Source organism: Protomyctophum parallelum, assembly GCF_964188405.1.
Source record: "Protomyctophum parallelum genome assembly, chromosome: 6".
NCBI lineage: Eukaryota > Metazoa > Chordata > Actinopteri > Myctophiformes > Myctophidae > Protomyctophum > Protomyctophum parallelum.
The window spans coordinates 52,714,296-52,786,384 of record NC_139701.1 but is presented as its reverse complement, the minus strand read 5'-3'; the positions used below and the strand labels follow the sequence as shown (position 1 = coordinate 52,786,384).

The window sequence follows — 72,089 nt, the reverse complement described above, 5'->3', positions numbered from 1 at the left end:
CCCATTCATATGCATTCAGAGGAGGATTGGACACTGGCAGGAGATAATATGACAAGTTGACATTTGTGGACATTACGCTTAACGCTCGTGCAATTACCAGGGTCAGATTTCTCCCTCTCCAAGTTACAAATGAGCACAGGCAGGCTATGTTACACGAAGCTGGGGTCAGGGAACACAGAAGGGGCAGTAAGGAAAAGGAAATACAGATAGCCGAGAATCACAGCTTATAATCAAAACGTAGTCGTAGTAAATACAAGCTGTCATGCAACAATTACTCAAATGAATCCAAAACAACCTGGCACCTCCTACACACTGCTGTCCTAAGTAAGGCCGGGGCTCCACTGCAGCCACCGGGTATACACTGCACTGCTGCTGTCACATGCTGCTAGATTCAATAAGCTAAACTGTTTTTGTGTTTGCACACATTTTCAGACACAGAAAACCAATAGCAAATTCAAGTCCATAAAAAGGCACCCAATCCCACAATATTCCATCAGGGGTTCATTTTGTGACTCGGGCGTCTAAACTCTACATTGCTCTCAGTTGAGATGACATTGCTTACCTCCAAAACGGTTTTATCGTTCATTGTCCATTTTCAGCACGGCTGAATTGAGGACGCCAGGTGGGGTTAATTGCAGCAATTCCATCTTTTTTGCTGCTTCAAAGACACACAACATGTGTCTTGTTAATAGATGGCGGCCCCATTTGCTGATTTGAGTTATTACAGTAGACTACAGATGCTGCTTTGGTGCTCACAGGGACATTAATCACCAAACACCTGTGCAAAAAACAGACAGGGACGATAGATAGACTTGTTTGACAGCACTATCACGTTGAATTCACATGTGTATTTTCTTACATTTAACCACCTGACCTGTTCACTATGCACTTAGTCTGCTCTTTTTCCCCATCTCCACCAAACATCTCTCTCTGTCTCGGTTCCTGAGGGAAGTTAGCAAAGAAATGTGGAAGTGGCTGACAAAAGCGCCAATTTTTCCCCCACATGCTCATTCCTCTGGCCCAGCAATTCCCAAACTGTATAGCGTGAATTCCAAACTGAATCCTGGGCCCACGTGGTGCATGGGGGGTGGTGCCACCGTGCCAGCTGGCGGGGCGGGTGTAGTCATGTGTCATGCTCTCTTCCTGGTATAGGACACACTTTTTTGTTTACTCACTACTCCTAATCCTATTTCCTTGCTCCTTCGAGCAGGAATGCAGCGTGCATGCGTGCGTCTCAGATGTGCTGGCTGTAGGGTTTTCTGGTTCCACTGAAAAATCTCCAATTCATGTTTCCCATAGAGATTTTGTTTGGCTTTTCTTCCTTTTTTGATATAGTATCAAGTGAAGATAGACAGGAAAGAGAGAGAGAGAGAGAGAGAGAGAGAGAAGGGGAGAGACACGCAGAAAAGATCATCATGAACGGGTCTCAAACACGTGACGTGCTGTCAGGTCAAAGCCTTCCCATGTCCCCCCAGTGCCTCCCCAGTGTCTCCCCAGTGTCCCCCCAGTGCCTCCAGTGTCTGCAAAGTGCCTCCCCAGTGCCTGCCCAGTGTCTGCCCGGTGCCTGCCCAGTGCCTCCCCAGTGTCTCCCCACCCAGTGCCTCCCCATGCAGTGCCTCCCCAGTGTCCCCCCAGGCCCAGTGCCTCCCCAGTGTCCCCCCAGTGCCTCCCCAGTGTCTCCAATAGCAATGCAAGAGCAATAATTTAATTTATTAATAAATTAATAAATTAATAAATTAATAAATTAATAAATTAATAGATTAATAGATTAATACAATTAATAAATTAATACATTAATACATTAATACATTAATACATTAATACATTAATAAATTAATAAATTAATAAATTAATACATTAATAAATTAATAAATTAATACAATACATTAATTAATTAATTGATCAAATTAAAATTTGAATATTCTTTACTTGAGAACTACTTTTAAAATGACCAGCTCAACAAGATCTACCAAACAAAACCAAATGACTTAAAATGGAATAGCGGTGCTGGTGTTACATATAGGCCAAGACAAACACCCTTTGGGGCATTTGCCGTTTGCACACAAGTTCTTGAAAAAGCATTGCCTTGTGGGTTTGCCTACTATTGAAGCCGTGAAGGAAGTTGACAGGCCCTTCTTGATCAATCAATCAAGTTAACCTTAATTCAAGTGGCACCACTAAATTGAAGAAGACTTACTTACTTACTCCTCTTCGTCCCCAATGGGACATAAGGCTTCAATGAGCACTCTCCATTTCATTCGATCCCTGGCAGCATGTTGCGCCTCTCCCCAGGACAGGTTCATCTGTTCCAGCTCCTGCGTCACAGTTCTGCGCCAGGTGGTCTTGGGCCTCCCAGGTTTTCTTTTTCCTGGTGGTGTCCATCTTAAAGCCACCTTTGTGATGCAGTCCTGCTCCATCCTCAGTACATGTCCTAGCCATCTCAGGCGTCTGTGTGTAATGTCCTTGGTAATGCTCCGGCTCCCTGTTTGTTTGTACAGTTCATTGTTTGATATTTTGTTCGGCCAAAAGATCTGACATATACGTCTGAGGCATCTGTTATGGAATACTTCTATTTTCCTTGTGTCTGTCTTGACCACTCTCCAGCTCTCAGATCCATACAGCAGGACAGACTTGACATTGCTGTTGTATAGGAGCATCTTTGTTTTAAGGCTGTATTGCTTTGATCTCCAGATGGATCGGAGTTGGGAGAAGGCACCCTGGGCCTTTCCCAGCCTTGCTTTGATGTCTTTTGATGCCCCACTGTCCTTACTGATAAGGCTGCCCAGATAAGTGAAATCGTCCACAAACTCGAGTGGTTTTTCATCGACAAGGATGGGTTGTGTGGGGGTGGAGTTCACACACAGCACTTGTGTTTTTGAGGTGTTAATACCAAGTCCGACCTGTCTGGCGAAGGTGTTAAGCCTGTCAGTTTTAGTCTGCATGTTGTTGTGGTTTGTGGATAGGAGAGCAAGATCGTCAGCGAAGTCAAGGTCTTCCAACTGGGAGAATAGGGTCCACTGGAGGCCTCTCGGTCTGTCAGCTGTGGTGTTGGTGGTGATCCAGTCAATAGCAACAAGGAAGAGGATGGGAGAGATGATGCACCCCTGTCTCACTCCGGACTGCACGGGAAACGTCTCAGAGAGGTTATTTCCCATGATGATACTACACTCAAAATGTTCATAGAATGTTTTGATGATGGATATAATCTTTGGTGGTATCCCATAGGAGTGCAGTATCTTCCAGAGGGTGTTTCGGTGGACACTATCGAAAGCCTTCCTGAAGTCCACGAAATTTATATAGAGGGGTGTGTTCCATTCTAGGCACTGCTCTATTATGTTTCGCAGTGCAAAGATCTGGTCTGTACATCCTCTTCCCTTTCTGAAGCCCGCTTGCTCCTGTCTAAGCCTGGTGTCAATGGCTGTCTCCATCTGACTCTGCAGAATACTTTGCTTGGAATGGATAGAAGTGTGATTCCACGCCAGTTGTCACAGAAGAAGACCTGATCCAATATTATAGCCTACAATTTCATATTATTTTGTTCTATCATATGCCTCCTATGCCTTCAAGCACACAATTCGTCACACATCGACACGTGAGATATCCCGGCTACTTTTGCGTGATAACGTGTGGTAACATTTAACAAAAAACTATACCGATGAGAGGATCATCATTCTGGTGTGCAGATTTTATTGTTATCTTATGTTTAAGTTTTGATCCAGCATCCAGCCTAACAGGACAGGATGTGTGTGCCTTTTTGTTACTTTGTGACACCTTTTGCATTTACTCTGCTACAGTAACCAGCAGCATGGCTATATTGTTGGAAAATACGGCACGCGTTATGGCTTGTCGGTGGGGAAGATTGTGAAGAAAATTAAGTTCAGCCAGCAAAAATAAATAAATAATTATAATAAAAGTATACTGTATATATAATAGAAAGAGGAAGGTTCCCAGTTTGACCCCGGGCTCCCCCAGAGTTAGTGTTGAAGTGCTCCTAATTGCTCCCGATGAGCCTTGCATGGTTTCCTCTGCCATCGGTGTGTATGAATGTGTGTGTGAATGGGTGAATGTAATGCTATGTAAATACACCATACACCATTTACCATGCCATTTGTGGAAGATGTATTTACAAGGGATTCCAACGTGACAGCAAAAAAGCAAAATGCTTTTACCAGACCAATCTCTCCAGGGACTTTTTTCTTCTTCTCCTGCATGTGGCATATTTTTCTGGTTTCCAGTGTAATACCATTCACCATTTCCTGAATAAATGTGTCATCATGTTAAATGACGATGATTGCCTACTACAGCCCTATTACATGACCCATCTTCGTGAGTGATCCATAGCATCCGCGCTAGTGTAGAATTGATTTAGAGATGTGCACCTAACGCCATTCAGTACAGCAGGAGGGCGGAAGGGTGACGGTGAGGTGGTGGCTATACTGAAGTTGACGTGGTCATTACTGCCTGACGATTATACCGGCTGACAGCTGATAGAGCCACAAGTATAGCCCATCGTGAAATTGTGGAGACCTGTCATGACAGCATCAAGAGGTGATGACAGGACATGTGTGTCAAAAATAACTTGTAAAGAATAAGTAGTGTTTGTGTCCGGGTAAGCTCAGTCAGTAGAGCCCTCGCCTTTGGATGTACAGGTCCATGGGATCGATCCTGAGCACCGCCAACTCAGTGTATGAGTAATGCTACTTCTTGTAGAGTGACGTGATGTTTTCCCCCCTAAAACATGATCATCAGGTACTATGATTATACTAAGAGGAAGATTTATTTCAGAAAAAGTGTACAGAAAGTTTAAAAAATAGGTTTTCACGTGGCACCACCCACCTGAATTTAAGCCTCACCCACACTTGTTGTTGTATGATAATGTGGGAGGGGTTAGGGTTATGATGTCACTAAAATGGTGTTATTTCGATTGGGCCTTTTGACTCAAAGGCTTTCAGCTTTCAGGAAGAAACCAAAAATACACAGGGAAGACATATTTGGATATTATAACCACACCTGGGGGTCTATTAGAGTAATGTTAACTCCATAGACACAAAAATCACGGCACCCTGTCTTTAATATTACAAAACATACATTAACCACTTCAGCCCTATATGCACTTTGCCCATTTTCATAATCATTTTTAACCCATTCTGAACGGGAACCCATTTTGGTGTTAGCTATTGAAAAATAGCAGATCTACAAGCTCATAGCGCGCCACCGAGTGGCGTGCTACGAGCTTGTAGGTCTGCTATTTTTGAAAAATCGAAGAACGACTGACATTTTTAGAATCTGATCTCAGGTCAGAATGGGTTAAATAACTTGTGAAATGGGACATTCTGCACAATGATTACTTTTACTGTTGTAAGGAAGAACAAAATAAACTGCGCACACACTGAGGGCTTCAATGCGCCAGGTGCTTTTTATTGCACCAAATGACCTGTGACGTTTTGAGCACAAGGCTCTTCTTCAGACTGCAGAAGTGTACTGTAGTACCTTAATGATGTTAATTTTGTCGTTGATTTTGTCGACTAAAACTAAGACGAAAAATGTTCGTCGACTACCTTTTTTCCACTGACGAAAACTAAATGGAAAGTTGGAAACTACATGAAACCTAAGCTATGATGACAAAAACTCAGACTAAATATATTGACAATTTTGTCAACAAATAAAAACAGACTAAAATGTCAGGAAGGGACTAGTGGACAAGAGATCCAGTATAAGGCATTTTACACTTGGTTGCAAGCTGAAAATAGCCGATCTACAGAGCTCACAACGCGTCGCAGACGGCATCAAGGCCCGCAAAAATACATTTTAGTCGACTAAATCAACTGTAGATTTAGTCGACTAAAATCCTGTGATAAAACTAGAATCTAAAATCTAAATTTGATGCCAAAAACAACACTGTTTGATACCAATACTTTTGTACATTCACCCAAGTATGCCTACATTGCAGACTTTTACTGAAGTAAAGAATTTTATTTCCTCCTCAGTTTTAGGCAGTATCGGCAGTTTTTTTCTGATACTGGAAAGGCCAACTTAGCAACTCTAATTGGATCCCTGGAGTTATCCAACATAGCTGGGCGTACGTGTCTTATAGATTCTGCTGGGCCTTTGTTGGGGTCATACAGAAGGTCTGAATTAGAAACTGACAATTATGCAAAATGAAAGATTTAGGGTGGCATTTCCATACGTATTTCCATAGTGCTCTCCTTCCATATTCACATATACAAGCACATTTTATCTGAGAATTATGCATTATTTGCAGACCTGAATTCAATTATATATCTAATCACTTTACTCTGTGTGCGTGTGCGTGTGCGTGCGTGTGTGTGTGCGTGTGCGTGTGCAGTGTGTGTGCGTGTGTGTGCAAAATGTTGCTCTTAACAAGCAAAATGTCACACCGTCAATTCCAAGTACAGTTAGTGGTGAGTGAGTGTACTTAGATTTCGATGGGATAGTGTTGCGATGGAAGAATCACATCCAATAAAAAACATTGAGCATATGCCACATTTTTTGCCACCTCCATCTCCATCCCTTAAGTTCTCCAAAGTGACATTAATTACTTCATTGTCCGGGAGGGCCAGCAATTCTTGCATGGTCTCAATGACGTTTGTTGATCCTGTAATGAAAGTCCTGCAGCAGCTGCTTCACTATATATACCATTATTTGTTGAAGAACGCTGATGGCATTACAAACTTCATTCAGGTCAGCCCGGAGCTGTTGGAGCTTGCTTAACCATTCTGGACAGGAGCCCCTTTTGGACGTTTTAAGCATTGTGTTATACTTTAGCTATTGAAAAATAGCAGATCTACAAGCTCATATAGCACGGCTACGAGCTTGTAGATCTGTTATTTTTGAAAAATCATGGAAATGTGGCGCAAATTTGGAATATATATTCTTTCATAGCTAGCGTTTTGAGGGTCCCTGGAACAACATATTTTCAGATGGGGGTCTGCAAACAAATACAGATAATTCTGGGGGTCCTTGACATGAAAAAGGTTGAGCACCACTGAATAGTCTGACATAGAATTTGTTTGGGGGGGGGGGGGGGGGGGATTTTTCCAATATTTTTACTTCTACTCTACTACATTTCTGATCCAAATATTGTACTTTTACAGTTTTACTACACTACATGCATTTGAAAACTTTAGTTTAGTAACAAGCCATAAAATACTTTTTCCTCAAGTACATATTGAATTTGGTGTCACGGTTCGGTACCAGAGAGTCTAGGACCCAAATGCAGGACGACAGTCAGGAAACTTTCAACGTGTTTATTAACACCAAAAAGGGGAACACGAGGAGCACTGGGAATAAACAAACACTAAGAACACTAGGAAATAACTGCAAAGACAGGAGCAACAAGAAAACTGTGACAATAACTAATATCAAGCAGGGAACATAAGGGACTGAGGGTTTAAGTAGACACAGGGATCACAAAACACAGGTGAACAGAACAAACAATCAACACTGGGATTTGCTGGGAGACTAACAGGACACAGGTGGAGAAAACTAGTAATCACAGGGAGGAGAGACAAGACAGGCAAACACAACTAGGCAGAACAGGAAATACTAGGGCAACACTACATAATAAAAGTGTACAACAGACTGATATCGTGACATTCGGTGCTCTCGCTTGTAAGAGTATTTCTACATTGCAGTTTTGTTATACCTTTTAGTTTACTTACGAAAACAATGTGAGTATACTTTTCCCACCACTGCGAGACACGCACACACATACAGCGACAGGGAGACTGCCACACCTACCGTGCGCTGTGCCAGTGCCCCGCAACACACACAGAGAGAGAAATGTAGGTTATCGATTGGCCTATAGAGCAACGAAGTCTGACAGAATTTATGCATCCTACCTGGGTCACTTGTTCCACCTCCTCCCCATTCTGAATTCCCTTGGACATGTTTAATATTGCACCATATGGCCTGGACCAGCTCAGTGGCCTTGTGGTTAGAGTGTCCGCCCTGAGACTTGGAGGTTGGGGTTCGATCCCCGGTCGGGTCATACCAAAGACTCAAAAAATGGGACCCAAGCCTCCCTGCTTGACACTCAGTATCAAGGGTTGGAATGGGGGTAAGTCCCTGCGACATACTAGCGTCATGTCCAGGGGGTGTACTTGTACATCAAGCTGCCTCACGCTACAGAAACAGGAGATAGGCTCCTGCCCTATGGGCCTCATGGCTCGGCAAGGCTACTTACTTATATGGCCTGGGCCGTGGCTCAGCGGTCCATGAGGCACTTTGGCCGGTAGCCCAAGTCTGGCAGTGTGCCGCGGGCTCGACTCCCGATCCCGACGGCCCTTACTGCCCTTACTGTCAGTCTACTGTCTGTCCCTCTATAAAAAATCACACCTGTGTGAACTGAGTGTTGCAACTCCCCTCTCTCCCCCCCTCCTCTCCTCTCTCATTAGCAGGCAACAGTGCAGCACTAATACTATCTCTCTCTCTCTGTTTCTGGCACAACAGTGCCCCTACTGGTACTCACCAGTATAGACTGGTGCTCATGGCCACATAGTTACATAGGTGAACACGGACATTGCTGTTCCTTGGCGTGGTTGCACCACAAAATAATTATAATGTATATATATATATATATATATATATATATATATATATATATATATATATTGTGGGGTGTCGCTAGGCAACCACCCGCCAGGTAAGCGTAAGAGCCCAGACAGCCAGTGGGGAGGAGGCAGAGCACGGCCAAGGAGGACACGCCCACTCGGCCTCGTCATCGACCAGACTTATTACCCAGCCTATCTATTGGCTCAAGGCCAAGTGCACCTATTGGCCCAAGGCCAAGTGCACGCGCCTACGCCAGGCTAAAAAGGAAGAGATGTCTCAGTTCGGATATGCCTGGCGGTAAGCGACACCTCACCCTCTCGCACCACGACACCAGACATATACCTTAATGTGAGCATGAAACTAAAACGCCTATTCTCCTCCTGTATAGGTAACCCACTACCCCGGACGAATGAACACTGACGAAAGTTCCACCTCCCTGGGAGAGTATTGACAAGGCACCTGTCAAAACCCGGGGACAGAGTGAGATAATAGTGGCGCACTAAGCCCGGTAGGGAAGAGATCCCTAACCAAACCCCCGCCAGAGAAGAGGCAGAGTTTTTTGTTTGTAATTGACATTTGAGTTACCTTTGACGCCACGCACGGAAAAGTGCATTTGACTATAATAAACGGCCGTGGCGGCCCAGTTTGAACACTGCCTTGTGTTGGTGTCCGCTCAGTGTCCACAATATATATATATATATATTGCACCATATACTGTAAGAACTGTGTTCCAAAAGTAAACAGATGAGACTGCCGGCCGGTGCTGAGAGTGTCCTCTCCTCCTTCTGCAGGCTGTATATCAAATATGAGTGACTGACTATTGTAAATTATACAGAGCGACCTCCCTGACAGTATCACCGGGACAATTTGATTATTTTTATATGAGAACAATTCTATGACCCAATATTAATATTCTCCATGGAGAAATGACCTCCGTCACTCCGTGACCCAGCTGATCAGAGAGTGAGGTCAGGAGGACTTTGGTACTATATCACCAGTGAGACGCCCTGAGGTCGCGTGCACACATCCGCCTGGGTGACGGCAGACTGCTGGGCGAGCGCTGGCGCTTTGGCATGGGGGGTCAGATCAACATAATTATGGAATGATTATGAATGCATGTCTTGAGTGTTCTGGGTTTGATGAGGTCAAAACAGGTCAGCTCCATATATGGAGATTTAAGGGTGGTAGCGGGGACATTCTCTTGAGTGTACACGGTTCGATGAGGGCCCAGGTAGGGCCGGGCCTTAATTTCCCCCCCGGCTGCCGGGCGCAGCTGCACTAATAACTTTGGGGCAGGCCCGTCTAGAGTTTGAATGGACAGGTATCTGTCAAAAGGGAGACATCGAAGAGGAAGGATGGATTGGGACTCACTGGAAATGTAGGCCTACGATTTCATAGTAAATGCGATCTGGGTCGCAATAAGTTCTGCCATCCAATGCTGGTATGCAAACAGTTGTATATTTATTCTGCAGCTCTGTAACACTTTTGAGCTATGTTAATCAAACAATGCTACTATGATGAGGACAAAAAGCTTCACGTTCCAATATAACAAAATCTAATCTAGAAACACATTATCAACACATAGTACAAATTCTAATCAATGCAGTTCTGCCATGACACAACATAGTCATTTCACCCTTTTCTCACTATACATCATTTTACATTAATGCACAGTATCACATTTCGTGCAGGCAAACATGCTTTCCGTGTCACTTCAACTTGGGGGCTTCATTTGGCTCATTCATTGTTTGGCTCTCACTAGATTTACCCTTTTGTGGTCAGTTTTCATGATAATAACATGTAATGCTTGCACCCCATCATCCTGGACCGGAAGTAGGCAGAAATGCATTGGACTCAGGCAACAGCCCGCAGCTTTAATGATCTTAAATGTAGTAATAGTACAACATAAACATTAAATATACTTTAGTTGTTACTGTACTTTAAATACTTTAAAACAGTTGTCATGTTGCACACATGCTGAAAATAGCTCTTATTTGCGCCGCCCTCGTTGGAAACAATGTATTTCCAACTCCAGCTTGTCTCAGTTCAGGCTGCATGAACAGCCCTCGAGCGCTCGGTTTCTGCCCCCTCAACATCGCAACTCTTCTCATAGATGGCTCTGCCCCGGTAGAAAACACTGACATCACCAAATTTGGACTGCACTGTTATTGGTTAGAGGGGCGGCTGTGGCTCAGGAGGTAGAGCAGGTCGTCCAATGATCCCTGGGTCGGCGGTTCGAATCCCGGCTCCTCCTGTCCCCATGTCGAAGTGTCCTTGGGCAAGACACTGAACCCTACATTGCCTCCAATGAGTTGTGTGTGAATGTGGGAAGTTGGTGTCGACTGTTCACCGCTTCACCTCCCAATGTATGAATGAATGAACCATTTTAAAGCCCTTTGAGCACTTGGAAAAGTGCTATAAAAATTAAATTCAATATAAATACAAAGGAGTGGGCTTCCTATGCCAGATCTTTGATTGATTGATTGAAATATTTATTAACAGTTTGTAGAATTTACAGTACATTTTAAGCACAAACTCAATACAAAGACTGTCAACTGTGAGTGGACGACCCAATTAAGCATTACACTTGTTTACAACAGGGTCCACATTGTTCAATTCATCAAAACATTTAAAGACATACAAACATTTAGAGACATACAAATAGACATTTCTATGTAGCTAAATTCATCATATGGGAAGCAAAAAGGGAAAATATACAATATACAGTGAGGGAAAATGGGGTGGGGGGGGTGGGGGGATTCAGATTTTACAGAGGCCAGTTTCGAATTGCAGCCATCCGTAGGTGCCCTTTGAGAGCGGTTTTGAAGGAGTCAAGGGATTCACATGTCTTAATGACTGTTGGTAGGGCGTTCCACATTTTGGTGGCATAGGAGCGAAAAGAATTTAGTCCCTTGTTTGTGCCGAATCTGGGTTGTACATGGTTTGTTGCACTCCCTCTGGTGTTGTGGGTGTGGACTTCGTTTACATTAAGGAAGTATTTAGACAGGTACATGGGTATCTTGGTGGTGTATCGAATCTTGTGGACCAGACCCATTGCAAGATGCTGTACTCTGTCGACGACCCTAAGCCATCCCAGCCTGTCAAAGTGGGCAGGGGTGAGGTGGGTTTGGGGGGTGAGGCCAAGTAGGAGCCTGACCAGTTTGTTTTGGGAGGTCTGGAGCCTTGTTTTAAGGGCCTTTGAGGTGCTGTGGTACCAAGAGGTGGATGCATAGTCAAAGAAACCTTGTACGAGGGCTCCTGTTAAGGTCTTCAAGGTGTTTTTGCTGACCAGTGAGGAGATCCTGTAAAGGAATCTTGTTCTTTGATTGACTTTTTTGATTACGTTGGTGGCCATCTTATCACCGGAAAGATTGGCCTCCAGGATGGAACCTAGGTAGGTAATTTGATCTTTTCGTGTGATAATATTGTCACCCACTCTAACCAAGAAGCCATCTGCCTTGCTGAGATTACTATTTGATCCGAAGAGGATGGATTCAGTTTTTCCCAGGTGTAAGGATAGTTTGTTATCAGCGAGCCAGGTGCAGATTCTACCGAGTTCAGAGCTGAGGGTCTTTTCAACCTGCAGTTTGTTCCTGTCCGAGACCAGCAGTGCTGAGTCATCTGCGAACAGGAACAAGTTGCAGTCACAAGCTGAAGTCATGTCATTAACATATATTAGGAACAGTAAAGGCCCTAGTATGCTTCCTTGTGGGACGCCACAGCTCACTGGGAGGGGAGGGGACAGTGTTCCGTTCACCTCCACCATCTGTTCTCTCCCCTCCAGGTAGGATTGCATCCAGCTCACTGATGTGCTATCAAAACCAATAGCTTTAAGCTTGTTAACCAGTATGGAGTGGTTCACGGTGTCAAAAGCCTTTTGGAGGTCCAGCATGACCATGCCGCAGTATTTTCCAGCGTCCACCTCGTGTTTGATGTGGTCGCTCAAATAGAGGAGGCATGTGTCAGTGGAGTGGGATGTTCTGAAACCAGATTGGAACTCGTACAGCAATTTATTAGTGGCAAGATACTTTTCAACCTGTTCATAGACTATTTTTTCCATCACTTTCGAGATGGAGCTTAGAATAGAAATAGGGCGGTAGTTGCCGGGTTCTAATTTACTCCCTTTTTTGTACAAGGGGGTTACTTTGGCCATTTTAAAATCTTGGGGGACCTGTCCCTGTTTGATGGAGAGGTTAACTATGTGGGTGATGACTGGAGCTATGGAAAAGGCTGAGTCTCTGAGAAATTTGGAGGGGATATTGTCATGGCCAGTGGCCTTGTGGGGTTGGAGGGCACTCAGTTTTTTAAGTACCTCCTCGGTTGTTACCATTGCCATTTTGAAATCATCTTTACAAACACCAAGGTTTTTGTAGAAGGCTTTGATGTGCTCTACACCAAAACGCCCAGAGTGGGAGGGCAGTTTGCTAACCAGCTTTGTTGCAATGTTTGTAAAGAAGATGTTCAGGTGGTTGGCTACATCAAGCTTGTCAGTGATGAGGGTGTTATTCGATTTGATGTTTATGTTAGTAAACCTGGTTTTTAGTTTCTGACCACAGCCTAGTTGGTTGTTTAGTAACTTCCAGAGTTCCCGAGGATTGTTTTTGATTTCCTCGGCTTTATCATTGATAAAGTTACATTTGGCAGATTTGGTCATGGCAATTACACCGTTTCTTAGCTTGTTACACTGGGTTTTTAGGTTGCACAGTTTGGTTTGGAGATTACTGTCGAAGCGCTTGGCTAGCATGGACTTGCATTTAAGAAGTTCAGAGCATTTGTTGTCTCTGGCTTTCATTGCAGTCAGTATGTCCGAATTCATCCATGGCTCCGAGCGGGTTTTGACCCTGATGGTTCTCAAAGGAGCCATGATGTTTAGTACTGATGTAAATTTGGTTTTAAAGCCAAGCCATGCTTCTTCGACTAGTGAGCTCCTGAGCACATCGGACCAATCCAGACTCTCCAGTTCAAGGTTAAAGGCCTCACTAGAGTAGGTTTTGAGGTCCCTAGATATGACTGTTTTGTGACAGTCAAACTTTAGTTTTTGTATTTTGCGGGTACAGAAAATCATAAAATGATCACTGAGCCCACATACAATAACCCCTTTCTTGGAGATTCTGGATTTGTCCGAGGTCAGAATGAGATCAATGACAGTTTGAGTAGAATCACACACTCTTGTGGGTTGGGTAATTAGCTGACTGACACCGTGCAGATCACAAAAACGACTAAATGACTTAAACACAGGTGCTTCCTTACGAAGCATATCCGTATTGTAGTCGCCAATCAGGATTTTCTCTACACAATCCTCCCCAGCCAAGCACCCCTCAAGTATATCATAGAAACCATTCTGATCGGGCGGTCTATAGACGGTGCCAACTAATACTGATTTAGCATTTTTGAAAATTAATTCAACCCACACAGTTTCAATTTCATCATGCTGTAAGTCAGTACGAGTAACATATTCAGTGTCTTTGTGAATATACATGCACACGCCACCACCATGCCTGTTTCTGTCGTTCCTAATGATAGTATAGTTTTCTATTTCTATCTCTGGATCCTTGGTGGATTGGTCCAGCTTTGTCTCAGAGAAACACAGGATATTTGCCTTACCGTTTTGAAAGAGATGCCTGATTTCAGCCAGTTTAGGGCTGAGGCTATTTACATTCAAATGGAACAGGTGAAGGCCGTTGGTTGCGACGATTGTGTTAATTTCGTCAGTGATGAAGTAGTCTGAGGTGTGACTGGGGATGGGCGGTGGAATGTCCGTGGCTGAGGTGTGAGTGGGGAGGGGCGGTGGAATGTGGGGGGGGGGGGGGGGGGGGGGGGGCGCCGTTGAACCTGGTAATGCCTGTAGTCAGATCCATCCTTATGGTGGCCGTGTTGACTGTAGACAGTGATACTGGGTCCGCGGCTGGGGTGGGGATGGGGGAGGGTGGTGGTCCATTGTCCTCAGTGGCCCTGGATTGACTGGGGGTGTGGGGGAGGGGGGGATGTTCCTCGATGATCGCTGCCGTTGGGTCGGTCCCAGCAAACAAGACGCCTGCAGCGGTATCCCGCGCCGATCTTGAAGTTGCGTCCGTGGACCATTCCGTGGTGGAGGCGGCGCTCTGGAGGGCGTGGAAGCCGTGGCGCGTAGCGATGGAAACGGTTGCTGTTTGCGGAAGCAACTGTTGCTGCTGTAAGTGCAGTCTCGCTTGTGAACGAGTAATCGGTCCAGGGTTGAAATGGACATCTCCCGACAGTAGCAAGCAAAGAATAATCTTTGCCAGTCGGGGGCTTGTACTTGCGACTCGGGTCTGCTGTTAACAATGCGTGGATCGCCGCCGATCCAAAAGACAAGTGTTTACATTCCAAACCATCCAGGAGGAAAAAATCGCTGTGAAACTCCTCCGCTACGTCTCCATAACGTTCCATCTCTTCTTGGTGTAAACTCCATGTTGAATCAAAGAATGCGTCCGTAATCCATAGGATGAAGAAAAGGTAAAATGCAGAAAAAGTTGAGAACATAGCTACCGGTATGCGTTGCCTTGGCTGGAGAGAGCTCCTGGGAATGCGACTGCTCAGGTCGAGTGTCGAGTGTCGAGACCCATAGGTTTCCCCAGGCTTTCATCTTTGAGCCAACATCTCCATGAATTCAAGGTTTCAATGAAAATAAGTCATTTTTCGGGTGAACTACACTCAACTATGAATATCAGTCCGTTGCGCAGCAGTGTCACACACAATAAATAGCAGATCTACAAGCTCACAATGCATTGAGATGAATGCTGGCTGCTTTCCGTTGGACGATGACACATTCACCCTCGGCCCATCAATCCTGATTCGCATTTTAGTCTTGCCGCTGTCTCGCGCGGCATTGCGATGCGACACGTAACTAGCTGTCATGTATTTTTGACATTTGTGACACTGTTGTGCGACAGGCTATGTATGTACAGTACATTCAACAGCGTGACACATTTTTAAAAAGCAGCACGAGTTTTCTTTCTCTCAACACGCAAAGCTCGTCTGGTTCTCCGCCTTACCGTCCGCGTAGGGCGGCTCTCCCTCCTCGGCCACGTCACGGCATTCCACCGCGGCGCTGCCGCTGCCGCTCGTCGTCGTCGGCGCGTCGCTGAGCGTGCTGCGCAGCGTCACGGTCCGCGTCACGCTGAGCGACTGCGCCCGGGCCGCGGCGGCGTGCAGCAGGCGCGGCGCCCGGCGGCGGCGGCACATGACCTCCTTGAACATCTCGCGGAAGCGCGTGGACATGAGGTTGTAGAGGATGGGGTTGACGGCCGCGCTGAGGTAGAAGAACACGCCCGAGATGATGTGCACATACTCGTAGAGCGCCAGCTGCCGCTCCGTCCACGAGTCGCTGCTGATGAAGCTCCACATGAGGCGGTCGCTGTGGAAGGGAGCCCAGCAGATGCCGAAGACCACCACCAGGATGACTGGAGGGGAGAGAGAGAGACAGACAGACAGAGAGACAGATAGTAATACATTGTGGTGTCAGCTATTGATTATATATATATATATATATATATATATATATATATATATATATATATATATATATATATATATATATATATAAAATACTAAGGTAAATTGAAATTAAAAGAGTAGGCCTAATGCTGTTTTTTTGTATTACTTGGTTAAATTTGCAAACTGGAATGTATAGTTGCTCTGGCCTCTGTCCTACTGCCACCTACTGTCCGTTTATTGTATTACACAGTGGGTGAATAAAAAACACACCCCTTAAGACTAAACCACACCCATCAGAGGTGTGGCTTCCCGAGGTACTTTTCACATGAAAGGTACCTATAGATGTCAGCCTGGTACAGACGAACAGAATGGGACTGCATACGGTATATAGATATACCTACAACATAGTACAAATCCGTGTCTTTGTTTCGGAGTCTATGTTTCTGACAGATTTCCTCGAAAATGAAAAATATTTGACGAGGAGGGGAGAGTAGAGGAGGGGTAACGGACGGCCAGACAAAGATAGAAGTGTGACGAGACGGAGCAACCTCGCGAAAGGCAGAGATAATGAGCATAGGAACCAGACAATGTCGGAGGACACCTTTTCTCTCTTAAATGCGCTATACCAGAGCTATAGAATGGCATTGTAACGCGAACACTCGTGTGCCTTCTGTCGTGCGGATCCAAGGCCGTGTCTTTGCTGTTCCACAAAGACGCGCCCCTCGCATATGGAAATGCATGGTTTGTCGAGATTAGGGAGGAAGAACACGCTATAGAGAGAGTGCTTAGCGGATTCGAATGCCATCGATGCATTGAGAGGGACAAAATCACGTTTAATCAAAGCATTGACGTTTGAATCAGACATTTAATCAGTAGCCGTGTCTACTGACCTACAGTATACCGCAACCGTCTCCAGCGTGAAACGCCATACTGTGACGTTTTGGAGAAATTCAGTAGGCTGCATTCTGCATTGATCTCTGTGTTGATCTCTGATCTCTTTACACACCCAGGGCGCAGGACCCCCATTGCAGTACCCCCCATGGCCACAAGGCGGCGCCATATGAGGGGACCCCATGGGGAACCCGTGGAGAGCAGGCTCCTGGTCGAGGCCTTGGTCCCAAGTCCCCCCCCCAGATAGTTCCCTACTGCATGCGTTGACAGCGAAGACGGCGAAGTCCGATATTTCCTATATAACCCTAACACTAACCCTAACTCCCTAACCCTAACTTCAGTCTTAACCGGCCACATTAAGTCCCTTAACCGCATATCAGTTTTAACCTGCAGCCACGTAAGTCACTTAACCTCATCAGCCATCATGAATGACCACGACAACGCGCCGCCGTTGCTGGTATAGCTCTGATGCTCTGATTAAACGTGATTTTGTCCCTGTCTCCAAACATTCGAAACAGGTCCAGAGAGTGCTGACCATAGCTCTAGAAAACACTGTTGAAATGGAACTGTGTGTTAAATGTGTGCCTGCAGCTGCACTGCTGCAGGGCTAATCACACGACATCAATGGCTGACCTCATTTGTTGACCTAAATTGTCGCTGTCGGGCACACCTCATATTTAATCTCTTTGTTTTAATCTTAAATTATACCGCCCTATTGATCATACTGTCGCGTCACACTAAAGCATCAACAGTAGCAGATCCACACATCTGCAACAGTACTTTCATTTAAGAATTTGAATCCTGAAATGTAACAGTGTTTGGACATGAGGTTTCCCACTCGATAGAGACGCACATTGAAATAGATGCCCTTTGATACTGTGACGTACACATCTTTGCAATTTGCTTCCACTCAGCCTCGAGAGCATTGGGGAAGTCTGACATGGTGATTAGGGTCTGGCAGCCAAACAAGAGCTCACATCACTTGACAAAATGTACGCAATTAGAAGAACTCTGCAACTGTAGATCTTCCAATCTGTGTTTGCAAATGATCAAGCGAGCTTCTGGTGCATGCATGTGAACACTGTTTCTTCTCTGACAAGCAGCCTCTTCCATACCAGTTAACAATACAACTTTTACAGCTCTATCTCAGAATCAAAGAAGGCCGATTATAGTCATCGGTTGCCAGATGTGCGTTACTTAACCCATTTAGACCTGGCGTCGAATTAAAAGAAAAATCTTCTGAAAGAATATTCAAAGATTTGTGCCGCATTTTCACGATTTTTCAAATAATAGCAGACTCGTAGCGTGCCACTCGGTGGCGCGCTATGAGCTTGTAGATCTGCTATTTTTCAATAGCTATAACATAATGCTTAGTTTAAACACCAAAAGGGGTTCCCGTACAGAATGGGTTTTAAAGCAAAAAGGGACACGTTGGCAGAGGTTTGGGTTGTGTACTTGAAAAAGAGAGAAGCAATCACAAGTAATTCATCTTGTGCACGGTTCTAGTAGAAATAGGAAAAACAGCACTCAGTGTGCTGACCATATAAGGAGTTCCTCCCTGTCCCCAGTTAACCCCTGGGGTAAAAAAACCTTTTTGGCTAGGTGGCCCAGCCTTCATCCAATCAGGATAGAGATGAGCCTTCCACCAATCACGATCAAGCAGGGGCGGCCTTGGTATGCGTGCTGTTGGCCTGTCACTGTAGTGTGTGCATGTGCACATCTTGTTACCGGGGGGGACCGGGGTTTTATTTTCCAATTCAACAAATCACTGAATGCTCCTTTAATATGCAAAAAAAACCCCACAAAAAGTTAAAATAGATGAAATATAGTAAAAGCAACCATACGGAAAAGGCAGATGAGTTAAGTGAATTGCACTGATTGATCCGGTCCCCCCCCTGTACTCTCAATTTGCTGTCCGCCTCGAGGCCACTAACTCACCTGACAGCTCAGTATTACAGTTCTACACATCAGAGGCACATGAGAGCCATATTGGATTTATAATCGAAAATGTGCCTGTGCAGTACATTCATCCGAGCAGCCGCTATACCGACGCACCATTAGACAGTAAATTACATCTCCCATATTGCCTCACTTTTTTATTTTTTATTTTTTAAGTCAGGCAGAAGAGCGTTGCTTATGTGTTTCTCGTTAGCGCCAAAGCAACGGGATTGATTGTTATTGAAGTGTGCACATTATCTATGTGTATAATTAGAGACAATTGCTGCGGTGATTTCTGTCAGTCCGTGTGCCAATGAGAGAGAGAGAGAGAGAGAGAGAGAGAGAGAGAGTATTGATGGAGAGCAGGTTAGGCAACCTTAGGCACACAATATTGTACGGCATACAGGGCAACAGATGGCATTTCAACCAACCTGCCAGGAGACAAAATCAATATTTGCCTCCAGAGGAAACGTGCAACTCCCGGTGACACATTAATCCAATTTGGAATTTTGGCATTCCATACAGACAGAGAGATTTACAATTTCATGCAATTTCATCACACTTTGTAGTTGGCCAGTGGGAAGCTCTAGTGATAGGCCCAGAAGCGTCTCATTTATGGTCACTCGGTCCCTTAAAGGGTAAGACCACTTTTTTTGAGGTGGGTTGTGTAGTTACTTTGCCATGATGCAACTCCAAATGTGGACAAGAAATACAAAATAACTGCTCCAGTGATTAGAAATTGATAATTCAAAATATGCTCCTCATTGACTTACATTGTAGCTAAAACAGCTCTCAAAGTCACTCTTTTAGTACGTAAACAAACACAAACAATGTTGATTCAGTCAATATAGAGCATCACCAAAACTCATGTGGTTTTATTTTTTCATAAAAATGTTATCTTCCTGTTGATTTGTCCATTTTATTGGGAAGAAAACCCGGACTGGATCCGTGGATCCGGATCCAGATCTTCAAATAGTAAAATCAACAGGAATCATTTTCAATTCCGTACTTTTACTTGTAACGAAGTACTTCTAAATTGCAGTATTGGTACTTTTACCTAAGTAAAACAAATGAGTACTTTTTCCACCACTGCTGAAAACTCTACTTATATCTAACCTTTAGACGAGCAGTTCTAAGTCACGAAGCCGAACTGTGACATTTTCGAATGGAATGGAACCCCTATTTCTATTTTTACCCCAAAGGTTATGGTATTGTTTGATGAGATATAGTTTGAGAGCTGATGAACGGCTGCAATGCGTGATACGGCATATGTAATAAAGTGACACACAGTATACAGTGGTATAATACACCACTGTATACTGTGTGTCACTTTATTATTGCTTTATTATGCTTCACATATTATGTGAAGCCAGGTGGAACAGCATGGTTTCAGTTATAACTTATAAATGAACCCTTATGGAGACTTGAGTGAAGGGCGAGGCCTTAACAATTTACAATTTACAATTTAGGCATAGAGCAGACGCTCTTGATCCAGAGCGACTTACATTTAAGCAAAAACAAAAGCATGTCATACATCACATATATAAAAAGTAGTTATCATGAATCGTGTATAAGCTAAGAACGTAACAGTGGAGTATCTATGTCAACTATAAATACTATACTATATTATATATTATACAATATACATGTGTACTATAAAGTGCTATGACTACATAAAATGCAATTTTAGTGCTGTCTACGTAACGAGCTAGTCTGTCTAAAATTGTGGGCGGCTGTGGCTCAGGAGGTAGAGCAGGTCGTCCAATGATCCATGGGTCGGCGGTTCGAATCCCGGCTCCTCCTGTCTACATGTCGAAGTGTCCTTGGGCAAGACACTGAACCCTACATTGCCTCCAATGAGTTGGTCGGTGCAGTGAGCTCGCCACCATTGGTGTGTGAATGTGGTAAGTGAGGACGCTGGCGTCGACTGTTCCCCGCTTCACCTCCCAATGTATGAATGAATGAACCATTGTAAAGCGCTATAAAAATGCAATTCATTATAAAATTCTATCTAAGTCGACATAAAATGCTATCTAAGGGGCTAGGCTAGGGCAAGTGCTACGGGCCATGGTGGAGTCTGAAGACCACATAGGTCACTATAGGGCTATAGTGGCCCTGTTCTGGTGACATTCTTCAAATGTGACAAGCTGTGAAGATTGTAGCTTGTAGAAGCTTGTATAGATCTGCTATTTTCGGTGAAGAGATTTGGGGCTATATCTTGCGCCACCCCTTATCCCTTATCCCTAAACTAATTCGCTTTTTTTTTTTTGTGGCACGGAAAAAAAAGGTATCGACCTCAGAGGGGACTCGGGCCAGTTAAGTATAGGGCTTATGTGCTTAAAGGGACACTTCACCCTTTTTGTAAAAAGATATATGTTAATGACGTTTAGAAGCTTTAGAACACTTTCCTGGGGGTCTTTATGTATGTAATATGTGGTTTTAGATATTTTAGATTGTATCAGTGAGCCCAGTGTCTCTGATGTCATGGACACTGGGCTCACTTCCTTCCTGGACTACATGTTGTCTCAGTAGGACAGCCATCCCCCTATCCACAATGAGGAGCAGTGCACCAAAGAATTATGGGAATTGTAGTCCAGGAAGGTAGTGAGACCAGTGTCCATGACATCAGAGACACTGTGCTCACTGCTATTCTAAAATATCTAAAACCACATATTACACACATAAAGACCCCCAGGAAAGTGTTCTAAAGCTTCTAAACGTCATTAACATATACTTTTTTGCAAAAATGGTGAAGTATCCCTTTAAGTAGAAAATTTGCACTGCGTTCCGCCGAGGGCCTGATACTGCATAAATCAACATATTACAAATGAGATCATGATGACAGCAAGTAAAATGCACTTCCACTAAGACCAGCTGAGATATCACCTTCTCCACCGGCACTTTGCCTCGCCTCGTTGAGCTCGCTTGACAAGCGCAATTAGATGACCTGTCAAGAGTGGCTCTCTGCTTCCACAGGACGAAAAGCATATATGAGCTCATTGGCGTGTTGTTTCTGTCACCTCACATTATGGTCAGCATAATGCAGCTGCCTAGCTGTGCCAGCCTACCAGATTATTTTAATGGTTCAATGACTTAGTTGCAAGTACATTGAATCAATGTACTTGCTACTAAGTCATATATTATCGCATGTGTATTTGTGTATGTTCATTCAGCTTCCAGTATGGTCAGGGTGCATGCTTTTGGTTAGACATACCATTGGTCCGATATCTCAAATATTCACCCTAACCCTAACCTCCCACGGGGCAGCACAGCACACCTAAACCTAACCTTAACCCTCTCCCAACCCTTAACGCACCCCTCACCAACCTCATTCCGGTCGTCTTAAAGCACCCCTCACCAACCTTAATCCGGTGACCGGTCGTTTTAACGCACCCCTCACCAACCTTAATCCGGTCGTTTTAACGCACCCCTTACCAACCTTATTCCAGTCGTTTTAACGCACCCCATACCAACCTTAACCCGGTCGTTTTAACGCACCCCTCACCAACCTTAATCCAGTCGGACCAATGCTTATATGTCTAACCAATGCTATGTCTAACCAAAGTATATGCCTCCCGTATGGTCACAGGTTTAAAGTGACATTAAATTGCTATTAAAGTGCAGTCCATGTCTGAAAAAAGCAGTGGTTTAATAAATTGCCATTAAAATGCAGTCCATGTCTGAAAATAGCAGTGGTTTAATAAATTGCCATTAAAGTGCAGTCCATGTCTGAAAAAAGTTACGCAACTCCTCACTGTGCCCTTGTTATAATTGGAACCGCAGTGCTTAGAAACGATATGGCTCATTACAAAAATAAATTGTAGTTTGTATTTCTCTTGAAACAAACAAACAAATAAATAAATGGTTGATATATTACCTGGCATATATTACCGGATGTTAATTAGAGGCCACATTTTGATTTTTTTGATTAAAAGATAATGAGGTTTCCTGGCATGTTGTGGTGTTATTGAAAGCCTCATATTGGGAGTGTTATGGCATCTATATTAATCCAAAGACAATACTGCTCGTGAAAAGAGGAGACCGAGGCAAAAAGGGACATGTATATTTAATTATAAAGATTTTGTAAGATGCGTTCGGATGGCAGAGTGGTAAAGTGTCTGCCCACCACGGCGGAGGTTGTGGGTTCGAATCCACTGTGGTGCATCCAGGCGGGGCTTTGTCAAACACAATCGGCTCATGTTCAGGAGGGAAGCTGAGCAGGGAGGGTGATAATATAGTCATGCAAGTTATCCTATACGGGCTGACCTGTCAGCAGGGAGAGTCGGGCGGGAGGAGGAGGACGAAGGCTCTACCACGTCCTCTGGGTGGGGGCTCCTCACTGGCAGGTGAGTCAGTATAGGATACAACAGCAGTGACAACACGAGGAGGGTGGTATGACGACTAAATTGGGGAGGTAAACACCCACGTTTTAAGTTTGATATGTGTTGAGGCTAGGGTGTAACCATCTTTAAATAAATAATCTAGGAATCGCCTATGGTGAAAATTAATGGAGAACCATTTCCTGGGCCACTCGTTGTTCTGAAAGGGGGAGGGACTGCGACGCTCTATATAGGAGGGGCTAGCACCCCTCAAAAATATAAAATAAAGGATAAAGCCACAACAACAAAAACATTTAAGTTTGATATGTGTCTATGGCAAGGTTGGGACATTACTGAAGGGCCAATGAGGAAGACGCAGGTTTTTGATGACAAACTATAATCATTTGACACATTTCCAGAGTACCACCACTATCCTAGACCAGAGTACCAGCACCATCCTAGACCAGAGTACCACCACCATCCTAGACCAGAGTACCAGCACCATCCAGCTGTGCCGGGATTAAATTGTGTACAAAACGTACTACTGGCTTGATGCTAGTTCTATGTCACTTCTAACTGGTGCGGATATGAATATTGGATATTAGGGATTTGCATACCTAAAATATCAGTGACGGTATACACTATACCCTACACTACAAACTACCACAGTTTTGCAGCTTTAAGAAAAGAGTTGCCTAATAAAGGCAGAGAACAGAAAAGGGCAAAAAGGCAGTGGACCGAAATGTCTGCTGCTATTCAATACATCCTAAAAGGAGTAAAGGACCAAGTGAAAGCTGGTGTTTTAACTGATATTACTCTCTCTCTCTCTCTCTCTCTCTCTCTGATGTCTTCCCAGTGTAGTGATGCACAAGTGGCAATGGCAATTGAACCCCATGAGTCTCCCACTCGCCAAACCAACGCACAACCTGCCATGCCAATAGGGCTGCATGAGCCCAATTGGCAGGGCTGTTGGCTGCCGGGTCTTGGCTGGGTGTTACAATCAACCCCCCCTCCCCCAGTCCTCACACTTCACACTTCATGCCACGGACCACAGTCCGGGGATTTAACCCAAGTCTCCCATGCACTCGCCAGACCGACGCACAACTTGTCGTGCCAATAGGGCTGAGCCCGATGGGCAGGGCTGTTGGCTGGGTGCTACACCAGAAACAGCAGTCAGGGAGGTCTGTGCAATGATATGTCTCCCCATACCAGCACACACCCACTACCAAACCAGTCATAGTGGATATACAGGCAGCATTATGTTCACCGCTGCATCTCCAGACTCATGCATGGCGCATGTGCTCAGTGTCAACATGCTTCCATCTGTGAAGACAGCGGGGCACCAATAGTGGACGTGCCAATTCTGGTGACCTGCCCTTTACGGTCCTATTTTACGGTTATATGTGCAGCTGTCCTTGTGTAACAGCCGGTCTTCTGGTATCACCTGCAAGTAGGGTGGCCACCTGCAAGACCTCAGAAAGGAGGACACTTTTGCGGGGCTCGCTCCCCCGACCCCCCCCCCCCCCTCCCAGATCCCCACCCCCATATATTAATATTATTACTACTACTATTGCACCTGATTTTCACCACCATCATCTCCAGCATTATGTCCACAGAGAACATATATTTGCTAATTAAATTAACCTTTTTAAATTATAGGGTACCACAAAGGCCATTCATTTTATAATCAATTTATTTTATTTCATGTTTAGATATGTTTTATGTTTAATCTCTTTCTTGTGGGTTTTTTTATACAGTTTTATGGTCATCGGTGTGGGACATAGAATGATGACAGTAGCCTATATGTTCACACAGCCTCCCTTTCTTTATGATGTCGAGTTCCTTGCTCCATTGCTCATTAAATGTAGTTTTTCATTTCGGCATATTTGGTTTGTTTATCTCTGCATTAACTATACTAAAGTGATTGTGAGAGCACAACAAACATACCGACCATCCCACTGGCAGTGTTGCCAGGTTTTGGAAGAGATCCAAGCAACCATGTCTATGAAAACAAGCCCAAAAGAAGCCTGACTAGGCTTAGTAGCCTATTATATAAAACAAGCCCAAAGTCGCTTATAATTAAGCGGACATGGCAACACTCTGAACGTCTCCACTAGCCTCTCTCTTTTTAAGACAGTGTGACCGGCTCGCTGCGGAGGCGGAGCTGAGCAGCGCTGCGGAGATTTTAATACCCAGGCAGACGACGTAAATGACAGACTATGACAGTAAATGACACAAGCACTGTATATCACAAAAAACCGGACAATTATGTGTCCGGCCAGAGGTTGAGGTGGGAGGAGGACAGGTGGGTCTAAAACCGGACTGTCCGGCGTGAAACCGGACGTCTGGCCACCCTACCTGCAAGGTCTTGAGACTGTGTTGGGAGACACGGCAAACCTTCTTCCACCCGTGCGTGCGTGGCTGCATGCGTACGTACATACGTATGGGTGGCACGCTTGCGACCAGCAGCAATAACTTTGGTCTGACTGATGTATTTATATGTGTTTCAAGCCTTATGACCTGCTGTAAAACCTTTTGCCCTTCGGGGACACTAATAAACAACCTTGAACCTTGAACCTTGGATGGATGTGTCATGTGTTCCATTCTGGAGAAGCTGGGCAACCTGTACAACCAGTGGCGGAACAACATTGGTCCGGGCCGGGGGGTGAGACAGCACGACCGGGCCTATTAAAAAATAAATAGGCTACTACTCATCTTTGTGTTCTGTTTCACCTTATTGCTGAGTGATCGCACACAGGGAAAAGCAACAAGAAGGGGTTTAGAATCGAAACAGTCCATTGTGGAGAAAAGGAAGTCCACACATATGCACTCCTAAGTCCTCACAGAGTGATTAGCCTACTAATGAGTGACAGGTGCTGCAACTTTTGTAGCCCTGGACGGTGCGCAGTACATTCTCATCAGACAGACATGATATTTTGTTAAAGTGTAGGCTATTATAGGCTATATAAGCTCTGTACCTGGTTAATTCAAGATTCAAGATTGCTTTATTTGTCATTCTTTAATTCCAACTGCAGCAGCAGAAAAAAACGAAATTGCGATGTGCTGAGTGCACGGGCCGCAGCAGCATGGGTAGCGCAGCTCGCACTGCCACAAACTTCTCTTTACATCAGAGAAAAAAAGAAAAAGAAGACAGCGACCGGCGACTTCTTCAGAAGCAAGAGTTAGTTAGTTAATTGCGGGAGTCTATGCGGGATTCACGGGGGCCCGCTGGTTTTATCAGTCGTGAGTGACTGTGTAAAAAATCGTCCATCGATCATCTGACAGCCCGGGCCCCCAGGAGGTCCGGGCCGGAGTGTGACCACCCCCCCTACCCCCCGGTAGCTCCGCCGCTGTGTACAACCTGCTTGGACTGGGGTGCATACTTAGTTTAGACTAGTCATTGGTTAGACATAAGGTTGGTGAGGGGTGCGTTAAGACGACCGGATTAAGGTTGGTATGGGGTGCATTAAAACGACCGGATTAAGGTTGGTGAGCGGTGCGTTAAGGGTTGGGAGAGGGTTAAGGTTAGGTTTAGGTGTGCTGCCCCGTGGGAGGTTAGGGTTAGGGTGAGGGTTTGAGATACGTTGTAGGACTAATGACTGGTCTAACCAATGACTAGTCTAAACTAGATGCCAGGTCATTATTGATCTGGAATCTTGTAGTGTTTATGGTTTCAATGTATACGGATATGCTACTACTCATGGTAGGTTCTTGGTGTACTTGATGTATGTATACTAGATAATTTTATGCATTTGATGTATTACCATGTTCTTGTTCTTGCTTACTGTAAATCGGCTAAATGCCGACTTACAGTAAGTGTGTGGAGTGTGTGGAGTGTGTGCATGGCCAGCAGCACCACATGCAAACCATTCTGCATGTGGGGGTTGTTTTGCTTTTGCCTCTCAGTTGGTCCACCAAAGCAAGTGAAATGGATTGATCCTACAATTGGACCAATTATATCTCTTATGTTTATCTGACTTGGTGTCACAATTCACACACATTTCACACAAATGCACATGCACGCACGCACGGACGTCGTCGGAGTGAATCGGAGCGATTTCAACACTCACACAGCATCTTGGTGACCTGTCTGCGGCGTGCCTTCTGCTGCTGCGAGCGGACGTTGCAGAAGCTGTCCTGCTCCAGGCCGGCCTTGGCCTCCAGCACCTGCAGCATCTTCTCGCGCTTCAGCTGCAGGCCGATGAGCAGGTAGAGCACGCTGATGGTCAGCATGGGCACCGCGAAGAACAGCACGGCCGTCACCTGCAGCCGGGATTTAACGGACGGCAGTTTTAGCTTCGTTTTCATCAGCTTGCAGATCTGAATTTACAAACGACCGTAAAAGACGATCGTATAGTGTACGCTTTTACATGATTGGCCTGCCTCTAGAGGCTGCCTCTAAGCCAATGGGAGACTTAGCCATAAAGCCCATAGTCTGAACTCTGAACGGCATAAAAACCCATGCTCTGAATGCTGCAACGTGTTGGAGGCTGTGTTGTGAACTTGTGAATCACTATCGCCCCCATCTGGTGGAATCAGGTAAGTCTATTTATGCACCTGAACAGAGTACCATCTATGCTATTGCTGAACTACGGTTTGTTCCCGTTGATCAGGAGCAAAAACGTGCTCCAAGCTGCTATCATAATATGACTTCAGTCATTTCTTGTTTTTGTTTTAGTCAGTCCTTTTGAATACCATTTGATTTAGTTTGTGTCATATTTTTGTCATCTGAAATGTTTTAGTCTAGTTTTCATATCATGTGATTTTGGTTGACTGAATCTACAGTTAATTTTGTCGACAACAAAGTATTTTGGCAATACCGATATACTACCCTATGATATAATATATTTAAAACTCATTGCTGAATTTGAACCGAATGGAGACAACACCGGCTCACCTGGATGATCAGGTTGTACATCCAGTGTGGCTTCACCACCGTGCAGATGGCCGACTCCGGCATCCATGAAGCACCGCCGTCGCCTGACGATCGCTCGGGCAGCATGTGGATGCCGTGCAGGCTGGTGTTGGGTATGGCGCACAGCACCGACAGGCCCCACACGGTCAGGATGACGCGCTTGGCGTGCGCGCGCGTCACCACGCACTTGGCACGCAGCGGGTGCACCACGGCGATGTAGCGCTCCACGCTCAGCGCCGTCACGTTGAGGATGGAGGCGAAGCAGACCGTCTCGAACAGGAATGTCTTGAGGAGAAGGTGGCACAAGGTTGTTATAGTTAACGACTAACGAGGTGGCACAAGGTTGTTATAGTTAACGACTAACGAGGTGGCACAAGGTTGTTATAGTTAACGACTAACGAGGTGGCACAAGGTTGTTATAGTTAACGACTAACGAGGTGGCACAAGGTTGTTATAGTTAACGACAAACGAGGTGGCACAAGGTTGTTATAGTTAACGACTAACGAGGTGGCACAAGGTTGTTATAGTTAACGACTAACGAGGTGGCACACGGTTGTTATAGTTGAACAATAAATACTTTTTTTTGTTAACTGAACTATACATAAAAAGTGTAATTTAAAAAATCACACCGCATTCTTATCATATACATCATCATACTTCACAATTTACATCTTCACTTTTCTGTCCTCACTTAAGTCATTTTATCCTCAAGTCCTCAAGGCTAATCCTAAAGGATTCATCATACAACACATTCCGTGCTCAGCCAATCAAATCATCGCTATGCAGCGATCAGCCCATCATCAGCCAATGTTTGTGTTCACACAGACCCACAAAGCTGGGCAAAACCAAAACGATAACTAACTGAAACTGTATTGTGTGTTTACAAAACAAACTAAAATTAACTGAAATTATAGACAAAATGTCCTTAGTTTTAGTTTTTTCTCGTAACCAACAGTAACTGAATATATTATATTTTTAAATGCTATCTTTTGTTGTTTTATTACACAATAGGCCTACTTACTCTGACCTTTTTGAATCCTGCACCCGAAATAACCCCAAAGTATAAAGGAAAATTAAAACGAACACTAAAACTGTGTCAAAGTGTCAAAACTAAATGAAAATAAACCAGTGTTGTTTTCGTTGACTACGACAACGTGTCGCGTCGCGCTACGACGCGTTGTGAGCTTGTGGATCGGATATTTTCAGCAAGTGTAAAAACAGTCATTACGACGGCATCAAGGCCCGCCAAAATACATTTTAGTCGACCAAATCAACTGTAGATTTAGTCAACTAAAATCTCATGACACTAAAACATTCCGGGTGACTAAAACTAAATGAAAACTATTGAAGAGACTACGACTAAAACTAAAATCAAAACTTGCTGCCAAAAACAACACTGAACTAAACTATAATATAATAATAATATATATAACTATAATGGGGAAAAAACAATCCCAAACTATTGTATAACCTTGAAGTGGCAGCCGCCGGCACCCAGCAGGAAGGGGTAGTTCTGCCACATCTCGTACAGCTCCAGCGGCATGCCCAGCAGCAGCACCAGCAGGTCAGACACGGCCAGGCTGAACAGGTAGTAGTTGGTTGGCGTCCACATCACCTTAAAAAGGTTTCATGACGTCAATTTTCATTTATGTTTATTTTTCGTTTTTTGAACATTCAGTGGGATTTTCTGTGGTCTCGAGCTTTCTCTGGGGTTTGGAAGCCTTTTGAGCTTCAATGAAAACAGGCTAATCGGTGAAAACAGTGACATCTGTGACATCACAAACAGCAGGAACATCAGAGCACTTGTTTGAGCCAGAAACCCCCAGAACACAGAAAATCTACTGAATGTTAGAAGTTCAGGTTTTTTGGGTAAAATTGAGCTCAGAAAACCTAAAAACAAATAAGAAAAAATACAACATTTACCTGCCATTTTTCATGTAACAATACCTTTAATTGTTCAGTGGTGGGAAAACATACTCAATTTTTTTTACTTAATAGAAGTAACAATTCTGCAATGTAGACAAGTAAAAGTCCGGAATTCAAAATGTGCTTGAGGAAAAGTGCAAAGGTATACTTAAAGGAGCATTCAGTGAATGAAAAACGAAACCTATGGTTTTTTGACCCCCAGGGGTTCACTGGTGACATGGAGGAACTCCTTATATGGCCAGCACACTCTATAGTAGGGTCGATTATCACAACAAAACAAAAAAATAAGTGATATTTGAATTAAGTGAAATCATTGAATATCCCTTTAAGTAAAACAATTGAGTACTTTTTCCACCACTGGTACTTTCCACCTACTGACCTTGTTGCGCGCAATGACGGTGCATGTGAGCACGTTGCCCACGGCGCCCACCAGGAAGATGAGCAGGTAGTTGAGGCAGACCGGGAGGAACACGGACGAGCGCCGAGGCCCCAGGTACTTCTCCAGGTACTCCTCGTCGGTGAGACACGCGTTCTCTAGCTCAATGCTGATGCCGCCGCCGCTGTTATTGGGGTTCACAGCAAAGCTGAGGTTGTTGCACCTCGGTTCTGGGAGGCAGTTCAAGCCAACGGACCCAGCCATCGCTTCAGAAGAGCAATTGTTGACGGACAACATGGTTGGAGACAAGCAGACTCAGCGCCTGGGGGGGGGGGGGAACTGTACGTTAGGTTTTAGATCAGTCATGAGATTTGCAGTGGTGTCATGGTCGTAGAACGCCGTGGTACCAAAATAAATTGTGACGTGCACGCGCAGGAACGGAACGGTGCACACGCATGCACGCTATAGAAGACACACCTAACCACCTCGGTCAAACAGACTCACGTCACCACTCCTCACCAGACTTTCCAAGACGCACCAAGTAGTAGTAGTAATATAGCCGGGTAGCCACAGGCCCAAAATTGGACAGGACCTGTGATGTCATGCAATACTTTTTATTTGTGTTTTTCACTCCTTGGCCTAAATTCCGCCATAGCCACTTGCCGAAACGTGCCCAAATGTGCTAACCTCATCACATTTGTGCTGACCTCATCACATTTGTTATGACGGCTATGGCCAAGGAGTGTTTTTCGTGCAAAACAAATGCTTGGAATGGATTCAGAATCATGAAAACCCCCTAGTTTGACATGTCACATGATGAAATTTGGGAAATTTTGCCTTATATTGGTTGTCTCTATGGTGTGGTATACAAAAAGGGCCGTAACCTTTTTTTCGCGATGGCAGAGCAGGCCTCTCATTCTGTGGACCTTAATGACCAAGTGAATAGAGAAAACACAAATAAAGAATATGGCATGACATACCTGTGATGTCATGCCATATTCTTTATTTGTGTTTTCCTTAGAGCCGGGACTAATTGCGATGAATTACGATTAATTAACTACAGAAAAATGTATGCATTAAAGAAATTAACGCATTTTAATCGCACTATTTTTTTCACCGCGGAACGTTGTCACTGGACAGTTTTCAGACGGACCTGCGCACCAAGTGTCGGTGTCCTCTTCAGACAATAACACCACCAGAAACCGCAGACAGTTCACCAGACTGGGGGAAGCCGCTGAGATCACTTTGCTTGTCAGCGTGGATTGGAAATAGGATTTAAAAGGCTATCCGATGGTAGCGTGGATTACAGCACAGTTGTGTGCAATTATTCAATAAATAATTATTAGGCCCAGGCCGTAGCGTAACGGTCTGGGCACCGGACTGGTGATCCAGTCGCGGTGTGCCGCGGGTTCGACTCCCGGACCCGACACGGCCTTTACCGCATGTCATCCCCCCATCTCTCTCCCGTTTCCTGTCAGCCTACTTTCTATCCCTTAAAAAATCAATAAAGGCGTAAGCCGCAAAAAAATATCAAAAAAATAAAAATAAAAAAAATAAATAATTATTACCCCTATTACTACAAAAACAATGTTTTATAGCTTAAACTTATGTATTCACTATTCATTGATTCACTAGTATACCAAAATCCATTTGAAAAAATTGTTTTCTCACTGTTCTCGGGTCAAATAATGATATGCGATTAAAATGCGATTAATCTAGATTAATTAATCGCAAAGCCTCTGATTAATTAGATTTTTTTTTTTAATCGAGTCCCAGCTCTAGTTTTCCTTAACCATTGAGCTTTTGGGCCTGTGGCTCACCGGCAAAAAAGTACCCAGTCTAGGTTTACTTGCGTTGGGCGCCCCCCTATTTTCACACCGTGTCAAGTACCTAGTAATAATAATACATACAATTGATATAGCACTTTTCAAGGTACTTTGCATAACAACACCTTTAAGTTTTAGTAAGGTAAGCAACACAGCACAGCAGTATGGCTCCAGTAAGCAACGCTTCTGTGGTGACAACAAGAATGCCTCCTCCACCATCAAAGAGATTATTTTTGACACCGCAGGCCGCACAGTATAAAGATATTTGTCTGATTATTTTAAGTCTACTTTCGTGTGTGTGTGTGTGTGTGTGTGTGTGTGTGTGTGTATCAAAAACTCTCATACACTATAAACAATATCCACACTTTTCCTGGGCTGTGTGTGCTCCAGTTCCTGTCGATTTGATCCAATGAAAGCCAATGAAACTGGTCAGATGACCAATGATATCCAATGAAATCAACAGGAACTGTGGAGCACACACAGCCCAGGAAAAGTGTGGATAGGCTTATCAACAGTTCTGTGCGCATGGCCGCATGCATGCTATGTGGCTAGTGCACATGTCGTGTGCTAGTGCGCGTGGGTGCGTGTGTGTAACCATGGTACCGAAAAATAAATCACCATTACTGAGATTTGTGTCAGGTGTGCGTGTGTGCGTGCGTGTCTTTTAGGAGGTGCAGGTGTTTATTGTACCCATGCTGTGTCAATTTCCTCTCATTAGGCTCCATGTACACTCACTACATCAGCTCATTATTTTCCAACCAGCTCATTATTTTCCAACCAATCAAGACTGGACTCTCTCACTTCACACCTGCACACCATGCTACCAATCACTCAACTGTTCTGTCTGAAATTACTTTTGTTCCATTGTGTGAGTTCCCGCTACAGGCGTTGTACAGAAATGTAGAGAGTGAAGAAATCTGATTTGATTGAAATATTGATTTGGCACTGAGCCTTCCATTGGAGGTATTCTGTAGGTTTCTCTATAAGCTACAACTGAGTCACTGATGGAGGTTTTTCTTTAATCCAATTGAACAAAATGCATTTTCTAGCTACACAGAGAAGCTTATTCAGTAGCTTAGCTTTCTTTTGTCACACAAGACCTGGCTATCTTGTGACATTCCCAGAAACAGTGTATAGGCTTATACGAACCAACCAATTCAATGCACAATGGGGACCTACTGGGATCGATTTTATTTAAGATTCCAGGTGTTCTGTGTTGCCTATGAAGTATCCTATACTGCATCCCTTTGAACCTATTACTTAGAAAAGTAGATTGAGAAGATTTAATGCATTCAGATAAACAATCTTCGTCGTACTCGGTTTGAAAGTCCCTTTCCCTGGAGGTGTTTGTCGTAACTCTGAAAAGTATCATACAAATATGAAATCAAGCTTTATAGTATAATAATGCATAATAGAGTCCTCCAAGGGTCCGAGACGAGGCTCGTCTCGAGGAAACTTAGTGTAATTATTGATAAAATACAGGCGAGCCTGTAAATAAGCAAAGAAATATTTCCGTGGGACTATACAAATTAGTTCTTGACCATTTAAAATGACATGAAAACACCATTGACGTCAAACAGGTCTCCTATAACTCTAATACCTTTATGATACCGTGACCGAAAAACGGCACTCCTGATTCCTGGGGCAAAATGGCAGGCCAGTGCCATGCAGTTTGTGCATGACTAGGTTTATGGTCACCAGTAGACTCATTCCCTTTGACTTGTTATGTAGAGCTAGGTTTAGGGTTAGGGTTTGTGGTAGGGTGTCGGACTGATGCGGAAACACTGCCGCGCCTGTTGTCGGCAGTTTGCGGCGACGTTGCGGACGCAGAAAACACACTCGCCCTCTCCACGGATGGCTTGATTCTAGGCTTAAAATATTTGATTGGCTATAAATATTTTTGGATGGGGAAATACATTTTTTCCCATTTTTCGAGTGGAACCACAAAATCACAAAAAACTGCTATGCCTTATAGGTGTTGCTGTGATGATAATGGCGTTGCTCCGTTTGTTGAACCTGGGACAAATTACCCATTCCTATCACCAATTCCTGTTTGGTTCTGTCCATGTAATGTAACATAATTATTCCTTATTTTACTTCACTGTCTCTAGGGGGCAGAGTTGCTCCATTGCTCTGTTAGTACCTGCCTGTCTCCAGGGGGCGCTGTTTTTGTTTTCATGCTGCATCTGATAAAGGACAGGAACTAAGGAAGTGATATCCTGGTTCTCCCATTTTCCACATGTTGGCAACATAGACATATAAAACGTAGACGCCCTTTCCGGCTCTGGAGCGTATGTGCTCAAGGGAGGGAAAAACGTTCCCGAGATTCCTTGTGAAGCCCTGCGGAAGCACGAGCGTGCGTCACGGAGCACATGTCTGGGTCTGTGAGTCCTGGAAAAGATGCGCTGTGATTGGCAGTGTGACGTAACGTGCCTCGGGGCACTGGACAGTACATTCTATGGCAGCTCAAACATAAACATAATGTTCATAACTCGCTCAAATCTTGACGGATTTACAAACGGGTTGGTTTATTACAAACGTTAGCAACGTGGCTGGCTATGATACAGGATGCTTATCTGCTTAATATTTATTATTATTATATGAACGTCATATAAAAGCATATAATTATGCAGACGTCTCTGACATTTATAACAAACCAAACCGTTTGAAAATCGGTTGAAAATTGAGTAAGTTATGGTTATTTAAAAAGTACATGCCCATAGACACAATTTTATGCTGCCCCGAAGTAAGATTATTTTTACCATACCATAAGTTCTGATTGCATGTAGTTGTACCAAATGGTTAACTGGGTTCACACCTATCTATCGCCGACACCTATCGCATCGCATCTCTGGATGCGCTACCCCCCCTCAACCCGCCCCCTTGCTTTCTCTTCATGTCTTTCAGTTTCACACTGTCCTATAATAAAGCCAGTCCATGTACAACACATCTGCATGTTCCTTGGAGGAGACTTATATGAGATAGTTTAGCTGGCTGTGAAGCCCAATTAGGGCACAGAGTGACGTTGGGTGTACCAGTACTAGTCGTCCATCAATGTATTAGGCCACTGACCCATGCATGCGTGTGGTCTGCTTTGATTCAAGTCACAGCCACCCACTCAACACTCCCAGCTGTGAACAAAATCGAACCCTTCTGACAGATTCTTATCATCACTCTAATTTATATTGGACAATGAGCTCACATATTGCTCAAATGAGTTGGAAAAGATAGATCTATGGTTGGAGTCACAAGCCAATTACTCACAGCTCGGACTTTGTGTAAGATTCAACCCTGCATGGTTCTCTGATGAGACCAAGGCCTGACTCACACCTTCACAACAGATTGATGTATAGCTGATGCATGAGACTTGTTTACTGATGCAAGCTCGCAATGCATTTCCAATGGGAGTCACATGGTTTGACACATTTTTGTTGTATGAGGGGGGCAGTCGAAACACAGCCGAAAGCCGTACAACAAAAATGTTGTGTCAAACCATTTGACTTCCATTGGAAATGCATTGACACTTACCCTTTGTTTACATCTAGCATGCATCAATGTTGTATGCTAAATCGAAAGGTTCTATCCATGTATACAAAGGGTTTGTTTACATCTTGCCCCAATGCATTTCCAATTAATTAAGTCACATGGTTTGACACAACATTTTTGTTGTACAGCTTTCGGCTGTGTTTCGTCTGCCCCCCTCCCCCTCATACAAAAAAAAAAGTTGTGTTAAACCATGTGACTCCCATTGGAAATTAATTGTGAGCTTGCATCAGTCAATAAGTCTAATGCATCAGCTATACATTAATCTGTTGTGAAGGTGTGAGTCAGGCCTTAGTCTTTAACTTGCAGCTGTACTTACAAGGTAGGCTATGTATGGTGTTGGATTTGGATTCTCAAGTTCAGCATTCAAGATTACTTTACTTGCCCCTTGGTCAATGTGTCTTTAATAGACATTCAAACGAACATGGCTTGTAGATCAGCTATTTAGTATTTATTTGTTACTATTTTTGAGCGGTGCCTCCGCTCCATTATGCAGCTACAGTATATGTGTCTGCATGTATGTGTACGTGTATGTGTACAGTAACAGTACGTACGTACGTGTCCGAGCACGGAAATCTACAACACGGTAACTCTGTCATTTCTCGTTTCGGATGCAGGAAGGCCCTGTCTCGATGTTGCCGGGACCCCCGCGGACCCCCACACGGTAAAGGGCAGCACGGATCCATCCGGAACCAAACACGCGAGAGCCGAACAGAGAACCGATCGGGGGCCCAAAATATTGACTTGTCCCTCGGGGAGGGTCGGATCCATTGCCGCGGGTCTGGGTCGGATCGTCTGAAATGCAGTTATACCCGAAATAGCAGTTTGGTTCAGATATCACCGGTCCCGTATCGGACCGGGTCCAATTTTATGCTGCCCTCTACCACACGGTACAGTTGCACCGCTCACTTCACACAGGTGTGATTTTTGTTCTATTTAAGCGAAAAGAGGAGCAGAGAAATCATGCAACTGCACAGTTGTCTGGGTCGCATATATCGCATATAAGCAGTGCCAAGTTACAAGAAAATGAGGTCCGAATTTTTTTTGCTATTATTCTCCTATTCTTCCTAGTTCCTACCCAGCATCCGTATTGTGGGAAAAGCTTTTGCGGAAAATGGCAGATTGACAAGCTCACAACGCATCGCAGCGCAATGTGTTGTGAGCTTGTCGATCGGTTACTTGCTGCGGAAGCTTCCCCACAATAACAGAAAACACAAAATACACTAGTAGGCATATAGAGCCTTGAGGGACTCCGTTCAACCTTATATGGTATGGTCAGTTACTGTAAGGCAACAATGCAATAAGTTAAGATAAAGCTTTAGCTTTTCTACAAGCACAAATTTTACCACTTGGCCTAAAATAGGCCACCAAACGGCCTAAAATATCCTATGTAGACAATATCAATCAACTTTATTTATTCAGACTCAGGTCCAGTTCGAAACGGACAACATGAAATCCCACATACAAACAGGAACACTCCTATCCCTAGGATTGATTTTAAAATTATTTTACTTGTGTATAAAGCTCTCAATGGTCTCGCACCTTCCTACCTACATGACTGCTTGCCTAAATATGTCCCAAACCGCCCCCTAAGGTCTTCCACTGCTGGCCTGCTCGCTTTGCCCAAAGAAATGGCAACAAAAAAATACGGGGAAGCAGCTTTTTGCTTCTACGGGCCGACGGCATGGAACAAGCTCCCACTGTACCTTCGTCAGGCAGCCTCTGTAGACATTTTTAAAGCACAGCTCACGACCCACTTCTACACCCTTGCTTTTAATTGATCTTTTATTTTTTGTTATTCATGTCTTCACTGTATTGCATTACTGCTTGTTTTTTAATGTTTATGTCTTGCTTTTCTTTTTCTCTCCATTGCTCTGTAAAGCACTTTGAGCTGCATTTCATGTCATGAAAGGTGCTATACAAATAAAGTTTTATTATTATTATTATTATTATTATTATTATTATCCCTTAAAAACAGCAGTTTTATAATAAACAGTCATACCAGTGCTTCCAAAAAGTAGACCGATACCTAGAGTTTGGGGTTACACAGCAGCATACAGCAATACATCTTAAAAGCCCTATTTTCAATTAGTTAAATAAAGTAGAGGGCACAGAACTGTCTCAAATTCTTAATTCACAGTGGGCCTTAAGTGCGTCAAAGAAACATGAGGAGTGAAGAGTTTGCGAAGGGGACTGGTCGCACTAACTATTAACTAACATGCACTATGCTAGGTGGGTATGCTAGGCTAATTGTCAGAGGAATGTCCTTGAGAAGCACTTGTTCTTGAAAAGGGACAAACTTCAGAGAGCCGATGACATTTATTTCTAAAACATGCCACCGGGCAACCTTTTCCCAATCTGAAGACATTATTCTGATAACATCACCAGATGGAACATCTTTTGGAGATGGGGACATCCATCACTTTTGACGATTGAAACGTGAAATTACGATTTGCAATCATTTACTGTAGGCCCGTTGGGTCGCTCATCTGAAGACAGACGTGCAGCACGAGATTCCAGTGATGTTTCACGTAAACACCCCAGAGTGTCTTTAAAGGGTATCGGTATGGTACAGGAAGAAATAAACATTAATACTGTATACTGTAGACGTGCTGCTTTGACTGTGATCAGGCAGGCAGGCAGGCAGGCAATACATGCATACGTAGTACTGTGCATGCATGCAAATTATGTTTTTTTAATGATGATAATTCCCTAATTCTGCTAGCACGTGAGAGGCCAAACTAGGGTTGTTACTGTCACTGTCTGAGCAAGAGTAATATATTATTAATATTACTTTACATATTACTTTGTACTTTTCCAGGTCATCTCATTTCGCTATGGTGACAGAGGGGCAAAAAAAACAAAAAACATTTTAGACTGAATTAGTAGCATGAATAGTGCCCAGACCATACAAAAGAGCTCTGCGTGTCATGAATACAGATACTGTACTGTATGCAGGTGCCTATAGGCTCTCTCATCAAACAAGAGTGGTTTGCAGCAGCCTGAGAGTGTTACTGTAGAGCTGCAATATTTGACAGCGCAGTGGGAGCCTCTCGTCGCATCAATACACTGCCCACTGGGCGATTGTCTATCGGAGCGCACTCAAGACTGAACAAACTATGCTCCTTAAAGCGCCTCATATGTCGGCGGTAACACGGCTCAGGGATTAAAGGGCTCTTACCCGTGTCATTTATTTCACACCGAGTCTGAAATTGCCCTTCTTTTAACACCATAAGTCAAAGGTCTGACCACACACCTGTGGAGAGAATCTTTGTATGTACTGTAGCGCCATGACGTGTTGCAGTAATGGGGCAACTTGAATCACCTGGTCCAAGAACCAATGCTTCCAGGGAGGTTGTTTATTTATGGATAATTGTCTATTTGGAATAACCTGCCTCCAAACTGCCTCTGCTGCATTTACAGTAAATCTTCTTTTTAAAAAGAAGAAGAAATAAAATGCCACTGAATGCCACTGAGTAATGTGTAAAGTCAAACTCTTACATGAATTATGAAACGTCTTGATTGCCAAGGAACATAACAGGAAGATAACATTTTTATGAAAAAATAAAACCACATGAGTTTTGGTGATGCTCTATATTGTCTGAATCAACATTGTTTGTGTTTGTTTACGTACTAAAAGAGTGACTTTGAGAGCTGTTTTAGCTTCAATGTAAGTCAATGAGGAGCATATTTTGAATTATCAATTTCTAATCACTGGAGCAGTTATTTTTTATTTCTTGTCCACATTTGGAGTTGCATCATGGCAAAGTAACTACACAACCCAAACCTCAAAAAAAGTGGTCTTACCCTTTAACATCGTGTGGATAGCCACAGACCCAAAGGGAAGATGTTTGCCCTCCGAGCCGTTGAGAAGGTAGAAGTCGTGAAACAGCATGTGCTGTGAGATGCGACGGGTCATGTTGGATGTGTTCTTGCAGTATGATGAATAGGCTGGTGGGGTGCTTGAGTTCAATTGAATGTTAAAATAAACGTATAATCTTTATCATTGCAATATTTGGAGGTGACTGCAGGTTGAGTATGAATTCTCTGTCTAGTGCCATTCACACATTATACTAAAGGTAGTCCAACTATTGTATATCGTTCACCATTATATTTTTTATAGTCTGCGTGAACTCTGTCATCCACTAGACTGAAAAACGAATTTCAAAACGTCTGTATAGTGTTCACACAGTGTGAATGGCCCTTTAAATGTCCTATAGGCACTCTTTCATGTGTGAGGAAACCATTTCTCTGCTGATTTTGGTCCCCCCCCCCCGCCCCCGCCCCTGCAGAAATCAATCAAAGGCGTCTCTCTCTCGCAGCTGTGTGAAAAAAAAATCAATATCCAGTTTGGACTCTGGGTCATTCTCTATGATTATGATGAAGAAATGGGATGACTCTCCACGTGCTACAGTTGTGATGTATGTTGGACATAACCCATTAAGACCTAAGAGTTTTCTGAAATGAATAAATATCAGTGGTGCTCAAAACTTATTTCATGTCAAGGACCCCCAACATTGTATTTTCCTCTCAAAATATTTTGTTTTGATTTGAGTTAAAAATGTAAAAATAAATAATATTAAAAAAGAAAGTGCACACTGAAGACCGGATCATGTATACCGCAGAAGGGACAGATGCACGTTCATCACTGCATCTGCGTGGTGAAATGAGGTCCAGGCTGCAACAGGGGCGTTGCAAACAGCGTATCTTCAGTTCCGCGTTGCAAACAGCGTATCTTCAGTTCCTTCGATAAGATCAAAGGGGAGGAACTGATGGAGAGGGTATACAGGATGTGCAAGGTGAGAAGCAGTACGGGGATGCCTGGACGGTCATCGATGAAATTATTGGACGGAAGAGGACCAAGGATCGGGACAGGTTGAGGGACTCAGCCCTGAAGACAACTTGGTTCAACCACTTGGGAAGGTTGATGGGAACAACAGTAGATGGAGAGGAGGAAGACATATACCACCATTCCTCCAGAACCTCAACATCAACGATGGTCCGTTGATTGATTGATTGATTGAAATATTTACAAGTAAGACGCGCAAACGCGTGAAGCGAACGCAGCTCGTGTGTGTGTGGTTGTGTGTGTGTGTGTGTGCTACAGCTGCGCCCTGTGTGTGTGTGTGTGTGTGTGTGTGCGTGCGTGCGTGCCACAGCTGCGCCCTCTGGTGGCGGGCCGGTGGTGTAACAGCGTGACACCACACAGCGTGACACACACACACACAGACACTCAGCCCCTGCTGTCATAGTAAGTGGCTCACTGCGTTCGCAATTAACAGTTTGCAGAATTACAGTACATTTCAAGCATAAACTCAATACAAAGACTGTTAACTGTGAGTGGACCACCCAATTAAGCATTACACTTGTTTACAACAGGTTCCACAATGTTCAATTCATCAAAACATTTAGAGACGTACAAATAGACACTTCTATATAGTTAAAGAACAGTACAAATAGACACTTCTATATAGTTAAAGAACAGAACAGGAATTCATCATAAAGGAAGCAAAAAGGGAAAGGAATCATATACAGTGAGGGGAAAAGGGGGTGGGGGGATTCAGATTTTACAGGGGCCAGTTTCGAAATGCAGCCCCTTTGAGAGCGGTTTTGAAGGAGTCAAGGGATTCACATGTCTTAATGACTGTTGGTAGGGCGTTCCACATTTTGGTGGCATAGGAGCGGAAAATAATTTAGTCCCTTGTTTGTGCCGAATCTGGGTTGTACATGGTTTGTTGCACTCCCTCTGGTGTTGTGGGTGTGGACTTTGTTTACATTAAGGAAGTATTTAGACAGGTACATGGGTATCTTGGTGGTGTATCGAATCTTGTGGACCAGACCCATTGCAAGATGCTGTACTCAGTCGACCCTAAGCCATCCCAGCCTGTCAAAGTGGGCAGGGGTGAGGTGGGTTCGGGGGGGTGAGGCCAAGTAGGAGCCTGACCAGTTTGTTTTGGGAGGTCTGGAGCCTTGTTTTAAGGGCCTTTGAGGTGCTGTGGTACCAATAGGTGCATGCATAGTCAAAGAAACCTTGTACGAGGGCTCCTGTTAAGGTCTTCAAGGTGTTTTTGTTGACCAGTGAGGAGATCCTGTAAAGGAATCTTGTTCTTTGATTGACTTTTCTGATTACGTTGGTGGCCATATTATCACCGGAAAGATTGGTCTCCAGGATGGAACCTAGGTAGGTAATTTCATCTTTTCGTGTGATAACATTGTCACCCACTCTAACCAAGAAGCCATCTGCCTTGCTGAGATTACTATTTGATCCGAAGATAATGGATTCAGTTTTTCCCAGGTGTAAGGATAGTTTGTTATCAGCGAGCCAGGTGCAGATTCTACAGAGTTCAGAGCTGAGGGTCTTTTCAACCTGCAGTTTGTTCCTGTCCGAGACCAGCAGTGCTGAGTCATCTGCGAACAGGAACAAGTTGCAGTCACAAGCTGATGACATGTCGTTTACATATATTAGGAACAGTAAAGGCCCTAGTATGCTTCCTTGTGGAACGCCACAGCTCACTGGGAGGGGGGAGGACAGTGTTCCGTTCACCTCCACCATCTGTTCTCTCCCCTCCAGGTAGGATTGCATCCAGCTCACTGATGTGCTATCAAAACCAATAGCTTTTAGCTTGTTAACCAGTATGGAGTGGTTCACGGTGTCAAAAGCCTTTTGTAGGGCCAGCATGACCATGCCGCAGTATTTGCCAGCATCCACCTCGTGTTTGATGTGGTCGCTCAAATAGAGGAGGCATGTGTCAGTGGAGTGGGATGTTCTGAAACCGGATTGCAAGATACTTTTCAATCTGTTCATAGACTATTTTTTCCATCACATTCGAGATGGTGCTTAGAATAGAAATAGGGCGGTAGTTGCCGGGTACTAATTTACTCCCTTTTTTGTACAAGGGGGTTACTTTGGCCAGTTTAAAATCTTGGGGGACCTGTCCCTGTTTGATGGAGAGGTTTACTATGTGGGTGATGACTGGAGCTATATGGAAATGGCTGAGTCTCTGAGAAATTTGGAGGGAATATTGTCATGGCCAGTGGCCTTGTGGGGTTGGAGGGCACTCAGTTTTTTAAGTACCTCCTCAGTTGTTTTACAAACACCTAGGTTTTTGTAGAAGGCTTTGATGTGCTCTACACCAAAACGCCCAGAGTGGGAGGGCAGTTTGTTAACCAGCATTGTTGCAATGTTTGTAAAGAAGATGTTTAAGTGGTTGGCTACATCAAGCTTGTCAGTGATGAGGGTGTCATTCGATTTGATGTTTATGTTTGTAAACCTGGTTTTTAGTTTCTGACCACAGCCTAGTTGGTTGTTTAGTAGCTTCCAGAGCTCCCGAGGATTGTTTTTGTTTTCCTCAGCTTTATCATTGATAAAGTTACTTTTGGCTGATTTGGTCATGGCAGTTACACTGTTTCTCAGTTTGGTTTGGAGATCACTGTCGAAGCACTTGCGCTTGGCTAGTTTGGACTTGCATTTAAGAAGTTCAGAGCATTTTTTGTCTCTGTCTTTCATTGCAGTCAATCTGTCCGAATTCATCCATGGCTCAGAGCGGATTTTGACCCTGATTGTTCACGGTCTGTGCGTTAGCCAGGCAAAAGTGCTGGGCCGGACGGCATACCCCCAGAGGTCGTAAAGAACTGCAGGCTCGACATCATCTTCCTACAGCCCTGCTAAGCAACAAGCACCGAGGCATCACACTGACATGTATCACAGCAACGGTCTACAACAGGCCTGTCGAACTCAACTTGGGGTGAGGGCCACATTGGTCAAAAGGTCACTTGACGGTTGTAGACTCTACAGCCATATAATCCTGAACCGGATACGGCATGCCATCGACTCTCACCTGAGGGAGACCCAAAGCGGCTTTCGAAAAGGGAGATCTGCCGTAGCACAGATCTTGGCCCTAAGGGACAGGTCCCCTGGAGAAAATGCACTGTATGAGCCCTGATATAAAATACCATGTCCCTCCCTCTAAATAAAAATACAAATTAAAGTACCCTCCCTGAATGATTAAACAAAAATGAATCACCCTCCCCTATACAATAACAGGACATTTACCCCAGCAAAACTAAAACCCTGCTATTATTATTACCTAGTTATTATTACTAGTCCTTACCCGTTGTCGGACCCATTTCGCAGACGGTAAGCCTGTTGCGTCATTTCCTGTGTTGCCTGTATGCTGTCTGGCGGCTGTGTTGTTGTCAGCAGCACGAACGGGACAAACACCAAACATTATTGTATTGCGTTGCTGTGATTCAGACACACACTGTCACTGTTAACTATCCTACTCTGTGGCGATCTTATCGCTACTCGGGTTGGCTGTTTGGCGGGGCGACCGTCCCCTTCTGTCGGCTCAGCCGGGCGATTGTGATGGCTTTCCGCCAACACCACCCCTTCCCTCCCGGCGGACTTCCCTCTCGCTCTAGCCCTCTCTCCTGCACCGTATGCAATATGCACAGTTACAGCCCTGACGCCTTTGCTGCTTCGGACGTGTGTAACAAGTGCAGCATGTTTGCGGTGCTGGAGGAGAGGCTCAGCGAGTTGGAGTCAATTCTAGCTAGCGGTGCAAACGTTAGCTTAGCCCGAGCTCACACACAACCACGGGGAGCCCACCACCATTCACGGTCGAGGGGCATTCCATCGCCATCGACCGCGACTGGTCGGGGCTCGCACAAACAGGACGGCTGGGCCAAGGTGGCTGCTACTGGTCGAAAGCGTGGATGTAAACAAAAGCACACGGGACACCAACCACTTCACGTTTCAAACAGTTTTTCCCCACTCACTGCTATACCCGTTGAGTCTGACAGTGAGATTTCAGTTCCACTTGATGGCCCGCAACGCAAGCGGCGGCGTGTCATTAAGAACACAACTCTGGTAGTTCTATAATGAGAAACGTGAAATTAAAGACTCCAGGAACCATAGTCAAATGCATCCCCGGGGCCAGAGCGGGCGACATCGAATCAAATCTGAAACTTATTGCTAAAAGTAAATGTAATCGCTATGATAGGATTGTAATTCATTGCGGGGGCAACGACACTCGACTTCGGAAATCTGAGATTACGAAGATAAATATTGAGTCAGTTTGCACATACGCAAAGACAATGTCGGACTCCGTAATTTTCTCTGGTCCCCTGCCAAACATGATTAATGATGACATGTTTAGCCGTATGCGCCAACTCAACCGCTGGTTGTCTAGGTGGTGTCCAGATAATAACGTGAGCTTTATAAATCATTATAAAACCTTTGAGGGGAATACTGGTCTGATAGAGAGAGACGGCATACATCCAACTTGGGACGGTGCAAAGCTCATCTCTAGAAATATGGACGATTTTATAGATAGATTATGACCACCCAGAGTTGGGACCAGGAAGCAGAGTTGCAGTCCTACACAGCTCTCTGTGCTTCCTCCAGTGCAGCCGCCTACCCCACCTGTCCTACAAATCAGAACTATACAAACTATACAGTCTCTGAGTCTGTACAGGCTGAACAAACCATATAGGCTGCACAAACAAAAACCAATACAGTAGCACCACAAAATACAAATATCAAATGTGGATTTCTAAATATTAGATCTCTACGCAAAAAAGGAACATTAGTAAATGAAATCATATCAGACAATTGTCTTGATCTATTTTGTCTGACTGAAACGTGGCTGGGTGAGCAAGAATATGTCAGTTTAAATACTGCCACCCCACCAAGTCACACCAATGCACATATAGCCTACCTAGAGACAATGGTAAAATTGGAGGTGGAGTTGCTGCCATCTTCAATTCAAGCCTAACAATTAGTCCTAGAGCCAGAGCTACATACAAATCATTTGAAAGCTTGATTCTCAACCTTTCACACCCAAGCTGGAAATCAATACAGCCGCTGATAGTCATTACAGTGTACCGCCCCCCCGGCGCCTACACACAATTTCTATCCGAGTTTTCTGAATTTCTATCAAGTCTAGTCCTCGAGTCTAATAAAATCATCTTAATTGGTGATCTAAATATTCACGCGGATATAGAAACTGATAGCCTGAATAGAGCGTTCATCTCATTGATTGATTCAATCGGTTTCTCTCAGTGTGTAGACAAACCTACTCACATTCTCAACCATACCCTTGACCTCATTCTGGTCTATGGTATTACAATAGAGCACCTCACAGTTTTTCCACAAAATCGTGACCTCTCTGATCATTATCTGATCACCTTCGATTTTACATTGATCGACTATACGCCACTGGACAAAAATGTCCTTGGCAGAAGTATATCTGAGAGCGCTGTAAATAAATTCAAGGAAATAGTTCCATCAGCCATCAACTCAGTATACTTCAACAAAATAGAGGACCTCCACACATATAGTCCTCCTCAACTCGATCAACTTGTTGATAGTGTCACATGCTCATTTCAAAATACGCTAGACTCTGTTGCTCCCCTGAAAAGGAAGGTAATAAAGCAACAAAGGCTAGCCCCATGGTACAACTCGGAAACTAGAAACCTCAAGCGAACGTCTCGCAAACTTGAAAAAAAATGGCGCTCAACCAAACAGAAAGAATCATGTATAGTCTGGCAGAATAGCCTCAAAATATACAAAAAGGCTCTCGACACGGCCAGAGCCACCTATTATTCATCCCTAATAGAGGAAAACAAAAGTAACCCAAAGTTTATTTTTGATACTTTGGCAAAACTGACAAAAAGCCGCGATTCCACTGATCCACGTATTCCTACAACTCTCAATAGTAACGATTTCATGAGGTTCTTCAATGGCAAAATAGAAACTATCAGAGATCAAATTGATCTACAACTACTCTCGGCTCCCACTGGACTGCCTCCAAATATGGTGGTCTCAGAGATGGCCGCACACCCAAATATATATATGGATAGTTTCTCTCCAATCGAGCTCTCTGATTTCACTTCAATGATATCTTCCTCAAAATCAACGACATGTACCCTGGATCCAGTTCCGACTAGATTACTCAAAGAGGTCCTGCCTCCGGTTGGTACATGCCTACTCAATATGATCAATATGTCCTTGGTGACAGGCTACGTGCCACAATCTTTTAAGGTAGCGGTAATCAAACCTCTACTCAAAAAGCCTACTCTTGATGCAGGCATTCTAGCGAACTATAGACCTATATCGAACCTTCCATTTCTCTCCAAAATTCTCGAGAAAGCAGTCGCCAAACAGTTATGTGACTTTCTACATAATAACAATTTATTAGAAGGCTTTCAGTCAGGCTTCAGAGCTAACCATAGCACTGAGACGGCACTGCTGAGAGTTACAAATGACCTCCTGACTGCAGCAGATAATAACCTCCTCTCCGTACTGGTGTTGCTGGACCTTAGTGCTGCATTTGACACTATTGACCACCACATTCTGCTACAGAGACTGGAGCATCTGGTTGGCATCAGGGGTGACGCACTGAAATGGTTCGAGTCCTATCTGTCTGATCGATTTCAGTTTGTAGATGTCAATGATGGCTCCTCAACACGTGAAAAGGTCAAATACGGAGTCCCACAAGGCTCTGTGCTTGGACCAATACTTTTCTCCTTATATATGCTCCCTCTGGGCAACATCATCAGGGAACACTCTATACATTTCCATTGTTACGCGGACGACACTCAATTATATCTATCGATGAAACCGAACGAAACGGACCAATTAGTCAAACTTCAAGCATGTCCTCAACTCTGACAAAACGGAAGTTATCGTGATCGGCCCTAAGCCCCTAAGAGACAAGCTAGCCGATGAGAACTTTTCCCTAGATGGCATTACCTTGGCCTCCAAGGCCACTGTAAAGAATCTGGGAGTTACCTTTGATCAAGATATGTCTTTCAAATCGCACATCAAACAAATCTCAAAGACTGCCTTTTTTCACCTGCGAAATATTGCAAAGGTTAGGCACATCCTATCCAAAAATGACGCGGAAAAACTTGTCCACGCATTTGTTACCTCAAGGCTGGACTACTGCAACTCGCTATTATCAGGCTGCCCAGGTAAGTCTCTGAAAAGCCTACAGCTAGTTCAAAATGCTGCGGCGCGTGTGCTGACAGGTACCAGAAGAAGAGACCATATCACTCCTTCAAAGATCTCATTGATCCCTACAAACCAAATAGAACACCAGTGCGTCTACAGTATGCAAAAATGCTTACTGTAGGAGCCGATCTACTATAGGCCATCACATCATGTATGTGCCTTCATGCCATGTCTAACATTCCTGTTAGTGTGCTTTGTCACCCCCTACAGACAGGGCAGAGAGGACATAAATGACCTGGCCATCAGAGGGCCAGGTGTTGTTGATTGGAGGTTCACAGTTTTTTACGTCTGGTTTTTGTTCTACACCTCCTTCTATTCTCAGTTACAGTTATATGCTAAAAGTATCTTTATTTTTTGTTTTCAACTTGGTTCAAATAAACCTTTTGAGTTCAACTTTAATTCTTCGCCTGGACATTCCTCATTTCCCTTTTTTGGTCAAGTTTGCTGCACAAAGCCAGTCAGTTAGAAAAAGGTACTCTCAGTCAACCACCACAAAGAACAAAAGGTCTCTACAATTGTAAAAAACTACCTTTCTGGAGTACAGGACTAAATGGACAACATGGATTCATGGAGTTTGGACGGATTGATTTCTGGATTGGAGAAGAGTGTGACTCAGTTTGGAGTGACATATGGACAACAGCAATGAAAATGTTTGAACAAGCAGCAAAGCATCACAGCCATTGGTGAGAAATACAATCGAATTGTATAGCAGGTTCTTCTCTTCTGTGTATTTGGTTGAATTTGAACACAGTTGAAAGAAGTACTACTGCTGGTCCATTGGGGACTATTGTTTGGATTTTGGCTGGTGTTGTGTGCACCCCTGCTGTGTATTCTTGCTGTGAATTACATGTTGGAAATGGAAAATGAGTGACACAAACGTCACAGACACAAACAGAATGGATCAAATGGAGGAGGACACAAGGAGGAGGGTCAAGCTCTCAGCCAAAGCACTGGGTAATAAAATTGAAAAGAATCAGAAGGACCGCCACTCACATGTGAAACAAATGAAAGAGCTCACAAGAGAAATTAAAGGGCTAATGAAAAATGACGCAAATACAAAGGATGTGCAAAGCACAATGGGGGAACTGATAAATGAGTACGAAAATGCAAAAGCAGTACACAATTCACTAATCTTATCAATTCCACAGGAGGAACTTGAAAATCAGAATGTGTGGTTTTCACGTGTTTCAAAACACCATAAAGATTTCATGGAGGATGTGAAACTGTGGTTTGTTAAGCTTGGAATGCCAATGTATGAAATGTCAATGCATGAAATGAGTAATGTGGAAGAAACTGGGCCAGTTACTGAATTTATGTGTTCACCTGAAGAGGTGGAAAGGAATGTTGGACATGTACGGCATATTGAAATACCTGCTAGACAGGACAAAATAAATGATGGGCAGCAGGAGACAATGCCACCTAATGCTCAAATGCACTCTGATCAGTCACAACAGGTATCTCAATCACAACAGGCAACATCTGAAACAGTTGACTTACAGGAAACGATTCAACCTGGTGACAGTGTATCAAATGCAAGCAAGAAAACAAAAGGTTCTAGTAGAGCTTCAAGTACAGCATCAGCACGATTGAAAGCTGAGGCAGAAATGGCTGCTCTCATCGTTAAGCAAAGAATGATACAGGATAGACATGCCCTAGAGGTACAAATGGAGCAGCTAAGAAGACAAAAAGAACAGCTGGAGCTGGACACAAACATGGCTGCTAATGTGGCAAAAATGAAGGTGCTAGGTTCAAGGAGATCTGATGTTTCTATTACATCTAAAGTGACAGATGGGATGAGATCATATTTTGAGAAGAGACAGCAGGCAGCTGTTCCCACATCACATACACAACCCACTCCAGGACAGGTCCCCTCACAACCCAGACAGGCACCAGCTCTAATTGCAGCACCCACAGGTGGCGCTGTCTATTCACTGACTGCAAACCCAATACCAGAGAGAGATGTTGGGGCATCAGCACCAGCAGGCACTGTCACAGGCAGAGCCGTGGATCCGGCCGTCCGGCCTCGCACTACAGCACCTGTGGCAAGCCAGATGGGTACCAGAGGTCAAGTTGAACAAGGCAACAATATCTATTCTGTCATGGAGAAACAAAACGAAATCACAGCCCTACTCATTCAACAACAATGTCTCTCTTCTATGCCCAAGAAGGAAATTCACATTTTTGATGGTGACCCACTTAAATATCATACCTTTATAAAATCCTTTGAACATAACATCGAAACTAAGAACCCAAATCCCACAGATTGTCTTTATTATCTGGAACAGTATACCCAAGGACAATCAAGGGAACTTGTGAGGAGTTGCTTACACATGATGTCAGACAGAGGATACAGGAAGGCTAAGTCTTTACTGAAGGAGCATTTTGGCAACGAGCATAAAATCTCAACAGCCTATGTGGAGAAGGCTCTTTTATGGCCGTCAATAAAACCTGATGACACTACAGCTCTGCAAGCTTACAGTCTTTTCCTACGAGGATGTTGTAATGCCATGGAAGATGTCAACTACATGCACGAGCTTGATATGCCTTCTAATCTGTTGATAATCATCAAGAAGCTGCCTTACCGCCTAAGAGACAAATGGAGAAATATAGTATGTGACTTCCAGGAGAACCACGGCCGAAGAGCAAGCTTCAAGGACATTGTATTTTTTCTTGAAAAACAAGTCAGAATTATTACAGATCCCATCTTTGGTGACATTAAAGACGACCCAGTGAATAAAGACACAAGAAGGTCCAAGTCACAATCAAACCCCAAAATAAAAGGAAGTATTTTTGCAACAACCGTGACGGCTGCAAAAGAAAAAGGAACCCAGGAAAAGAAAAGTCAGTTTTCTGTAAAGAGATGCTTATTCTGTGAAGGAGAGCATGCACTAGAATTGTGCCCAGAGTTGGAAAAGAGGACACATAACGAAAAGTTCACTTTTCTAAAAGAGAATGGAATATGTTTTGGCTGCATGTGCAAAGGACACGTCAGTGCAACATGTAGACGAAGACTAAATTGCAGCATTTGCGGCCTAAGGCACCCCAAAATGCTACATATTTACAGAGACCCATCTGAAACGAAGGAAATCACCAAAGACAAAGCCATGGCTTCCGTGCTGACAAGCGGTCTTACTGGGGCCGGTGAAGACAACTGCAAACTTGCAATAGTACCGGTTCAAATAAAGGCCAGAAAAGGGAACACAACAGTGCATACTTATGCATTCCTTGACCCAGGCAGCACGGCATCATTTTGTACAGCGGGGCTAATGGCTAGACTCAACCTTCAAGGAAGAAAAACTAACATCTTATTAAGAACTATGGGTCAGAAGAAAGTTATTGAAACACGCATTGTTTCAGGCCTAGAAGTGGCTGGACTGGACACTAATGACTTTTATATTCTTCCAGGCATTTACACACAGAAGGAAATGCCTGTAACTAGAGAGAACATCATCAGAAAGGAGGATCTATCTAAATGGCCGTATCTGAACAAAGTGCACATCCCTGTCATTGATGCCGAAGTGGAGCTGCTGATTGGAACAGACGCCCCAAAAGTAATGGAACCACTGGAGGTAATTAACAGCAAAGGAGATGGACCGTTTGCTGTGAGAACACATTTGGGGTGGATTGTCAATGGACCGCTTGGACATCATGATGGCACAGACACAACCTGCCATCCAACTGTCCAATGCAATAGAATTTCAATTGACAAAATAGAGCAGCTCTTGATCAGTCAATATAATCAAGACTTCAGTGAGAAGGCATCTGAGGATAAGCCCGAGATGTCAATGGAAGACAGGACATTCATAAAATGTGCAAATAATAGTGTAACACTAAAAGATGGACACTATTATCTAGATTTGCCTTTCAGGAGAAACGACCTTATCATGTCAAATAATCGTTCAGTTGCAGAACAGCGCCTCCTAGGGCTGAAAAGGAAATTTGAAAAGAATGAACATTTCAAGAAAGAGTACATTAACTTTGTAGCTGATGTAATTGAAAAGGGCTATGCCGAAATGATACCATCAGAGCAGCTCAAAAAGACAGACGGGAGAGTTTGGTACATTCCACATCACGGCGTGTATCACCCTAAAAAGAAAACATTAAGAGTTGTATTTGACTGCAGTGCATCCTACCAGGGAAAGTCACTCAACTCTGAGCTGCTGCAAGGCCCTGATTTGACAAACAGCCTAATTGGAGTGCTTCTGAAATTTAGAAAGGAGCCTGTGGCTGTTATGGCAGATATCCGCTCAATGTTCCATCAAGTGAGGGTGTCTGCAAAGGACGTCGACTTTCTAAGATTTCTGTGGTGGCCTAATGGCGATGTCAGTAAAAGCCCAGTCGAACATCGCATGCTTGTTCACCTATTCGGAGCTACTTCGTCACCCAGCTGCTCAAGCTTTGCATTGAAAAGAACAGCCGAGGACAACAAGGCTCATTTACACCCAGAAATAGCAAGCACCATTAATAATAACTTTTACGTTGATGATTGTTTGAAGTCAATGGCCACAGAACAGGATGCTCTACAAATGGTTAAAAACCTGTCAAATGCCTGTCACATGGGAGGATTTCATCTCACAAAGTGGATGAGTAACAGCCGCACTGTGCTCTCCGCTATTCCCGAGGAAGACCGAGCCAAAGAAGTTAAAACGTTGGATTTGGATAAAGAGGAGCTCCCCATGGAAAGGGCACTGGGACTACAGTGGAATGTCGAAAATGACACATTTGTGTTCAAAAACACACTGAAAGAAAAGCCACTCACTCGAAGAGGAATGCTTTCTGTATTAAGTTCAGTTTATGATCCACTTGGATTTTTAGTCCCACTAACCCTTCCTGTAAAAAATGTGCTCCAGGAACTATGCAAAGAAAAGTATGGATGGGATGAGAACATTCCACAAGCAACATCTAAAAAATGGACCGACTGGACATCTAGTCTGACAAAGCTGACCGATTTTAGCGTGCCTCGCTGCATCAAACCAAAAGACTTTGGAGAATCAACAAGCTCCCAATTACATCACTTTTCAGACTCCAGTGAAGATGGATATGGCACTGTGAGCTACCTACGGATGAAAAACAGCAGAGGGGAAGTGTCAGTTTCATTTATGATGGGAAAAGGAAGAGTGGCTCCCTTGAAACAGATCACAGTACCCAGGATGGAGCTCACAGCTGCAGTACTATCGGTAAGAGTGGACAAAATGCTGAGGTCAGAACTACAACTGGAACTCGAGGAGTCTGTCTTTTGGACAGATAGTCAGACTGTGTTGAAATACATTTCCAATGAAAAAACACGATTCCACACCTTTGTAGCCAATCGCATAGCTGCGATCCGGGCGAACACCAGCGCGTCACAGTGGAGGTATGTAAGCACAAATTTCAACCCAGCAGATCTCGCTTCCAGAGGACTAAGTGCCAAGAAGTTTGTTGAATGCAAACGATGGATACAAGGTCCAACGTTCCTCATGAATTCTGAAAATGACTGGCCAGCTAACTACGTTGATTTACAGTTTAACCCAGTGGATGACCAAGAGGTCAAAAGAAAGGTTGTCTCATATACAACCAATGTTCAAAACACACAAAGCCCAACAGACCAGCTACTATCTCACTTCTCAGACTGGCTGAGACTCAAGAAGGCAGTGGCTTGGTACTTGAAGTTTAAAGATGTTCTAAGAAAACTTGCAAGAAAGAGAAAGGAAATGGAACTCAAGGAAATTGGCGCAACTACACGTCGCCAAAGCAAAAATGTTGCTTCAAAAATGCACCCATTCAACTCCATTGTGAGCGGTCAGAACATCACTGTAGATGACATGGAAGAGGCTGAAAAAGTCATCATTGGAATTAGCCAGAGTCAAACATTCCCTGAAGAATTGGCAAAGCTGCAAATGGCGCCATCTTGTGTGCAAAAAACAAGCTGCATATTCAAGTTGGATCCAGTGTTGGATAATGGCTTATTAAGAGTTGGTGGACGTCTCAACCGTGCAGCCATGCCCCAACAGGTAAAACATCCCATCATCCTGCACAAAAATCACCCAATCTCTACTCTGATACTACGTCACATACATGAGTGCACAGGCCACAGTGGAAGAAATCACATGATGTCTGAGCTTCGTAAGAAGTACTGGATCACAAATGCAAACTCAGCAGCAAGAAAGGTGATCACCAAGTGCACTGTGTGCAGACGTGTAGCAGGAAGGACCAAAGTACAGAAAATGGCAGACCTGCCCCAAGAACGACTAATTCCTGATCTGCCACCCTTTACAAATGTTGGAATGGATTACTTTGGACCAATCCAAGTAAAAAGAGCAAGAAGCCTTGTCAAGCGGTATGGAGTGATCTTTACCTGTATGACCAGTAGGGCAGTGCATTTAGAGATGGCATACTCCTTAGACACAGACTCTTGTGTACATGCCATTCGGAGATTCATATGTCGGAGAGGTCAAGTATCTCACATCCGTTCAGACAATGGCACTAATCTGGTTGGTGCAAATAAAGAACTACGTGAAGCCCTAATGAATCTGAACCAGGACAAACTGAGGAATTCTTTATTGAAAGATGGCATCAAGTGGACTTTCAACCCCCCATCAGCATCACACCACGGTGGAGTGTGGGAAAGGCTCATCAGAATGGTGAGAAAAGTCCTATTATCAGTTTTGCACCAGCAAGTGCTTGATGATGAAGGCCTGTTTACCATCCTGTGCGAGGTAGAAGCGATTCTCAACAGTCGGCCCATCACCACCATGTCATCCGACCCACACGATCTGGAGGCACTGACACCCAGCCACATCTTGACCTTGAGGTCTAAACCCATTCTACCACCGGGGGTCTTTCAAAAGTCTGACATGTACCTCAAGCGCCGATGGAGACAAGCTCAGTACATGGCTGACTTGTTTTGGAAAAGGTGGACCCAAGAATACTTGCCATTGTTGCAGGAGCGACAAAAATGGTCAAGTAAAAAGAAAAATATTCAGACGGGTGACATCGTTATGATTGTCGACTCGACAGCACCCAGAGGGTCATGGATTCTGGGAAGAGTGATGGAAACCATGCCAGATGCCAAAGGCCTAGTTCGTTCTGTGAAGATCAAAACCCAAACCAGTGTTCTTGAACGACCCATCACAAAACTATGTCTGCTGCTTGAAGACGACTCCTGTCCCCAGTAGACATTTTTAAGTTAAGTAATTTCCTATTTTGACACAATATGAAGAATCGGCTCCATTCATTACTTTGTATTAATAAATTGTATTTAGTTATACACACCATACAATTGGGGCCGGTGTGTAGGAGCCGATCTACTATAGGCCATCACATCATGTATGTGCCTTCATGCCATGTCTAACATTCCTGTTAGTGTGCTTTGTCACCCCCTACAGACAGGGCAGAGAGGACATAAATGACCTGGCCATCAGAGGGCCAGGTGTTGTTGATTGGAGGTTCACAGTTTTTTACGTCTGGTTTTTGTTCTACACCTCCTTCTATTCTCAGTTACAGTTATATGCTAAAAGTATCTTTATTTTTTGTTTTCAACTTGGTTCAAATAAACCTTTTGAGTTCAACTTTAATTCTTCGCCTGGACATTCCTCATTTCCCTTTTTTGGTCAAGTTTGCTGCACAAAGCCAGTCAGTTAGAAAAAGGTACTCTCAGTCAACCACCACAAAGAACAAAAGGTCTCTACACTTACTGTCCCAAAAATATCAAAAGTTACAATAGGAGGCAGGGCGTTTAGGTCCCAGGCACCTCAGCTGTGGAACCTTCTCCCGGCTTCGGTCCGTGGGGCTGACACGCTCTGCACATTCAAGACTAGGTTGAAAACCTTTCTCTACGACAAAGCCTATAGCTAGGGTTGTCTCCAAGTCTAGCTGGATACCATAGTCGTACATTGTTGTGTGGGTCTGTCTCCCAGCAGTACTTGTAATATACACTATATAGGCTCCAGTAAGGCCTGCCACTAATCCAACATCCGGGGAATCTCTCCCCGGAGTCTCTTTTCGTCCTCCCCGTCGCAGTTCTGTGGACCTCTAATATTAACCCCCAACTGACTGCCGAGTGTGACCGTGGATCAGGCATCTTCATGGAGCCCACCAGAAGTGTGACCTGGACCCGGCCTCACAGAGCTCAACCAGATGTGGACCAGACCCCTCCACGGAGCCCACCTGTCTATTTCTGTCTATTTCTCTCTGTCTATCTCTCTCTCTCTCCCTCTATCCCCCCCCCCCCCCCCCCCCCCCCCCGACACGGTCGAGGCAGATGGCCGCCAACCCCAGAGTCGGGTTCTGCCTGACGTTTTCTCCTCTCCTAAAGGGGAGTTTTTCGTTGCCATTGTCGCAAATTCGCAATATTGCTTGCTCTGGGTGGATCTTTGTTGGTTGTAAACTCGTTGTGATTTGACACTATAATAAAATTGAATTGAATTGAATTGTGAGATAGGGTACTGCGCCCGGGTGCGTTTGTAATTGACTAATACATTAATTAATAATCATTAATGTGTCAAATCGTTACGCCCTCCATATTCATATGGTCAATGCCACATGTGTGAAAAGTGGGAGTGATTGGTGCAGGCAGTAAGGAGTTACGGCACTGTTTCTGACAGACAGACACACACACACACACTCAGACATTCGGTTAATTATAGTATGATTAATTACGAGCTGTGTTTGCTGCTGTCCTGCTGTCACTTCTCTCATTACAGGGTGTCTACCCCCATGTGTCTCAAAATGTCTTTAACCACATTATCAGCTCCTTCAACTCTCTCTTTTCTCTTAAACATCTGAGTAATTGTTGCAAAGTGCTTCATTTAAGATTCAAGATTCAAGACTTTATTGCCATGTCAACAATGTTGATTGGAATTTGTTTCAGTGCACTAAAAACATACATACGATACATACACATATTCACATCACATAATCAGACAGAACACGATACAAAAGTACAGACATCATATGAGGGGGACCAATAAATAAGAAGAATGCAAAACGTTACAATTCATGTTGAATAAATTAAAAGCAAATTCATCACAGTTCATCGTTTTACAAAGCAGCTTCACGCTGTAAAGTGCGAGTGAAAAGAGGGTCAGCATTCAAGAGGCGAACAGCCTCGGGATAAGTGCTGTTCCTAAAGCGGCAGGTATTGCACTTTATAGACCGGAGTCTCCTACCTGAGGGCAGGGGTGCGAAAAGAGAGCAGGCAGGGTGGGAGGGGTCGGCGATCACCTTCTGCATTCTGCGCTTAGTGCGTGTGGTGTAGATAGAGGAGACGGATGGGAGGTCGAGGCCAATGATTTTTGACGCTGTGCGTACCACCCTTTCCAGCCGTTTCCTCTCTAAGACGGTGGTGTTTCCATACCACACTGTGACTGAGAAGACGAGGACACTCTCCACAGTGGCTCTGTAGAAGTGAACCAACGCCTCCCCAGTCACACCGAACTTCTTTAAGAGGCGTAGGAAGTGAAGCCTCTGGTGGGCTTTACTCAGGATGTTACTAGTGTTAACTTCCCATTTTAGGGAGCAGCATATAGTGGTGCCAAGGAATTTAAAACTGTCGACCCTTTCGACAGGCTGGTCGTCGATAACCAGGGATGGGGGGATAATCCCCTTTTTCCTGAAATCAAAGATAATTTCTTTGGTCTTAGCCAGGTTTAGGATAAGATTATTCGAAGTGCACCAGTCTACGAGGGCTGCCACCTCGGCCCTGTATTTCTTAAGTTGCATTTCCCATCTCCATCAAAAGTTCCGTAAAATACACGTGACTGTGATTTGAACCAATAGGAACTAACTATGATAACTGACAGTCTGACAGTGAACCAGAAACATGTTTTAAATGTAATTCTTGTCGTATCCCGCCTCCGGTATCCGGTAATATTCTGCACACACCATAGGCACGGATAAAGGCTGTTTCCGTATCCAGTCTAAACCGGGTTCTACAACTACAAATTGAACTGATCGAGCCCATAGAGTTGACTCCAGGCAGTCTGGGTTTTTTGCGCATCGCAACGTCTCTCCGTTGAATAAATGAACACCGAACGCATGCTTACGCTGACTGACACAAACACACTGGATCAATTCAGAAGCACTTTATTAGCTCTTAATCCGCCGCCATTAATGAATGGTGTACTGCCAGGGTTTTATTGCGCGTAACACTTACTTTGAAGAGCCAAATATCCGTAAACGCATGTTACAGTAACTGCTGTGTGTGGTGGTCTTGACCGGTTGTTGTTCTCTCAGTCGGTGGTGAAAAAACCTGACCGCGAGTATCACAGCGCCTGCTACAGGCCGTTGAAAACGCTTGTCTGGGCCAGAGAAACGGCCCCTCAATGTCGTTTCTGAGATGCAGAGCTTTAAATGCATGGCTTAGAATGGAAGTGGATGCGCGCACATTTTCAAAATGGCTGCTACTTGGTGTTGTTGTGTTAGTGACCGGTGGCTAACGATACAATCGGATCAAAACATGGATTAAAGGGGGCACGGTGGCACAGTTGGTAGTTCTGTCGCCTGCAGCTAGAAGGTCCTGGGTTCGATTCCCGCTCTGGACGCTGTGGGTGATGGCAGCATGTTTCCTCCTCCGCGTCATCAGTGCCCATACCCGAGGCGGGGTTTACAAAAGGGCCTTTCTGTGTGGAGTTTGCATGTTCTCACCGTGTCCCCTAGGGTAGGTACCCTCACAAAAAACATGAAGTAATCCTGGTCTCTAAACTGCCTCCACCTGGCCAGGAAGGAACTGGTTGGAATAGCGTGTTCCTTCCACGCGCTACGTCCAAACAGGGAAACTCCACCCTGTCAGGTGTAAAGGAGCAACTTGGACACTCAGGCATGAAGGAAGCATGAGTTCAAGTCCGTTGCTCTCCCCATGTCTCCCATATATGGGGAGTCTGGGGACTAGGTTGGTGGAGGGTGTGTAGAGCCCAGGATCACACAGGATGCACGCCAAAACGCCTCGCAACCCGTCAGAAGACGGGTTAAGATTTAACGCCGGAGGTCGCCAAACCCGTCAGATGGCGTGTAGTAAGAGTTTTATCGATACCATGCAGCCGAAGCTCAACACTAAAGCCCCCGTGCTGCCCAGGCTGCTAGACAGCGCCTACGTTCTTCCCATTGTGAGGAACAATGCGCGCGCCTCCCATAAAGATCCACTCATTGTCGTTTCTTTGTTGCTTGTTTTCTCTGAAAAATACTCCAAAGTTGTTGTTTTAGTCCAAACCGCCCGGCGTTCAGATAATAATAATAATAACTTTAAAAACTTTTAAAATTTGTATAGCACTTTTCAAAAACAAGTTTACAAAGTGCTTCACATACAATACACAAACAGGCAATTAAAGTCAACAATGGAAATTATAATAATAAGAGACAAGATCAAAAGCAGAAACTGGGACTGTTCATTCAAACTCATTAAAAGCCTTTAAATAATAGTGGGTTTTTAAGAGTTTTTTTAAAAGTGGACACTGAAGTGGTCTGTCTGAGTTCCAGAGGTAGTTGGTTCCACAGCAGTGGAGCCCTAGCAGCAAAGGCTCTGCCGACTTGCATCACCAGGTTTGTGTTGGGGGGGTTGAGTAAAACTTTGTCTGCTGATCTGAGGTTACGGGAAGGTATGTGCGGGGACAAGAGGTCGGAAATGTATGTAGATGCTAGTCCATTTAGTGATTTAAAAACAAACAAGTTAATTTTAATCAATTTAATCAATTCTGTACATGACTGGTAACCAATGCAGTGAGGCGAGAACAGGAGTAATATAGTCATATCTCCTGGTTTTTGTAGGAACGATTGAGAAAAAAGAGAAATGCAGTAGTCAAGATGGTTTGTGACAAAGGCATGAATAAGGGTTTGTGCATCGCTGAATGAAAGAAATGATCTGACTTTTGCAATATTCCTGATTTGGTAGATGGCTGTTTTCGTGATGTTGGTTTGAGAAGTTTAGATCAGAATCAAATAAAACTCCCAGATTTCTAGCCTCAGGGGAGCCATGTGAATTTAAAACCTGGATTTGATTATCTCTGTGGGATTTTGGTCCAAATACAACTATTTCAGTTTTTTGGTTATTTAACATGAGAAAGTTATTTGACATCCAAGATTTTATGGCAGTAAGGCAGTCAATCAAAGGGGAAACTGGAGAAACTGTGGCTGGGTCCGAGGGATCTATGCAGAAATAAATTTGAGTATCGTCAGCATAAAAATGGAAGTAGATAAATACAAAATAAAAGTGGACCAAGGATTGACCCTTGGGGGACCCCGCACGTGATGCCAGCGGGGCCAGAGGACGCATTCCCAAGTGAGACTGAGAAGGTTCTGTCACTCAGGTAGGACCTAAACCAATCGAGTGCAGTCCCAGTTACACCTACCCAGTTTTCTAACCTGTCTATTAAAATATTGTGGTCTATAGTGTCAAATGCCGTGCAACAGCCCGCATCTGAGTTCATTCTAATGTCATTCAGAACTTTCAGAAGTGCAGTTTCTGCACTGTGATTAGCTTTAAAACCGGACTGAAACATTTCAAAAAGTGAGTTATGAAGGTTAAAAGTTGTGAGTAAACCACTTTCTCTAGTGCTTTAGAAAGGAAAGGTAGCTTCGAGATTGGTCTAAAATTGTTAAGATTGGAAATTGCAAGGTTTAATTTTTTTCAACAGAGGTTGTACTAGGGCTGACTTCAAATGTGTTGGGACAATACCGGAGGAAAGTGACTTATTAAAAATCTGTGGATAAAAAGAGGGAAACCTCTTTTGTGTTGTGGTGGGTGGGTACTGGGTAGGGGATCTTCGGGGGTAGAGGAGGATTTCATGATGTTTTCAACAGGTCATGCTGATTAACAGGAAGAAAGGAGTTAAAAATTTGACCTACCTCCCTGTGTGGTAAAGTGCACGGAGAGGGTATAATTTTGGCTCTAATAATCGATACCTTATCTATGAAGAAGGTTTGGAAGGCATCACATCTTTCAGTGGAGATGATCAGACTGGAGTCTGAGGGACGACGTATAAGAGAGTTGATGGTGCTAAATAGAAGTTTAGGGTTATGGTTATTAGAAGCGATTAGATGGGAGAAATATTTGGATCGTTCTTCTTTCACTGTGTTGTTCAGCTCTTTTAAGAGTGATTTCATGGCAATGTGGTTTGAAAGAACTTTAGAGGCTTTCCATTTACGTTCAGCTTTTCGACATGCCTTTCTTATGGACCTGACTCTGTCATTTACCCAAGGAAGAGGTTTTGCTGACAGGAGTGAGGGTTTTGAGAGCTGAAGTGGGGCTACAACATCTAGAGAAGCAGTGCAATGATGGATGAATTTGCTAGTCAGCTCATCAACAGAACATGATGAGTTAAGCGGATTAAGCTGCCGAGAAGCATGATAGGTGTCGCAGAAGTTCACCATGGTCTGTGGAGTAATGGGTCTAAAGTAACGGGGGGCTCTAGGGGTGGAGGCCGTGGGCGCTGAGGGAATGTTGAAATTAATTGCAGCATGGTCGGAGACATGCATGGCAATGGTCTGGAGATTTACTGGTTGAAGTCCATAGGAAATGACTAAGTCTAGGGTATGGCCATGATCATGAGTAGGGCCGTGCACAAGCTGAATACAGTCAAAGGTGTGAATGAGTTCTAGAAAGTCAGAGGCAAATTTGTTGTCCTGAGAGTCCACGTGAATATTTAGGTCGCCTAGAAATACTGCTCTATTATGATTGGTGGTGATGATGGATAGCAGTTGACCGAATTCTGACAGAAAGTCACCCTTTGAATTAGGAGGGCGATACAACAGAGAGAAACGGACAGTGGGATGGGAGGTGGTGAAAGTAAAAAGCTCAAAGGAGGTGAAGTTGCCGACAGTATAGGAGTGCATTTATGACCAGATTTATAAATAACAGCCAGCCCCCCACCACCTTTACCAGATGACCTACAGCAATTCCAGAAAGAATAGCCAGGGGGGCATGCCTCAATGAGATGAACATCAGTGTCCTGCCAGGTTTCAACCAGAAACATAAAATCTATTTTGTGGGCAACAATGAGGGTGTTCACTATAAAGGCCTTACAAGTAATAGACCGTAAATTCCAAAGACAGCCATTTAAAGTGGACTCATTTACCTTAATGAGATTTGCTTGCAGGGGGACTGCTAGATTTGAGGTCGATATAGCACGCATTAAACAATGTGAATTAACTCTAGGAGTTATTAGTTCAGGAATATGTTGTGGGACAAAAGCTGTATGAATAAATGAAACTGTGTTTAAAGTAGGTGCAATATGATCGTCTGACCGCACGAGGGCAGATGTGAGTAGTAGTCATACAGACGAGGTGGTGGGAGATGTTACTTGCTAGGATTCATTTCCCTTCATGATTGGGGTGCACTAAGTCCCTGTAAAGTGATGGGTTCCTCCAAAAGCTGTCAAAGTTAGTGATATAGCCATGGCCGCAGGCTTGGCAGAAATTTCGCAGCCAACTGTCTGCGCAAATAACACGGCTGAAATTTTCGGGGCCTCGAAAGAGAGTGGGGATTAATCCTAAAAATATGACGGATTTATTCAGGTTATCAAGCACGTCTGCCAGGGCCTCATAGTCAGTCCACATCTTAAAGGCTTGGCGCTGCTTGATATCATTTATGCCCACGTTGATCAAGACTGTGTGAGCGGAGGGGTGGCGTTGGAGAATGTCTGGAATGTGGGGGATCAGATCAAGATGTAAACAGTGATTTCTGATCGCATCGCGCCAGCCATGTTACCGCTAACACATGCCGGCTGCTGCTCGAAAATGTTTTTGCCCCTCCTCTCGTTGTATTGGGCTGTATTGACGGTAATAGAATGGTGCCTATATAGGGGATGTACTGTAGCTGGCTCCCTGCGGTCATTTCAAATGAACAGCAGGGGTGCTGAAGGTGCTAACTAAAACTACTACACAATCTGTTTAGTCAGCTTCTTTTAGAACTGAATCAAATTGTTTTGCATTTGATATGCATCAAAGACAGCACCTTGATACAGTACCTGTCAGAGAGGAGGGGGGGGGTGATCTGGGATTCCACATAGTATGCCTTTAAAGTTTAAAGAGCATTTGAAGTGCATGGTCAAACTAGCAATAGAATGCATGCTGTCTTCCAAAATAAAGAGAGAAAAAAAATCATAAGGGTCAAGTTCAGCCCCCCCCCCCCCCCCCCCCCCCCACACACACACACACACACACACACTCACAACCACCATCATAATCCTGTATACTGAATGAAGGTGAAGAAAGACCACAATGAAACTTAATTAATTATACATTCTCTAACGAACCCAAGAGTTCAGTGGCAAGGATGGTTGTCGAGTGTTTTACACGGCATGCTACAAGTTGAGATGTGTCGGACGTGTAATCAGATCAAGAACTAGTACACACACAGCCAAACCACATGCATGAGGCAACACATCCTATGATGTAGGGCTATATAAGATCATGTCGGATTAATTGAATACATAGGACCACAATTGAAACAAGCTCTCAGTATTTTTTGTTATTTGTATTGTTATTATTATTACTACTACATTTACAGTTAGTTATTATTAACAGTTTTCTGAAACATGTATGTTTCTATATCAGTGCATGGAGCTCAAAGCTTTTCATGCCAAGAAACTCCCAAAATGTATTTGGTGGTGGACACCCATCTCAAAATATTGTAATCCAAGAAGCAAATATTTTTATTCAGGGACCCCCAGAAGCAAAGATTTGAGTTAACAATGTTTGCTTAAAAAAAAAGAAGAAAATGGAAAACATCATACATTCAAAGATTTGCACAAATCTAAATGTCATTCAAAAATAGCAGATCTACAAGCTTGGATATCTGCTATTTTTTGTAAAATGGTGAGACACACACACACACTCATACGGCTATGAGATCTGTATGACACAGCTGCATTAGGTTAATGTCTTACTACAGTAAGACACGTGCTGCTTACATTTCTGACTAAAGTATTCAATCAATCAGTCAATCTAACCTTACCTGGTTGGTGTTCATGCAGCTGTGTGCCGGCAGACCCCGATGATGACAGAGTGCTCTCTCTGCTGTGCAGTGTGAGCTGTGGACACTAGCGAGCTCTGCCTCATGTACCCTGACTCTCTCTCTCTCTCTCTCTCTCTCTCTCTCTCTCTCTCTCTCTCTCTCTCTCTCTCTCTCTCTCTCTCTCTCTCTCTCTCCCTCCCCACACACTTGCCCCCTGGTCTGTCTGATGTTGTCTCTTCTCAAGGCTTTGGCCGTTGATCTGAGCACACACACGCACGCACGCACGCACGCACGCACGCACGCACACACGCACACACGCACGCAGTTACTGTTGACCACACCATGTCATGCATAGTTTCAGTATTTGTGTCAAGATTCAGTGTAGCATTATCGTCGCTGTCGGGTTGAAACCTCATAAGTCCCAAACTGTTACGTTTCACTATTCGAATGCCAAAGGAGCAGATCTACAAGCTCAAGACTTAGTTATCGCCCTGCGTTTGGAGCTTGTGGATCCGCTACTTTAGATGCTTTTGTGTGACGCTGTAGTATGATGAAGTAGGGTGTTACTGTAATACGAGAAAAACTATCACCCCCGTGTGAAGTGAGGGCACTCTTATTATCCTATATCATCATACATCATCCTAATTCTGGCCAATCGGAATTTGCGTCCTCACCTTTGTCTTCGACGTTTGTGTTTACGCAAACACTCAAAACTGGCCATCCACGCACGCACGCACGCACGCACGCACGCACGCACGCACGCACGCACGCACGCACGCACACACACACACACACACACACACACACACACACACACACACACACACACACACACACACACACACACACACACACACACACACACACACACACACTAGCGGCCCTCAAAAACACAAGTTAGAACATGGAGATAAGAGGTTTCTGCCCGACAACAACGATATATCCAGTGTCACGTACTGTAGTCGTGCGTGCGTGCGTGTGCCATCTGCCGCGGTTCACGAAGCACTGTTTGTGTGCTTGTGTTGTGGTTGCTGCTGCCCATAAGCACAATAATATAAAATATGAATACAAAATAATACAACATAGATGCAATGGCCGGGGGCCTTTGAAGATGCAATGGCCGGGGGCCTTTGAACAAATAAATAAAGGCAGAATACCCATCTCAAGTAAGAGACATCATGTACAGTATAGCGGCAGATATAAAACATGTATGAAATGTGTGGGAATATACTGTATTCACAGTCATACATAAGTGATAGAATATCACTTATGCTATGTACACTGGCACTGGTACGGTGTGAGCGGTCAACTAGTTCGGTTCACAGTTCACAAATGTTTAAATGAAATAGTTCATAATTCCATTTTTTTAAACAAAAGTTCATAGTTCCAATAATACATCGCTTGGATGCACCTGGGACGTGACTTACAGTAAGGCCTATTCATAGTCTGGATTTTCGGTGGTGAGTTGACCACCGCTCCGGTGGTGAGCTGACCACCGGAGCTGAAATAACGTTGAGCGGTGGTGAGTAAAAACAGAGAGAAGGGCTGGAGCGGTGGCGGTGGTTTGCTCTTCACCGCGGCTCATGACGTCATGTTTTAGTTCGGCGGTCACATAACCACCGAAAATCCAGACTATGAATGAGCCTTTTACGTCCCAGCATGCAGCTACCCTCGATCAGACCCACTAGTGAAAGACCAGGGCCACACAATCCGTCGGAACCACTCCGAAACTACTCTGCCGGGACTGGGAGGCACAATTCTGGCATGTGGAGGGACTAGGCTCTGTGGGTTGACTCCTGTCCGGGCCCCTCCTACGTCTCACCAGGTCCACTCCTGCTCTCACCAGGAGTAACGCCAGGACCTGTGCGTTGCACCCAGGCCCGGATCTACCATATGGGCACTTTGGGCACGTGGCCAGGGGCCCTTGGGCACCAGGGGCCCCTCAAAAAAAAGTATAATTTTTCTTTGGCTGTGGGGTAGGCGACCGGAAATAGGCCAATATAACGGCATAAAACCGCCCCAAAACGGCTCCAAAAAATAGCAAAAAAATTGTGCGCGGGTGAAGGGGGGGCCCTTCGAGCTTCAGTGCCCAGGGGCCCTCAGAGGTGTTAATCCGGCCCTGGTTGCACCAGACTCCCAGCACCAGACACTTCATTCAGGAGTGGTGGGTTCTTGGTTCTGCAGGCTCCACCTGGGCAACGGTGGTACTGCAGGCTCCGCTTGCGGCTCGCATGGCACTCCTAAAGGCCTCATCGAAGGCCTCGTCAGTATTTTTTTTTTTTCTTTTTTTTTTTCAATATGTTGCTGCGAGCTATTGTCAAAATTATTGACACAGGCTATATAGAACCACAGACTTTAACAATGTATCTATTACCATTATCCAAATTAATTCCTTCTTATTATGTTTTACATTTAGGAAAAAGTAGCCAATTTAACATTGAGGTGCCCACTCTTCCTGCATCCTTTTGCAATGGGAAATGCCACCGAATCCATACTCATTTTCCACTTTGTGTCACAGTCACAGACTTTGCTTGTCTAGGGCTGCGTCCAAATTGCTAGGGTTGTTCCCTACTCCCTACTCCCCATGCGGGGATCCAGACTCAGTGGACTATAATATTGAGGATTTCGGACAGTACTTCCTATATGGGGAGCACCGAAGTCTGACGTCAATATCGGTAGAGGGCGCAATAACTCCACGGTTCCATGTGCTTTTTAAATAATAATAAACAAATCATCCACATCTACAAGAAAACAGCCAAAACGCGAATGTTATCATTGTTACTCTTTTAGCTAGAAACAGACTGTATCAAATATAAGTGACCAATTCATGGATTGAATATTATGTTTTTAATTCATGGATGAATGAATGAATGCATAATAAATAATGTTATTATTTTAAAACCGTGCAGTACATGTGTGCTATATTATATATATATACTATATTAGTAAATAAATGAACATAATATGTTATTTATGAATGAACATAATATGTTAATTTATGCCTGAAGAAGGCCGAAAGGCCGAAACGTTGCTACGACTCTTAAAATAAACTTCTTGACCCAGCAAGTGGTGGTGTGCGGGTCTCTCCTCCTTCCTTAAAACATTTGCTGTTGATTGATTGATTGATTGATTGAATTGTTCTGCCAATACGCACCTGCTATAAAATTGAACCGGGTGTGCGGAAATCATCCCTTGAACCATTACACCTAAAACTGCTTCGTTACCATATTCGTCTTGCAGATAAGACCATACAGATATATATTATTCCTATATTTTCGCGCCTCTCAGACTCAGACCGAGGTAGCTCGAAGACGTGCGACGGGCAGGAGAGAAGAAAAGAGCGTCTATACTATTCAATAGCGTTTGAGCTTTTTTTTTTTTTATTGTCAACCGTGTCGAGGCTGGACACAAATTACAATGCCACTCAATAGGCCAGTGAATTTGAGCGTGTTTGTCTTTGCACTTATACATCTCATATTGGTGAGACGGAGAAACAGAACTCTCAGACAGAGACAACTGAGAAGAGCAGCATTTGCATTACTGGGAAGACGTCAAACTGTAAGTATAAAGTGCGAACCAAATGAAAACCAACCAAATGAAACCAAAGTCGACCTCCCCTGGGCAAATGTAAACATTGTACAACTTAGTTATGGGTGACATAACCTATAGCAAATCATTAGCCTACAGATGACACCGTGAAACAGGCCAATAAGCAACAAACAAGGCCAATTTAAGCAACTACACTTCAGAAACAAGCCTGAAGCCCAAATTAAAATAGAACTTTATATTGTATTGTAGTGGAATATTGTTTAGACACATTTCATTTCAGGACACAGACTGTTTTTTATTAACCTTTGTAAATAGTATTGTTTATATTATCATTATTTATGTATTTAATAATTTATATAAATAGTAAAACTTATAGTATGCATTTATTTAAAAAGTAATATTTGTATGAACATTATTTAGGCTATATTTATTTTACCATGTATTTATAATATGGCATGTACATCAGTAGCAATGATTATAGTAATACAGTATTAATAGTATTATTACATAATAAAATAGAAATAGCTATAGCATATACAATTCATGTATGAAAGTGTTGATTATTATACTAATTCATGATTATATATCCATTTATTTACAGACTGAACGACCAGCTCAGTACTGTATAGTCAACCACCATGTACCAATTCTGAGGATGTATTTTGATGACCAGAGGGACCTACGCCCTGACTTCCGACTCTCCAGGCGCACCATAGGCCTTCTGATACAAGCCCTCGATGCTCCAGTTGACCTTGGCTGGGCTCATCATTTCCAAGTTCTGCTATTCCTGTTTTGGCTGGCCAGTGCAGCCTCATATCGGTTGGTGTCAAGAGCATTTGACATCCCACGCTCCACTGTGTTTAACATTGTCCATCGCGTGGCAAACCAGATCATCAGTATTAAAAACGTGTCATCTTTTTCCCCCCCGCCAATAAAATCGCTGCCACTGCACTGGGGTTTGGGACTCGGCTGGAAACCCAGCATTCAACAGGGCTGTGGGAGCTATCGATGGGTGCCATGTGAGAATTAAGCCCCCTCTTTTAGATGGCCAGTGCTACTTCAACAGAAAACTGTTCCATTCCATCCAGATGCAGGCAGTGTGTGACAGTGAGGCTATCTTCCTGGACATATTTGTTGGGTACCCAAGCTCAGTCCATGATTCTCGCATCTTGAGAAATAGCCCAATGTATGTGCAACAACAATACCCACCTGAAGGCTATTACATCCTAGGGGATGGGGGCTATCCCTGCATGTCTAACCCCATCGCAGTGCTCACACCCTACAGGGAGCCAGTGAGGAACCCGGTGGAACGGAGGTTCAACAGGCACCATGCAAGGGCCCGTACTGTCGTTGAACGGTCCTTTGGCATGATGAAAAGTAGATGGCGTTCTATATTTTTCAAGGCCCTGGAAGTGCACCACGTTTTCGCTGTGAAGGTCATTGCCTGCTGTGCCATTCTGCACAACATTTGCCTCAGAGATGGCGATACCTTTGAGCCTGAGGAAGAGGAAGAGGCGCTGGATGGAAATGAGGGTGGTCAGCATCCACAGGACCAGGAGGATGGGGAACAGCTGCGTGCACACATTGCTGCAGCCCTCTCAGCCGCAGCAAACCCTGAAACCTGAAGCCCTGAATGAACATGATTACCTGTAAACATTGTAGCTGCATGCCATGGGATCTTTTTGGATGAGTGATCATTTTGACCTCTTAAAATAATATTATTTATATAATAATTTATTTATTTATATAGTAAAACTTATAGTATCATTTGTATGAACATTATTTAGGCTATATTTATTTATTTTACTATGTATTTACAATATGGCATCCCGAAGTGGAGTTTATTTCTTTTGGTTCTGCAACAGTGGTGCACGGCACCTGGGTTATTTTGGTTATTGTGAAAACCTGAAAGGTATACTACACTGTGCTATATGTATGTACTGAACTACTTCTGGTTTCCAATACAAACCTTGAGACTGACTTTGCTTGTGTCTTTTGCAATTCTTGACTGTTTTGAGTTTAAATAAGTGTTATTGAAATGTACTGATTTATTATATATATTATTATATACTGTATATCCCTGAGTTAACTAGGTATTTTATACAGGGACCTTTGTAGGTTTTCTCCTTGATTCAAACTTTTATGGGTGAAACCGCTACAATATATAACAGTAGCATAGGTGATTAAGAATGAGTTGCAGTAAAGTGTTCATCATTCCAGTTCAGACAGAATTTATTTGGCAAATAAAAATTAAATTATTCTGATCATTTGTTTTTGTCTGTCTGTCTGTCCGTCCCCCCCTCCTAACAAGCACTACTTGTGCATTGTGTAACAAGTGCATTGTTGGGGGGGGGGGAAGTAAATACTTGCCTCAATGTCAAAGTCATACAAAATAGTCATACAAAGTAAAAAAAATAATGTTGGATCAAAGTTCTGTACAGACACGAGGGTAACAATCAAAACAAGAGGGAATAAACATTTATAACAAGTTGAGCTGAGCTCCTTCATCTCAAACTCACCCTCCTCTCTTCAAAATGGCTCAAACTCACCCTCCTCTTCAACATGGAACAGATTACTGTGCAATAATACAGCTTTAGCAGCATAAACAATTTAACAGAATATAACTGTTCATGTAAATAGGCCTACATTTTAACAAAAAATAAATAAATAATAATAAATCCAGATCCAGTCCCACCAAAAAAGCAGAATGATGCTAAGAAAATAGCAGAAAATGTTTGCGCACCACTGATATGGAAACAGGTTTTAGAAAATGTTCTTGTTAGAACCGGCCTCAGGTCTTAATGGGTTTTTTAACACTACATTTTTTCCACAATTTTCTCGAGGAGAGACAACATTCTATCCTCCCTTGTCTCTTCTCTCTTTGCTCTTGCCTCTTCTCTCTCCTCTGCTCTCTCCAGCAACTCGAGGACCCCATCACGCCGCTTCTTTGCTGGGACTGGATCTGAACTCTCTGGTGGCACTGAATCGGAGGAGGAGGCTTGAGATAATGTGACAGAATCAGATCTGGGAGGGTTCTCTGTCCATGAAGTGGCAATGAGCATAGGTGGCGTTATTGATGGCTTGCCACCTATGGCCAAATCCATTTCGTCAAACCACTTCCAGTTTGATGCGGTCTTCTCCCCCGATTCAGTGCCACTTCCCGAAGGTGGTTTCTTGAGTTCCTGCACACATTGCAATGTATTTGTTGGGCACAATTAATGTAATGTTCATTTCAAATGCAGAACACAGCAAGAAAATACAAACTGACATGTCATCCATGCTTACATTTATGGTCATGTAGTTATATACAGAGATGGGAAGTAACAAAGTACAAGCACTTTGTTACTTCAAGTGGTTTTTTCAGGTATCTGTACTTGCTGAATAGGATATGCTACTGTATTTTAAGATCAATCATAATAATAATAACTTGGAGAGCCAAATGGTTTCTGAGGTGGTAGGCCTACAAGGCTGAGAAGTGAGAACCACTGATGCATTAGTTAGCTTTGCACAGAAACATTAATACTTACTCTTTAAGTACATTTCAGAGCCTGTACCCTCTGTAACTTGTAGGCCTACATAAGTATAGTACTTTTCCCATATCTGATTAAATACAATTAATCCAAAACTTGTATGTCTTCTTTAAGTTCTCCCATTTTTTTGCTGCTTGGGAAGCAGACACAACTCCAGTCAGTCCAATGTCTCTCAACACAGCTCTACAAAATGTAATTAGACAGACATAAGACAAAAACATATTATTGTCATTATTACTAACCTTTTAGCCAACACATAAGTGTAATTTCACTTGTATTGCCGTTAAGAATACACATAATAATATTCCTTCACAAGAATTAACTCGTGAACTCACTCCCATCCCGTTTTCGCAGCATTCCGGCTCATCCCCGTGAACAGACTTTCGTTCTCCGCTCACGACGAAATAAACCGTTGAACATCTTCATCAAGCCCTGAAGAGACAATTGATATGTAATTTAGCCCATCTAGACTAAACTAAACAGTAACACGTTTGTTACATGGCGTAAACAAACGGAAAAATACTTACATTTGTATGCGTTGTTTTCCCTCGCTGCCGCTGGTTGAACAAGTTCTACTGCTGCGACGGGTGGTGAACAGGGCTCCATTGCTGCTGCTTGTGTTGTTGTTTATGCTTCTGGCACATGTATTGTGGATGTAGTGCGCATGAGCATACGCTCAAAGCGTGCCTGCGCAATGCATTGCGGGGTAGATTTGCTTCGCTGCATTTTTTGAGTGACCATCGGGAGCTCCCTACAATTCCCGGTGCATTGTGGGATACTTCAGTCCACTACTGTAGGGTGCAAAAATGCTCACTGCATATTCGGACACTATAACAAAATGGCGGAACCCCAAAGTAGTGCACTATATGGGGCATAGGGAATGAATTCGGACGCAGCCTAGGTGTTGTATTTCTATGTTGTGTTCTAGTTGTTTTGGTTCTATGTTCTTGTCTTCCCCAGGTGTTTCTCATGTGTAATCAGCCATCTTGTGTATATTAGTCTTAAAGGTATATTCAGTGATTTCACTTAATTCAAATATCACTTATTTTTTTGTTTTGTTGTGATAATCCTCCCTACTATAGAGTGTGCTGACTATAAGGAGTTCCTCCCTGTCCCCAGTTAACCCCTGGGGGTCAAAAAACCTCAGGTTTCGTTTTTGACTCTCTATCCTGATTGGACGAAAGGCTGGGTCCCACAGCCAAAAACGAAACCTACGTTTTTTTGAGTGAAATCACTGATTTTTTTTTATGGGTTTTATGACATTCATTTTCATTTATTTTTCTTTTTCTTTTTTCTTTTAGGTTTT

At 43.9% G+C, this 72,089-nt stretch overlaps 1 protein-coding gene across 1 annotated transcript; it reads right to left on the bottom strand.

Annotated features, from left to right (window-relative positions):
- Positions 1–14,517: 14,517 nt before the first annotated feature.
- Positions 14,518–39,682, bottom strand: nmur1a (neuromedin U receptor 1a; the record flags this gene model as incomplete). The annotated part of the gene is made up of 7 exons (XM_083766848.1): positions 14,518–14,675; positions 15,588–15,995; positions 27,248–27,440; positions 28,075–28,377; positions 29,564–29,707; positions 30,398–30,660; positions 39,571–39,682. The coding sequence occupies 7 exons, from the start codon at positions 39,680–39,682 to the stop codon at positions 14,518–14,520; spliced, it is 1,581 nt and encodes a 526-aa protein (XP_083622974.1).
- Between the last annotated feature and the right edge of the window lie 32,407 nt (positions 39,683–72,089).